Here is a 72,089-nt window from a genome sequence, read left to right on the forward strand (position 1 = left end):
GTTCGGTGCACACCAGACAGTCCGGTGCCCCCAGCCGACCGTTGGCGCGGGCCACGCGTCGCCCGCGGATTGCGTGTTCGACCATTGCGCTGGCGGCCGTTGGCTCACCGGACAGTCCGGTGCACCACTGAACAGTCCGGTGAATTATAGTCGTACGCCGCCGTCGAGTCCCGAGAGCGGCCGGTTCACCTTGGACTCATCTGGCACACCGGACACTGTCTGGTGCACCACCGGACAGTCCGGTACACCCAGACCGAGCAGCAGTTGGCTGTACACAGCCAACTCTTTCCCAATCTATTTTCTCCTGTTTCTAGCACTTAGACGCAATACATTAGTACCCAAATCAATGTACTAAGTCTAGAAACGTACCTTGTTACATGATTTGCACTTCTTCAATCCTTGGCACAATTTAACACTTAGAGAATATGTGTGGGGCACTTAATCACCAAAACAATATAGAAATGGCCCAAGGGCACATTTCCCTTTCAACAGGCTTCGACTCCATCTATGTTGTGAGTTGCTTTTGAGTCTGTCCAATTTCCTTTAGCTTTTCTGGCAGCTTCCTGACTCCCATGAACAGCAATGGGCCCTTGTTCCGAAGGTATCTTCATGCATAGGTATGTTGGATGAAGTATTGCTTCAAAGGCATTCAGTGTCCCTCGACCAATGATTGAAATATAAGGGTACTCCATGTCAACAATGTCAAAGACAACTTGTTCAGTCCTTGTATTGTGGATGAAGCTGAAGGTCACTGGCATCGTGATTTTGCCGAGTACTACAATCTGCCTTCCTCCGAAACCACAAAGAGGGTGTGTAGCATCATGAATCTTGTCTTCTGGCTCTTGCATCTGTCTGAAGGCCTTACCAAATATGATGTCCGCTGCACTGCCTGTATCAACCAGAACATTATGGACCAATAATCCCTTGATGACACAAGATATGACCATGGCATCATTATGAGGGTAATCTTTGAGCTGAAGGTCCTCCTGGGAGAAGGTGATTGGGATGTGGGACCATTTTGACTTGATGAAGGGTCCCTGCACCCCAACATGCTACACCCTTCTCTGTGCTTCCTTCTTCTGCTTCTTGTTAGCCGGCTCTGAACTTGAGCCGCCTGTTATTGGGAGCACCAGCTTCGTAGCCGAAGGTGCTACGACTTGGTTGCTGAACGAAGCCATCATCTCAAGAGTGGAAGTGAGTTCACCGGAGGTGGGCGCCAATGTTGGGGACTTGCTCTCAATTGCTACGAGTTAAGAACAAGGCAACACGAAATGTTAAAGGTTAAGGCCCTTCGTCCTTCGAAGCATTATTTCACTTAGGACATAATGATCTTCAGACGAAGGTCATGAAGGACATACCTTCATGATTGCAGTATACATTAATGAAAGAAGCATGTAAGACATAGAAAACAACGTGAAAAATTATGTAACATTATTGATTCAACTTTGTTATATTATGGGTGAATAAATACAATATGGAATTACATTCGTACCTTCAACTTGACAGAAGGAAATTGTACAAGCGTAATGCTCGAGCTAGTACAAATCAGCGTGAACAGTACAGGGGTACTGTTCATCTATTTATATGCACAGGATGCAGCCTATGTAAAATTACATTCATTCCCTTCATAACTGATTACAATCATGACATAGATTGTCATGGGCCAATAGGTCTTTTCATCTTTAAGTCGGTGCCATCCTTCGTCTCAAGGCATGTCACTACGCCGAAGCTCTCCGGATAGTAGCTTCGGCATCACTTCTGTTTTAATCTTCTGAAGGTGTTTCTTCTCACAGGACCTTCGACGACGAAGCATACCCTCAACAAACCCTAACCCCAGGTGAAGTGTGTGTTTTAAAGTTTATAATTTTCATGTTTTGTCTATTCACCCCCTCTAGCCGACTTTCAGGCTCCTTTTGGATTCTTGACCTCGAACAAACCTCAAACGCTTCTAAGTTGTTTAACCACTATTTTTCTCTTTACTCAATATATATTTTTGGATGATCTTCATTGTAAAAGAAATAAAAAAGTGAACGAAACCAAATCGATTCACTTCGTAGAGAAACTCAATATCTGTTATGAGGATCATCTTCATTGTAAGAGAAAAAATGAATAAAGCCAAATTACTTCACTCTGAGAAACAATTTCAAAGTATTTTAAAGTTTGTATAGGGAATAACGAAGACGACACTTTCTATAAATATTATCTCACATGTATTGTTGAAGGACAGTGAACAGAGAGTAGAGTTAGTTCATTCTTTCAATCTCAGGTGCTTGAGAAGATTGAGTTCATTCTTTCAATTTAAGTGCTCTCTTTCAAATTCATTGCTTGAGAATTTCGGTGCTTGAGTGAGTAATCATGTCCTACAAATTTATACTTATGGGCTTCACTAAGAAAAAAAACTGCTTCTATAAAAGCTTGATAATTAGGGTAAGTTTGGTTGAGTTGTGGTTATGAAAAAAGTTATTATAGGCTATGGACTATGAAAAAAGTTGTTGTGAGCTGTGAACTGCTAAAAAGCTAAAAATTGTTTGGTGCAAACCAATAAAAGCTGTTAGAAGTCGTTCCATATATATTTTCATGGTTTGTCACACCCAGATTTAAGGGATAAAGTCGGGTGCATCTCATATGTGCGCTAATAAAGAACAACACATATAATTACAGAGTGCATAGAGATAAATGTCATAAATAACATAAATGTACTTATTACATAGCGGAAGTCTTACAAAATAAATGATAAATATAAAACGAACTAAATCTTATTTCCATGGCGCCACAAAGCTGACTGGGAGACGCCACCTAGAATAAGTTGAACTCCTTGTTGGGCGGCTCCTCTTTAACCACCTGTTCTTCTCCTATGGGGTGTGAGACAGCAAGGGTGAGCTCACATACGTTCATAGCTCAACAAGTTGTGGAGAATAATGTGCATGAACTCACCAAAGGTGGGAGTTCATGTTAAGTGTAAGGCTGATCAACAAAATAAAGGTTAAAGCTGAGCATTGCTTTTATAAGTTGGTCAAAATTTTATTAGTAGTTACTAAGTGTAAGTAAATACCAAACCATAGTAATAATAAATAAAAGTAATAATAAAATAATCTCAATGCGATGCAAATGACAAATTGAATTTAATTCCATAAATTAATCATGTGAGGGTCCGAGCTGCTCATGACTGTGAGCACGGCTAGTATACCAGTTTTACACTCTACTGAGGTTGTGCATCTTTACCCACAAGTCATGTTACCCATCTGCCAAGAGAAGGCCAATCTCATACACCTCTACCGAGGAGGCGAGGCAGGGTAACACTATGAGGCCTTTACAAAGTTCCACTAGCTTCAGAAAACCAGCTACCGTTTATAGGAAGCTCCAATGCAGGGATCCCTCGCCTGATCACCATCGCCGCAAAATCAACCCAAGGACCTCCCTACACTGACCACTCCCCTACTTCCCTTGCCTCTTTTGGGTAAGATAGTCATCCACTAGCTTTCCTAATTAATCAGCCAAGGGCATCCCATACCACCCTTGTGGTAGCACTGTTTTCCCGGGTAGTCGCTCTATGTTCCAATTAACATAATGATCTTAACATGAACAGTAAATAACAATTGATAATAAAATTGTGATCATGAATAATGTATCTCCATACCCAAACCACATAAAGCAATAGCAAGTACTACCCAAAAGTTTAGTGGAGTCAAGGTATAAAGAGAATCAAACTAGGGTAACCTAAAGGGTCCCATCAAAATTAACCTATGTAGATCATTATGATTAATAAGAACATGACTGGGTAAAAAGAAGTGATCAAGGGCACAACTTGCCTTCAACGAGCTCCTGCTCAGCAACTTCTATCTGTTGAACATCGGGATCCTCATCCACTGGCTCTTCTACTCGCCACAATATAAACAAGCATAGTATAAAGGAGAAATTAACATCACACCAAACATGTAAACGAAATACACATTAATAATCTACATCTTAAAATAAGATCCTAGGAACAGGAATCATTAATTTTGGAGTTATGGATTTTAAGTTATGAATTTCCAAAGGTTTTATGTATTTGTGACAAGATTAACTAAGAACTAAATTTTATTATTGTTTTCATGTCAAAACAGAGACACTAGGTGATAAACAATAATATTACAGAATTATAGAAATTGGAATGGATTAATTTGGACTTCATATGAATTTTATATGAATTAAACAAGTTCTAGCATTTATTTATACATTAAAAATCAATTTCTATATTTATTTCTTTGATTTACAAACTCTCTAGACTGGGCACCAAACACTGAAAAGCGCAGGGGTCTTGGCGCAAATCTTTCCAAGACTCAGTGAACAGCTAGAGTGGATCGCGGGTTGGTTTAGTTAAAACACAGGGACTCATATGGTAAAGCGCTCTACAGATACGGTCGTCCGATCCTGGTTCAACCGCACAGATTAGTTTATTACTCTCGTGAACCGGTACTCAAAATCCCATTGTTGGATCCAGGATCAACGGTACAGACCATACATGCAGCAGAATCGTTCTGATCCGCTCATTCGGATCGCAACGGCCCAGATCCTATGCCCTCATCGGTACCACTAAGGCCCAATCGTAGCCGCTCATTAGCAGATCAACGTTCACCCTCCCCCCCCCCCCATTCCAGTAGCTGAGCACGACAGAGCCCAAGCTGTGCGGTGGCGCATCACCGGCGCAAAAGCGGCCCAACGACCAGAGGTCTAGTACCACCCCGCATATGGTGATTCGGAGTGAGATCACAAGGGCGACTTAGTTCGGCTCTATTCTACGGTGATTGGTGGAGCAGAGTGTTCTGCCCACAACGGCGGACGGCGCCGAACCCGCGCCATGGCCGGCTGTCATCCACAGTTCGGAAATTCCGACCCCCAATTCGCAACTATCGTGTAATTTGTAGAGAAGAAGAATAGGCGAACTATACTGAGAGTGTTCTTACTGGAATTAGGGCGATTGTGATAGCGAGCGACGGGGTGAGGCAGAACCGGGGCGGAATACAACTCCGGCAAGAGATTCTCAATGCCGGCATTGTTCACCGCGTGATTGCTTGCCGGCACCAACCTCGCCACACACCAACGATCACCAGCATACCCAAATCGACTGAGACACCGCGCTGTCAGACTCCTGCGGAGATTTTCGTGCCTCAACACAACGCTCAGTGAACACGGCAATGGCGGACGGTTCTACGAGAGGTGGAGGGTCCCGATTTGAGGGGAGGCTCGGCTTTTATGTGCGCACACCGACCCTATCCCCGCATGGGCCCAAGCCACCACGTTGATTCCGGCGTTCTCGGTGAAGCTCCGCAACTAACGCGCGAGGTGAGCGATGACGGGCGGGTCCCACGTGGAAGCGAAATCATGCGCGCATAATCGCCAGCAGCGACCGACAGATGGGCCCCGGGCGTCGGCGCTTGAAGTCGCGTGCCCTGGCTCCCTTGAATCGTTGGCCAGTGGTTCCGCCTGTCAGACGTGGGGCATGCAGTGCGGTGCGCGCACGGGCTGCAACAGAGGGAGGTGTGTGGGCCGTGGGGTAAATTCGGCCCAATAGCTGTTTTCCCATTTTTCTTTCCTTTTCCTTTTATATTTTTACTTTCCCTTTTCTTTTCTCTTTTAATTTCAAATTTAAATCCCAAATTTGAATTCATATGTGTGAAGTTCATACATAGATCAACTGCACAATTCCAAATACCAATATGAACCTAATTTAATTAATTTATATATTTATTTTATCTTATATGTATAGTATTTTCTTCTCTTGTCTCAATTCCATAATTTCCTTTAGGATTTAAATTCCAATTTGGGTTTTATTGTATTTCTTTTTACATTATTGTCATATTGTCACAAAATGCACACAAAATAAAACCTCAGCATGATGCATATCCATTTTAGTATCATTTATTTTAATTAATCACTCTCAATTATAGGTATGCTCTTGTTATGATGAACATATGGCATACAAAAATAAGGAGATCAACTATATACTCATTGTATACATTTTTGGGTATTACAAATCCTACCCCCTTAACAAGAATCTCGTCCTCAAGATTTAGGAAGGACTAGGGAAGAGGTGGGGAAAATCTATTCGTAGTTCTTCTTCTCTTTCCCATGTAGCCTCATCTTCTCCATGGTGGCTCCATTGCACTTTGCACATTTTAATCACTTTGCTCCTTGTGACACGAGTCAAGGTATCAAGAATCTTGATAGGGTATTCCGTATAAGTCAGATCATCTTGAACACTAAGATCTTCCATAGGTAACTGCTCTTCGGGTACCCTGAGACACTTCTTCAATTGTGATACATGGAAGACATAATGTACATCCGCAAGATGATCAGGTAGTTCCATTTGATATGCAACCTCTCCCACTTGCTTTAGGATTAAGTAGGGTCCAATAAAGCGAGGGGACAACTTCCCTTTAACTTTGAATCTTCTCATACCCTGGATTGGTGACACTTTCAAATATACGTGATCACCCTCCTTAAACTCTAATAATCTTCTCCGGGTATCATCATAGCTTTTCTGCCTTGACTGTGCAGTTCTCAAATTCTCCCTTATTTGACGGACTTGTTCTTCTGCCTCTTGTATAATCTCCGGTCCAAAGAACTGCCTTTCACCAGTTTGATCCCAATACAGTGGAGTCCTGCACTTTCTGCCATATAAAGCCTCAAACGGGGACATCTTCAAACTGGCCTGGTAACTGTTATTGTAAGAGAACTCCGCATAGGGCAAACTCTTATCCCAACTACCACCATGTTTAAGAGCACGAGCTCTTAACATATCTTCTAGTACTTCGTTGGTCCTCTCGGTCTGCCCATCAGTTTGAGGATGGTAGGTCGAACTAAAATTTAATCTTGTATCCAAGCACTCGTGCAACTTCTTCCAATATCGAGAAGTAAATTGTGATCCTCGATCTGACACAATCTTCTTAGGCACACCATGTAAGCATACAATCCGTTCCATGTACAACTCTGCTAGTTTGGCTCCTGAATACGTGGTCTTCACTGGAATAAAGTGGGCTACTTTAGTTAGCATGTCCACAATCACCCATATAGAGTCATACCCAGAAGATGTGCAGGGTAGATCCATGATGAAGTCCATGCCAATTTCTTCCCACTTCCACTCAGGTATCTTAAGCGGGTGCAGTAAACCAGCAGGTCTTTGATGTTCCGCTTTTACCCTCTAGCAAACATCACATAGTGCTACATGTGAAGCAACATCCTTCTTTAGTCCATACCACCAATACTTCTGCTTCAAGTCCTGTTACATCTTGGTACTACTAGGGTGGATGGAATAAACTGAGCCATGTGCCTCCTTCAACATGGTTTCACGAAGACTATCGATCTCAGGAACACAAATCCGGTTCTTGAACCATATCGTGCTCTGCTCATCCTCCGTGAAATCTGGACCTCTACCTTCCGTTATCAGATCCTTAATCTCCTGAATTTTGGCATCACCGATCTGACCCTTTTGTATTTCTTGCTCTAAGGTAGGTTCCACTTCTATGGTAATTTCTTCAGTATGAGCAACTATTCCCAGATTGAGCCTCTCAAAATCTTCTACTAACTCATCAGGTAACTGGGTGACAATAGCTGCATGGACATTCTTCTTCCGACTCAAGGCATCTGCAACCAGATTCGCCTTGCTCGGATGATAGTGAATTTCCAAGTCATAATCCTTGATGAGCTCCAACCATCGACGTTGCCTAAGGTTGAGATCCTTCTGAGTGAAGATGTATTTTAAGCTCTTGTGATCGGTGTAGACTCGGCACTTGGTTCCCATAATATAGTGTCTACAAATCTTGAGAGCATGCACAACGGCTGCCAGTTCTAAGTCATGAGTGGGGTAATTCAACTCATGTTTCCACAACTGGCGAGACGCGTAAGCGATGACGTGTCCTTCTTGCATAAGCACACATCCCAGGCCTTGGCAACTTGCATCACAATATATATCAAAATTCTTTTGTTGATCTGGCATAATCAGCACTGGGTTGCCATCAATTTAGATCTCAATTGGTTGAAACTCTCTTGGCATTCCTCAGTCCACTTAAACTCCTTGCCCTTCTCTAACAATGAGGTCATAGAATTAGCAATCTTGGAGAACCCTTCAATGAATCGTCGGTAATAGCCTACGAGTCCTAGGAAACTCCGGATCTCCGAGACTGTACCTGGTATCTTCTTAGTTTAGCCGGATCCACAGAAATTCCTCCTTTGGAGATGATATGCCCGAGAAAATGTACTTCATCAAGCTAGAAATCACACTTGGTAAATTTGGCATAAAGCTGATTATCCCATAACTTCTGTAGCACCATCCGCAAATGCTCCTCATGCCCACTATCAATCTTGGAATAAATAAGAATGTCATCGATGAATACCACGACGAATTTATCGAGATACTCCATGAACACCTTGTTCATCAAATTCATGAAGTAGGCTAGTGCATTGGTTAAGCCAAACGACATGACTGTGAATTCATATAGACCATATCGGGTAGATAAAGCTGTCTTGGGAATATCAGATGGCCTAATCTTCATTTGATGGTAACCCGACCTAAGGTCAATCTTAGAAAACACCCTAGCACCTCTCATCTGATCAAATAAGTCATCAATACGAGGTAACAGGTACTTGTTCTTAATGGTGACATTATTAAGTGATCTATAGTCCACACACATCTGTTGTGAACCATCCTTCTTCTGTACAAACAGTATCGGTGCTCCCCAAGGTGAGGAACTCGGACGAATGTACCCAGCCTCCTGTAACTTAGTTAGTTGCTGCTTCAGTTCTTTTAACTCTTCCACTGACATCCTATATGGCATTTTTGAAATGGGGGCAGTACCAGGTAAGAGATCAATGACAAACTCAACTTCCCTCTCTGGCGGCATCCCTGGTAACTCCTCTGGAAAGACATCTGGAAAATCTCTAACCACACGGATGTTGTCACCAACAAACTTCCCATCTAATAAGAATACTGCACGCCTGGTAGAGGTAGTTACTGTAATTTCAACTTCAAATCTTTCTCCTTTAGGGCTGGTGAGTTCTACAGTACCCCTACCACATTGTATAACGGCATTTGCCTTTCTTAACCATGACATACCAAGGATCAGCTATATATTGCTTTCTTCTAATATTATAGGGATAGCCCAGAATTCTCTTCCCATAATTGTCAATGTCAATCTATGTGCCATATAATTTGCCTCAACAGGCCCTTTAGGTGTAATTACTAACATTGGTGTTTTCATATTTTTCAGTGGTAACTCATTTGTGTTGGCATATCGAGTAGACATGAAGGAATGTGTAGCACCAGAATCAAATAATATTGTTGCAAGAATTGCATTAATATAAAACATACAAAGTGCGATGTTAGCCCCTTCAGCGTAGCATCAGCGCTGACTTGATTAACGCTGGCAATAGAGAATCCCATGCCAAAAGTTTGTTGCTTGTTCTGAGCTAGTGCACTGGAATTCCCCACCGGACAAGCATTAGCATAGTGCCCAATCTGACTGCACTTGAAGCATGTAGGGCCGTCTTCTATCCTGTAGGCCTCGCCAGGGTGCCAGTGGGGGCAGCCTGACGAGTGTGGGGCATCTGTGGAGTCCCCTGTGGAGCGTACTGAGCTAGACGTGGTCCTCCTCCTGGCCGAACTGGTGTACCCTGGGGTGGCACATAGCGAGGACCAACGCTGCTGCTACCCTGCCCCTGGGCAATGGCCTTCCCCTTCAAATCTCCCAATTGAACATACTTGTGTTTGATGGCTAGAGCTTTATCAAGAAGCCTCTGAAATGATGGAAATGTGTGAGCAACCAGTGTGTACCGTAGTGGCCCATTGAGTCCTTCTGTGAAGTGTTCTTGCTTTCTTTCATCATCAGCCACCTCATCAGGAGCATATCTTGATAGCTGGATGAATTTGTCATGGTACTCGCTAACAGACATGTTGCCTTGCTTCAATGATAGAAATTATGTCTTTTTAATCTTCATCAGTCCAGTAGGAATGTGATAATTTCTGAACTGAGTTGTGAATTCCACCCAAGTAATTGTGTCAGCAGCGTCATGCGCAGCAACATATGAATCCCACCAGTCAGCAGCAGGGCCAGTCAGACGACTAGAAGCGTAGAGAACCTTCTCTCGGTCAGAGCATTGAGCAATGTTTAGCATTTTCTCCACTGACTTCAACCAGTCATCGGCATGCAGAGGATCTGGAGAGCTGGCAAAGGTAGGCGGCTTGTGGCTCATAAATTCTCGGTGCTTGTCTCGGGGTGGAAGTGGTGGTGGTGGTGGTACTTGCTGCTGTTGCACCCTCCTTTCCTAGCGCATCTCCTCTCTCTCTCTTGGCACATCTCTTTGTGTTCCTGCCACATCTGCGCGTGCATGCCCACCATAGTATCTGCCATTTGTTGCATTATCCGCATCTGGGCTGCAACAGCTAGGTCAGCTCCGGCTGGTGGAGGATTTGGAGGATTCTTCTCTTCTTCTTGTTGTTGTGGTTGTCTAAATATCCCCCAACCGTGTTGATTGGGGGGGTAGATCAATTCCACCACCCTTCCTGGTATTGACCATCTGAGTTAGAAACATATGGTAAGAAAGAAAGAATTGTAGGCAAGGCAAGTAATTATGAGGCATGTTACTTTGGGGGATTTATTAGCTAAGAGTGTCACCTACTAAAGCTAATACATTACCTTATGGTGGTACATGCTAAAATGCCCTGCTATACTGATTCAATCAATCAAAGAAGCAAATCAAGCATTTATCATAAGAACAAACATCCAATAGTTTTAAGTAGAGAAAATAATTTTTTAAAATTTTTTTGTCTTGGGTCTCCTATCTCTTTAGGGGGTCATGGATGTAGGATTCCAAAGTGTGAAATCCTCCTTGTCTTAGAATAGAAAAGGTAAGAATAATCAGAGTAGAATAGTAGAAGGTGAGACATGATCAAGGTAAGTATAGAAAGAATCAGAGTAAGGTAAGTAGGTAAGGGTTTTGTCCATTTCTATCTAGGTTTCATCCTACAGTCAACATTTGCCTCTGATACCACTTCTATCACACCCGGATTTAACGGATAAAGCCGGGTGCATCTCATATGTGCGCCAAGGAAGAACAACACATATAATTACAGAGTGCATAGAGATAAATGTCATAAATATCATAAATGTACTTATTACATAGCGGAAGTATTACAAAATAAAAGATAAATATAAAGCGAACTAAATCTTATTTCTCTGGCGCCACAAAGCTGACTAGGAGATGCCACCTAGAATAAGTCGAACTCCTCATTGGGCGGCTCCTCTTGAACCACCTGTTCTTCTCCTTTGGAGGGTGTGAGACAACAAGGGTGAGCTCACATACGTTCATAGCTCAACAAGTTGTGGGGAATAATGTGCATGAACTCATCAAAGGTGAGAGTTCATGTGAAGTGTAAGGCTGATCAACAAAATAAAGGTTGAAGTTGAGCATTGCTTTTATAAGTTGGTCAAAATTTTATTAGCAGTTATTAAGTGTAAGTAAATACCAAACCACAGTAATAATAAATAAAAGTAATAATAAAATAATCCCAATACGATGCAAACAACAAATTGAATTTAATTCCATAAATTAATCATGTAAGGGCCTGAGCTGCTCATGACCTTGAGCACGGCTAGTATACCAGTTTTACACTCTGCAGAGGTTGCGCATCTTTACCCACAAGTCATGTTACCCATCTGCCAAGAGAAGGCCAATCCCATACACCTCTACCGAGGAGGCAAGGCAGGGTAACACTACGAGGCCTTTACAAAGTTCCACTAGCTTTAGAAAACCCGCTACAGTTTATAAGAAGCTCCAATGTAGGGATCCCTCGTCTGACCGTCATCGCAGCAAAATCAACCCAAGGACCTCCCTACACTGACCACTCCCCTACTGCCCTTGCCCCTTTCGGGTAAGGTAGTCATCCACTAGCTTTCCTAATTAATCAACTAAGGGTGTCTCATACCACTCTTGTGGTAGCACTGTTTTCCCGGGTGGTCGCTTCATGTTCCAATTAACATAATGATCTTAACATGAACAGTAAATAACAATTGATAATAAAAGTGTGATCATGAATAATGTATCTCTATATCCAAACCACATAAAGCAATAGCAAGTACTACCCAAAAGTGTAGTGGTGTCAAGGTATAAAGATAATCAAACAAGGGTAACCTAAAGGGTCCCATCAAAATTAACCTATGCAGATCATTATGATTAATAAGAACATGTCTGGGTAAAAAGAAGTGATCAAGGGCACAACTTGCCTTCAACGAGCTCCTGCTCTGCAACTTCTATCTGCTGAACACCGGGATCCTCAGCCACTGGCTCTTCTACTCGCCACAATACAAACAAGCATAGTATAAAGGAGAAATTAACATCATACCAAACATGTAAACAAAATACACATTAATAATCTACATATTAAAATAAGATCCTAGGAATAGGAATCATTAATTTTGGAGTTATGGATTTTAAGTTATGAATTTCCAAAGGTTTTATGTATTTGTTACAAGATTAACTAAGAACTAAATTTTATTACTGTTTTCATGTCAAAACAGAGACACTAGGTGATAAATAATAATATTACAGAATTATAGAAATTGGAATGGATAATTTGGACTTCATATGAATTTTATATGAATTAAACAAGTTATAGCATTTATTTATACATTAAAAATCAATTTCTATATTTATTTCTTTGATTTACAAACTCTCTAGACTGGGCGCCAAAAACTGAAAAGCGCAGGGGCCTCGGTGCAATTCTTTCCAAGACTCAGTGAGCAACTAGAGTGGATCGCGTGTTGGTTTAGTTAAAACACAGGGACTCATATGCTAAAGCGCATGGCCGAAACGTTATCTACAGATATTGGTCGTTCGATCCCGGTTCAATCGCGCAGATTAGTTTATTATTCTTGCGAACCGGTACTAAAAATCCCACTGTTTGATCTAGGATTAACGGTACAGACCATACATGCAGCGGAATCGTTCCGATCCGCTCGATCGGATCGCAACAGTCCAGATCCTATGCCTGAATCGGTACCACTAAGGCTCAATCGTAGCCGCTCATTAGCATATCGACGTTCGCCCAAGCTGCGCGGTGGCGCATCGCCGGCGCAAAAGCAGCCTAGCGACCAGAGGTCTAGTACCACCCCGCGTATGGTGATTCAGAGTGAGATCACAAGGGCGACTTAGTTCGGCTCTCTTCTACGGTGATTGATGGAGCAGAGTGTTCTGCCCACGACGGTGGACGACGCCGAACCCGCGCCATGGCCGGCAGTCATCTACAGTTCGTAAATTCCACCCCCGATTCGCAACTATCATGTAATTTGCATAGAAGAATAGGCGAACTATACCGAGAGTGTTCTTACCGGAATTAGGGCGCTTGTGATAGCGAGCGACCGGGTGAGGCAGAACCGGGGCGGAGTACCACTCCGACGAGAGATTCTCGATGTCGTCATTGTTCCCCGCGTGATTGCTTGCCGGCACCAACTCCGCCACACACCAACGATCACCAGTGTACCCAAATCGACCGAGACACCGCGCTGTCTGACTCCTGCGGCGATTCCCGCGCCTCAACACAATGCTCAGTGAACACGGCAATGGCGGACGGTTCTAGGACAGGTGGAGGGTCCCGATCTGAGGAGAGGCTCGGCTTTTATGTGAGCAGACCGACCCTATCCCCGCATGGGCCCAAGCCACCATGGTCGATTCCGGCGTTCTCGGTGAAGCTTCGCAACTAACGCGTGAGGTGAGCGATGACGTGCGGGTCCCACGTGGAAGCGAAATCGTGCGCGCAGAATCGCCAACAGCGACCGATAGATGGGCCCTGGGCGTCGGCGCTTGAAGTCGTGTGCCTCAGCTCCCTCGAATCGCTGGCCAGTGGATCCGCCTATCAGACGTGGGGCACGAAGTGCGGTGCGCGCACGGGCTGCAACAGAGGGAGGTGGGGTGGGCTGTGGGGTAAATTCGGCCCAATAGATGTTTCCCATTTTTCTTTCCTTTTCCTTTTAGGGCTGATCTGGTGACCAGGGATCACGGGGGGATTGGATAGGATTGAGGAAGAAATTAGTTTATTTCCCCCTCAATCCCCTCCAATCCTCCCGTGATCCCCTTGTCACCAAATCAGTCTTTATATTTTTACTTTTTCTTTTCTTTTCTCTTTTAATTTCAAATTTAAATCCCAAATTTGAATTCATATGTGTGAAGTTCATACTTAGATCAACTGCACAATTCCAAATACCAATATGAAACTAATTTAATTAATTTATATATTTATTTTATCTTATATGTATAGTATTTTCTTCTCTTGTCTCAATTCCAGAATGTCCTTTAGGATTTAAATTCCAATTTGGGTATTATCGTATTTATTTTTATATTATTGTCATATTGTCATAAAATGCACACAAAATAAAACCTCAACATGATGCATATCCATTTTAGTATCATTTATTTTAATTAATCACTCTCAATTATAGGTATACTCTTGTTATGATGAACATATGGCATACAAAAATAAGGAGATCAACTATATACTCATTGTATACATTTTTGGATATTACATGGTTCCATCCAAAAATTGCTAAAAGCATGTCTAGAGGTGCTTTCAGTTTTACTTTGCGAGAAAGCCAGCTTCTAGAAAAAATGCTTCATGAATCCAGCTCTTTGGCTTAGCTTTTGGCTTTTAGAAAGCAAAAGCCAAACCAAACACACGCTTAGAAACCTTAGAGCTGCTTTTTTATTTTAATTTCCATGTCGACTTATTGCTACTGGTCCGGTCGCACGGGAAGTAGAGATGAATGGGTACCCGAATACCCGACGGTTTTATCCGATATAAGACGGGTATGGGATGATTTTTTTACCCCCGAGTATGCTAATGGGCGAGAATCTCTACCCGTCAGGTCGGCAGATACGGGTACCCATGTACCCGTGGGTAAAATATACCCGTACGATATCACTATTTATGATTTAATTAAAGTCGTCTTAGGTAATAGAAATACTTATCTGTTTATTGTTGGTACCTATCAAGTTATGTAATCAAATGGTTCGTTGTATTTTAAATTGAATTGTTTTTTATGTGTTTGTTTCATATTTTTATTGATTGGCACATTAGTGTTTTAGACGATATTTTTATTGATTGGTACATTAGTGTTTTAGACTTTTCTAGCGGGTATGGATAATCCGATGGTTAAAATTATCCGCGCGGATACAGTTAAGATTCTATATCCTCAACCTTATATGGATAATCTGATAGATAGATTTTTTTTTTTGATAGATACGGGTATAAGATGATACTACGGGTACACGTCGCATCTCTAATATGGGAAGGCACGGCAAAGCGGAGCCCACGTTTGAACAAACTGGATGCGACCAACTTTTGTTCTAATTTTTCTATATAATATTACTTTTTACTCCACTTCAAATTATAAATTGTTGTAAAATTTAAAAAATATTTCAGATTTAATTAAGTTCATATAGTAAAATAATAATAATACCTAATAATTATCATTAGATCCTTTATTGATTACATTTTTATCGCATATCTATTTATACGTTAGGTTATAGATGTTTATAATTTTCTCAAGTTTAGTCAAAATGCTTTGCCTGTCAAGAAAATTAGAGTAAGTTATGATTTAAAAGTTGGAATAATTTATAAATTAGAACACTTTATAAATTAGTTTTCTATATAATCTGTCAAAATTAATTTGGAACACTTTATAGTTCTTTATTTAACTTCAGCCAAACTTAATACTTTGACTCTAAAGAAATTTCGAATGCTTCCACTCTTAACGACATTAGAATGATTAATTTAGAGAGTTGAAAGGAGCACTAGAAAAAACAACAAACTTAGAATCTCTTATAATTATAGTTTAGAGAGTTGGAAGGAGCACTAAAAAAGCCAACGTTGAGTACTAATCTTTTGTTCTTTCAAATCCAAAGACAAATGATTTTGCAACAAGACGGATCACATGAGAAGGCGGAGGAGCACACATACTGGTAAGGGTTAAGGGCTAACCGCTTACGATCGAAACCTCATCACAAGATAGTAAAATGAGGGGATCCATCTTCAGCTTTGCAGTGTCCTAGACTGAATGAGCAAAGGTCGAGGATAGCAGCTCTCAAACATGATCAACTACGTATTAAAGAAGCACCAAAGCACAATGTTAAAGAATCTGTGCTGCCCAGAAATGATTTATAAAACTGACACGTATGCCAGTATTTTGTACCATTCAGCATTCACCGATGAGATGACCCAAGGCTAAGCTCAAAGCCCAGACTGTTATTCGGAATCAACCTATCACTCAAGACTCTAGATACAAAAAGGACCAGAGATATAGCGGGTGGTGGAAATGGCAAAAGGACGATGCGGCGTAGACGCTAGCCCAGCATCAAATAGTAAGGGCAATGAACTTCTGCAGAAAGAAAACAAACCACACGATTAGTGAGGATCATAAACGTAAGCAACTATCTATGGCTTCCATAAATACAGGACGACGTTCAGACAAATACTTGTTGGCCATACTTAAACCATAGAATTTTGTTGACTTTATCCATCCATCTTCGGGCTTATTTGGATACACTTATGTCACCCTCAATCCATGTCTCAATACATATGTGCTGGAGTGGATTTAAGGCGATACACTTACATCCAAACAAGCCCTTCCAAACAATCCAAACTTTAGCTTTAATCCTAAGTGAGACTTGTATAACAAAGCCCTTCCAAACTTTAGCATATACAAGCTAATATAAATGCACTATCAGAACATATTTCATAAAGAATGAAGGAACTAATTTTGATATTGTAGGTACTGGTGCATTTTTCTATAAACTTACTCAAAGTCTATAATTTCGAATTTAGTTTCTAACTATTCCAGACTAAAGGATAAGGATTCAGGACCTATTCAGACTGAACCCTGCAAGGCACAAGGCAAGCCATCCTGATACCAAGCGTCCAAAACGGGACAACTGGGAGCCATGCTTCGCTAGGCAAATTTCAAGCATCAAACCAAACAGGCCATTGTTTTCTGCGAAGTTAGCACCATCACAAAAATAGGTATGACCCACATAATAAGCAAATAAGGCTGTCTCCAGCAGCTTACTCATCCACATCCTCATATTGAAATTTCAAACTCCACTCTGCTTTGGGGAAGGAGCAAGTATGTGCACAGGGACTGGATTAGCTTCCCACCATGTAAGCAACTTTTAGCAGGTTATGCATGGCATATACATGGGCAGGGCTTCAACATATGCAATGCATCCAAATTATTAGAGGCAGGCAGAGTATAACATCACCTGTACAAGAGGCAGAAAGTAAGGATTTTCAGCCCTGAAGGACCTTCAATGGATCTAACTGTCCACTACAGTAACTCGAGGGAACAGCTGAGAGCACAAGCCTTCCTTTCCACTCTTCACCAGGTTTCAGAGTAATAGGCCTCTCAACAGATGCAGGCTCCACACACAGCATGCTCTTGTATTCTGCATCCCCAAAATCTTGCATTGCTTTTGCCTTCTTGTCCCAAGGGTTCCAAACAACTATAAAAGCCAGCACAATAAGAAAGAGAATGATGTACATTGCAGCAACCATGTTGAATTGGTTCACCAAAGAAAATAAGTCTTGCCATCAAATCCTGCTTACCAGCATCAGGAAGCCCTTCTTTTGTCACGACAAATGTTCTTTTCTTCTCATGATCAATGATAGCAATTTTGGAGGGTGCAGCAAGGTAAACTTTGTCAACCTTGACATTGAAAAATCAAAACAGTTAGATACTGATTTGAAATATTTATGTTTCATGAGCTAATTACTTACTTCTGATTCAAAAACAATAGCATCGCCTTGCTCTGTGAAACGTTCCTTTGCCTTTAAGTTGTCAAGGTAGTCCATAGTTTCCAGTCCTTCGACACGCACCTCACTGATATATAAAATAGTAACATCAAGTAGCAATAATAATAAATTAAAATAGCCACTACAAGCAGGCTTAGAAAGTAACTTCCATGACAAGATACTGATCACCACAGATTAGTTCAACATAAGAAGAACCTAGTTTCCTGATATGGATTAAATTAGAATTGATGCAGATTATCGTTAGATTTCACAACTACATTGAGGCAGCACTCAAATTATGTCAACCAACCATATCAGGTATGAAACACAAGAGTGTCTGTTTGTTTTAACTAAGGCCCTGTTCGGTTTTTAGGGATTGGAGCTCCGGATTGATTCCTAGCCGGATTACTTCTCTAATTTATATAGATTTTGATGAGCTGGAACGAATCCGGGTTTATTCCTGTACAAGCGAACGGGCCCTAAAAAAGTTTCATTGGCATCTAACAGTCTTCCATACATACATATAGATAGAAAAAGTCAGACCCACCAGGAGCCTGGCATGTGCACAAAACCATAAACCAAACCCAAATTAACATCTTTTTTAACTTCCACTTCCAATGAAACAGTTCATAAGGAAACCAACTATTCAAAAGAAATTAACGAAAAGGAGAAACATCAAGCAGACCTTATGTCAGAAACAGAGAAGTATGTGTGATATGCAAATGTATAAGAGAAAGGTCTTCCATCTGGGTTGTTGTTCCTGATTCGTGATGTGAGACTCAAATCTCCAGAAGGTCCAAGAGCAACTCTCAAACGAAATTCAAAACTGTTAACAAGACAACAGGCAGACATCACAATCAGATGTGTGCTATATCAGGTTGAGACAAAACCTAGTGATCACACTGTGATGTAAACAAACCTGTGGGGCCAGATCTTTAAATCCTCTTCAGAAGGCTTCAGAATCAGATCAACAAAAGCTTTAATAGCAGGGTTTAATGGTAAAGGAGGTGGATTGTTGTCAATAGTCCAAAACCGGTTCCTAGCGAATCCATGTTGTTCAAGATTTCCATGTGATCCAAACTGCATTGTGCATTTCAGTGAGGGCCATAAGACAGATGGATATAGAGGAAGCATTATGAGATAACGGTTACCATACTTGGGGAAAGCAGATTGGTATACCACCACGAATAGCTTTTGGAGGTTTGAAAATAGCCTGCAGAAGAATTATTTGAGAATTCAAGGATGATATGTAGGCATGAATATATGTTGAACACTGCAGTAATACAGAAAAAAAAAGTGAAAGGGCCTCTGAGTTGGTTTTGTGGTCTAATTAGCACTCCTTAGGTCCTAGGTTCGACTCCCTGTAGGAGCCAATTTTGGGTTATGGTTAAAAAAAATCCACTCGTCTATCTCACGCCAAACCACAGGTCTAAGGGCCGGGCCCGGTTGCGGTCATTCTCACATGGGCTACGGCACCGCCGCACCGTTGTATATGGCTGAAACAGGGGTCAGGGATTTTCTCGACCTGCGTGAGAAGGTCTTCTTAATATAGGGGGTGTTTGGAATCTAGATTCTAGCTCCAGCGCAGAGTTGTAGTTTATAATATAAATTTAAATAGTTTTTAAAAATATTTTTAATTTAAATAATAAATAAAATGACTTATATAAATGTATTGTAAAGGTTCACAGCTCCAGCTCCACGATTTTCTGGAACACCTGATGATCTGCTCCACTAACTCCACTAAATTTTGTGGAGCTAGAGAAGTCCCAAACACCCCTATAATACTATGGGGGCGCTCTTACCCCCGCAGGTTGAGTAATACAGCAAAACTAACACTAATGATAAAGTATAATCAACCTCAACTTGAGGAAAAAGAAGCTAAGCAGATCAAAACTTGACATATAAATCTACTATTCCAGCATTTAAGTGGAACACGACATAACAAGGGCAGCAATACAAAAATCAAGGAGACAACCAGATGGCATGCGTTAAGAAAAGGTTAACTCCAAAACAGATAAATATCTGGATGTGACATATGCACCAACACAACTTTTTATCCACATAACTGATATACTGATATGTCAATTGCAACCAACAGAGCATGTACCTTGCTGCTGAGGAAAAGCAAGTCTTCCCCATTGTCATTCTTCCATGATGTTACTTGACCTCCATAAAGATAAATCTAAAAACAGTACAGAATTTATTATCTAGTTATACTACAACCAAATTGTAAACAAAGCATGATAAGAATAAATACATAGGACATGGTAGTATAACACTAGTCGCATGTTGTACTCAATGGCTATAGTACTCACTATTCTATTATCTCTACTTCTAAAGCATCAGTTTCGATGGTCATCCTGCGTCACACGCGAAGCGTGTAGGTCTATTCTACTCTCCCTGTCAGTGGGCCCTCTATAGATAGGTTGTAAAACCCACCCAAGTCTCCAATAGTGGGTCGTTACGCCGCAAATGGGTCGTTATAAACCATCCAAGCCCAACATGACAAGAAACTGCACGGTGCACGCACCGTAGCGCTCCCACATAGTACCACTCCATTAACTAAAAAAGAACAAGCGACCGAGCGAGCTATAAAAAAGGGATTAGGCTCCTTTTCAACGCATACTTTCTAGACCTTTCGGCTAAGATAAAGTGTAATATTTGTTCTTGTGTCGTTGCAACGCACGGGTATTATACTAGTGACTTTTTAAGATAGACCCAAAAGAATGTAAATACTATCAACAAGTCACAGAACCGTCGTTTCAACTTATCTATAATGCGGATTTTACAGGGTTGAAAAGATTTAACTATGCACACCTCATACATATAAAAAAGCTAAACCAACTAAGAAGAAACCATTTTATTCAGATAGATCATTTTGTTGATATAAATAACAACATATATGAATATTTTCGCCCATAATGTAACTACAACATACGAACAAATTGTAATTGCCCCTACAAGTCTATAAAATCCAGTGTTGCCACTAAAACGTCCTTCAGTTGTACCTTCCTAATACTTAACACTGTATTGCAGCACCCAAACGTTGGATAAATAATCCTAGCGGTTGCTGTGAAACACTAACCACACATCCTCCCAGCGCTATACTGCTTCCTAAAGCATATTTGGAAGGTTCAAACCTTGGCGTGAAAACTAAAAACCCTCGAATTCCATGTCCCCAACACGCGGATCATGCAATGCACTAATAAGGATCCAAACAGGTCCGGGACACTAAAAACCTCATCAATTCCCGCCAAACCCCCCGCGGATCAGCAGAATTCCCACCGGATCTGCGCCAACTGCGCCAAAATAGAAACGAATCGCGGCCCTGCGCCGCACGCGCCCAAGCACACTGCAGTCGTATGCACAACCATACAAACGACGAGAGGTATCGGAGGAAGTGGGTGAGCGAGGCCGAAAACGTGTACCTCGGCACAGCAGTTGCGAGCGCCGCGAAGCACGACCTTCTCGAGGCCGGAGGGGCCCTTGACGAGCTCCGCGAACGGCGACGGCAGCTGCATCAGCGGGGACGGTGAGGCGGCGGCACTAGCTGCGCCGGAGGGGGCAGGGGCGGCCATCACTCGGCTCGCCCAGGCAACGGGGAGCTGGGACCCTAACCCTAGCCTTCCACTTCCGGGTCTCGCCTCTCCTGCTTTTCGGGGGTTTATTTGGCGGAGAATGGGAGCTGAAGCGGAGGAAATAAATGGGAGAGGAAATGGGAAAGGGTCGAGGATATTTATAAGGGACGCGACGGAGAAGAAGGAAGGTGCCGATGCTGTGTTCCGGTTCTTGAATTCGGCAGAATCCGGCGGTATCCGTAGACAAGGTGTTTGGGAACAAAGTTTTACCGAGTAATATTGTGATATTATATACTTTGACGTGTTTCAAAACTTATCTAAAATAATCTAAAATGTCTGTATACTAAATTATAAATTATAATATTATTAGGGATGTTTGAATTTACTAGAACTAAATTAGTCGAGACATCCAAACAGTCTAGATAATATTTCAGCTATTAGCTACTTTTAGCCGGTAATAAGTAGTTAGCTAATTTTAATAGCAATTTATAGTCAACTAACTATTATCTCTAGTGCATTCAAACACTCCCTTAATACTGCATAGTCTAATACTCGTGCGTTGCGACGGTATCCAACTATATTTTATATTATTGATTGGGTGACTAAGCGACACTTGAAAGTTTTAATGGACCATCCACATAAAAATACTCATAATAAATGAATTTAGGGGGTGTTGGATGCACTAGAGCTAATAGTTAGTGACTAAGGTAGTGTTTGGTTGAAGAGTCAAGTAGAACGGAACCGTTCTGTCCTAGTTTTGTTGTTGTTTGGTTACAAAGTAACTAGAATGGAATGACTCCAATTAGGGAATATTCTCCTCAGATCCGGAACCATTCCGCTCCAAAAAATCAATGGAACGGAGCCGCTCCGTTCCAATCTCACTCTCACAGTCACGCTCCGTTCCGTTCACTCTGCAACCAAACAAAAAAACAGAACCGCTCCGTTCCAGATTACCAAACACAGAACAGAGCGGCTCCGTTCCTAGATAAGGGATGGAACGGCTCCGTTCTACTTGGCTCCTCAACCAAACACTACCTAAAATTAGTTGGGACATTCAAACACCTTATCTAATAGTTCAACAATTAACTATTTTTAGTAAATTAGTTAATAGTTAGCTAGCTAATTCCACTAGCAATTTTTTAGTCAACTAACTAGTTAGCTAATTATTAGCTTCATCATGCCCAACTTGACCTTTAACGTATCCACCTACCAAGCACAAAGAGTTATAAGAGCTCAAGAACACATATAGATTTAGAGTGGTTCGGACCACCGGAGCGTAATACCTACTCCACTAAGTTGTATTGTTGAGAGGTTGAGAAAGCCTAGGTCTCGATGGAGATGTCTCCGAGGAAGTTTGAGTGAGGATGTCCCCCACCCCATGTAGCTCATGTGCCCTTCCTTTTATAGCCTAAGGGAGGCACGTACATGGACACTAGGCCCCAATTGGTGGGCCCAGGAAAAATAATAATATGGAGCGGTACATGCAACAATGGGTTGAGATCTATCGATGCGGTGAGCAGCTATCTTCTCTTGGTCACTGTGCCGATTTTTTGCCCAGATTTATCTTCGCCCTGTCTTGTCGACGTGTGGGTGAAGGCTCTGGTGTAGGCTGTGGCGTAGATTGACATGTCGACGTGCGTAAGGGGAGTACATGGACGGTGTCGTACTATCTCCTCCGCTTGTCTCCTTTGCCTATCTCTGTAGCAAGAATAGTAGAAGTCATGATGAGGGCTGCCAATGTGTGGCGCAGAGAGTCAATGGTCTTGCCTCGGTAATGCATTGGTTACTTACACGGACCATGCCATGTGGACTGCACACGTTAACTACTTGTCACACTCGGGTTTCGGGGGTACCAAGACCCGGGCGCGAAATAATCACCAGGTGTGCTAGGACCAAGTCTTACACATATGATGACCCATGGTACAGAAACGAATGTCACAACATTAATATATAACAGAGTTCTGTACAGAGTAAATAAATAATTACATCATATGGAGATAACGATCCAGCAACCCAAAGTTGACTGGGAGACGACGGCCTAGACCTCTCGCGATAACATCGCAACATCCTCCATGTGCCTCATCTTGCGGTACCTGTTCTTGACATGTGGGGTGTGTGTGAGACAGCAAGGGTGAGCTCACATACGTTCATCACTCAACAAGTTGTGGGGAATAATGTGCATGAACTCGCCAAAGGTGGGAGTCCATGTGAAGTGTAAGGCTTACCAAAGAGGATGGTTAAAGCTGAGCATTGCTTTTAAAGTTGATCAAAATTTTATTAGCAGTTACTAAGTATAAGTAAATATCAACCCAAATAAGTAATATATCAAAATTGGTAACAACACCCGCGATGCAATGCTTATGACAAATTAAATTTAGTTCCATAAATTACTCATGTGAGAGTCCAAGCTACTCATGACCGTGAGCACGGCTGATATACTAGTTTTACACTCTGTAGAGGTTGCGCATCTTTACCCACAAGTCTTGTTACCCATCTGCCAAGGGGTCATGAATCCCATACACCTCTACCAAGGAGGTGATGCAGGGTAACACTACGAGGCCTTTACAAAGTTCCACTAGCTTTAGAGGACCCGCTATAGTTTCTAGGAAGCTCTGATGCAGGGATCCCTCGCCTGATCGCCATCTCAGCAAAATCAATCCAAGGACCTCCCTACACTGACCACTCCCCTACTGCCCTTGCCCCTTTCGGGTAATGTAGTCATCCACTAGCTGTCGGCGTTTCGACCCCAGGGGGTCCCTGGACCGACGAGTAAATTATTGCTGCGTGTCCCAGCCCAGATGGGTCGGCGCGAGATGGAACACAAGGGGGAAACCACGGCTCGTGTTATCTTGTGCCCAGGGCGGATGCGCTTGCAGTAGGGGGTTACAAGCGTTCGCGAGGGAGAGGGGGGGAGAGAGAGACTGCCCGTCAGCCCGTCCTCCCGCGCGGCCACCTTCTCGTACGAGGGCCCTGGACCTTCCTTTTATAGATGTAAGGAGAAGGCCCAGGTGTACAATGGGGGTGTAGCAATGTGCTAACGTGTCTAGCAGAGAGGAAGTTCATGCTTGGGCTAAGTTTATATTGGTTATTTTATACTGACGGGTTAACGGGTATGGGTGAAGGCGGAACGTTCTAATACTCGTTTACCCATTGGGTGAAGATTTTTGCCCAATAATAGACCCATGGGTAGAATATTTAGCCCACATACATACCCTAATGGAGTAAATACCCATCGGGTATTGGGTCGCGGGTACCCATTGCCATGTCTAGGTGCCACAAGAAGACAAAGGTTCCAACGGTCGACTAGCTCCAAACCCTAACGGTTAGCTGACGTGGCGGAGCACCAGACAATAAACAGTGGGTGTCCGGTGGCGCACCGGACTGTCCGGTGGCGCACCGGACTGTCCGGTGGCGCACCGGACTGTCCGGTGGCGCACCGGACTGTCCGGTGGCGCACCGGACTGTCCGGTGCGCCCATCGCCAGCAGCCTTCACCAACGGCTATGGAAGTGGTTGGGGCTATAAATACCCCCAAACACCTCATTCATAACCATCCAAGCATTCCAAACATCTCATTTAATACAAGAGCAAAAGACTCCACTCCAAGATACATCAAATAGATTGAATCCTCTCTAAGCCTCCAAATCCACTCAATTCCATTAGGGACTTAAGAGAGGGTGTTTTGTGTTCTTTTCTTGCTCTTGTCGCTTGGATTGACCTTTTTCTTTTCCCATTCTTATTCTCAAGTGCTTTATAAGCGAAGCAAGAGACACCAAGTGTGTGGTGGTCCTTGCGGGGTCTTAGTGACCCGTGAGATTAAGGAAGAAGGCTCACTCAGTCTAAGTGACCGTTTAAGAGAGGGAAAGGGTTGAAATAGACCCGGTCTTTGTGACCTCCTCAACGGGGATTAGGTTCTTTGGAACCGAACCTCGGTAAAACAAATCACCATGTTCACTCGCCTCAATTCTTGTTTGATTTGTTTCCCCCTCTCTTTGGACTTGAATTTAATTCTAACGCTAACCCCCGACCTTAGTGTGTGTTTAAAGTTATAAATTTCAGGTTTCACCTATTCACCCCCATGCTAGGCGACTTTCAATTGGTATCAGAGCCAGTGCTTCATTTGGAGCCTAACCAACTCGAAGTGATGTCTGGAGATCACGCCAAGAGGGAGATCATGACCGGCAAAAAGCCCGTAGGCTCGGGGAGGACTCTCTCAAGGGAGTCAGGCAACAAGTATAAGGAGGAATCCTCTTCCTCCATCAAGTCACATCGAAAGGGTGACAAGAAGAAGAAGATGATGAAGAAGGTGGTCTACTACGAGACCGAGTCTTCGTCACCCTCCACGTCTGGCTCCGAATCGTCCACTACTTCTAAGCGCCATGAGCGCAAGAAGTATAGTAAGATGCCCCTACGCTATCCCCGTATTTCAAAGCGCGCTCCATTACTTTCTGTACCCCTAGGCAAACCACCATATTTTGATGGTGAGGACTATTGTATGTGGAGTGATAAAATGAGGCACCATCTAACCTCACTCCACGAAAGTATTTGGGATATTGTTGAGTTTGGAGCGTAGGCACCAAAGGTGGGGGACAAGGACTATGACTCAGACGAGGCCGCCCAAATTAGGCACTTTAACTCCCAAGCCACGTCTATACTCCTCACCTCCTTGTCTCGAGAGGAGTATAACAAGGTGCAAGGGTTAAAGAACACCAAAGAAATTTGGGATGTCCTCAAAACCGCACACGAAGCAGACGAGGTGACCAAGATCACCAAGCACGAAACGATCGAGGGAGAACTCGGTCGATTTGTCCTCAACAAAGGAGAAGAGCCACAAGCCATGTACAACCAGCTCAAGACCATGGTGAACTGTAAGACCCAAAATTTATATGAGAAAAAAATAATAAAATAAATATATGTAGTATTCCTATCATAAACTATATAATTAGAAAATACTTTTCAAAATATTCAAGTAACCCTTGATGGAAGATGTAAATTACTAAAACAAGCAAGTAATAAATATGAATTTTCTTTAATACTTTTAAAATAATCTTCTTGGATTAAATAATGTGTGAAGTATTCATTTAAGAATTATATGCTCGAGGCAATAGATTTGGTTAAAATTGAGAAATGAGGACACTATTATTTTGATCAACTTTAGGCTTGAATATTGGTAAAGAAGTATAAACTGAAATCTAAAAAAAACAAAAAAACAAAACTCCGTGTGGGATGATTTACCCTTGGCCATAGTTCATACGTATATCTTTTTGCTTGCCAGGAATGACATCATCGCAAGCTCATTCATGAAAACATCAATATCTCAATGACGTGTGGGCTCCACTAGCCGGTCTCCCCCGCGTGTGCTCGCTACTCTGCTGTGTGGACCCCATGCATCGGACTTATCTCCTCCCCAAATCCGCGCCAGAGCTTTCTTCCCCGTGAAAAATCGGAATCGCGCGCAACTGATGCCGTGGTTTCAGGCGGGTCAATGGGATTTGCTGTTCTTCGGCCGGCGTCGCGCTCACGTGCGCGGGATTCCTCCCTGGCTCCGCTCTGTATATTTAACCAATCCTCAGCTCTCATCTTCCAAAAGTTCTCACCTGCGCCGTCGGTCACCGGTCGGCCACCAGGATCTCACGGCCGCTATGCGCGCTGAGAGAGAAAAATCGAGTGGAGGAGAGAGAAAATTGGGGGCTGCATGAGTTCATCCGAAGCCGATCCTTGGACCCTCCTATACCTATTGCTTAGCTTCCCCGGCTGTCCACCATCGCGCGCCAAGAGCACCGTGCGGGCGTGGCCGATTTCCCCCAGGCAGGAACTTCACCTCCGAACTGACCACGGCGCATGGACCTCGGGTGAGAACCCTTAGCCGCTTCTGTTTAATTCATCCATGCTTGTAGTACTCTGTAGGCTAGGATTTCAGGGCTCTGACGACTGGTGCGTCGTGGGCTGGTGATAATGTTTAGTGGGCGCTGCTGTTCTGGGAGCTCGCTGCGCCATGGTGGCCCTCGGACGCTCCCTGGACTGCCTTGCGAGGCGAGAGGATTGGCGAGGGAGGTTGAAGATGGACTGGGCGCCGTAGATTGAGAATGGGTGGTCCCGATTAGCTTAACTTAACGCTTCAGATGAACGAACCTAGGGCGTTAGTTCGTAGACGATCGGTTAGATTTGATCATGGCGTGAATCACTGCTGATCGCTGATCTCTGATCGGGCGGCAGTAGAAACGTACCGGTTCATCTTTTAGCAGATGTAATCGTGGCCCTTCGGTTCAGATCGGACGGCCAGAACTGTTCCGATACCCCCCTTCGGTCGTGGCATTTTGTGTAAGAGTCCCTGGACTTATTGCTAATCAGCCCGCCATCCGTGGAAGTTCAAAAAGAATTACGATTCAGTCCTTTTTATTCCGGATAGGTCCCTGTCCTTTAGGAAAATTGAATCTGACGTCCTACTATTGGCCAGAAAATTATTATTAAACATAAAATTTATCCATAAACTTGTTTAATTAATAACTTTCACATTTTAACTCCGTTTTGCCCCGTTCTAATTGCGTTGGACCCGTATTAATATTGCCTACGCCATAGTAAAATTATTTTACCATGTAACATGTTCTCAAAAATAAATAATTAATTTGTCCAACCCATGGTTATTGAATTAACATGATTAATGTGGGTTACTATGGGATTTTAATTATGATCATCTACTGGAATATGATTCTATTATAACTAAGATTAAAAGTTGAGTTAGCTACATCTTTTCTCACATGATTTATTTTAATCACCATAATATATAGTTTTATTGATTAATCACTTAGAACCTAGTAAATCATATCTCCTTAACCACGACTCGATCTTAGTGGTTCTCGATCCCTCGATTTCGTTACGACACGTAGATCATTATTATTCGGTTTGTACTTATGTTTGGTGTGATGTTAATTTTGTCTATACCATGTCTGTTTGTATTGCTACGACTAGCGCGAGGACACGTGTCATCTGAAAAGCAAGTTGGTACCTGGAATCTCAAGTGCCAGGCAAGTTGTGCCCTTGATCACTTCTTTTTACCCCACTCATGTTCTAATTAATCATAATGATCTGCATAGGTTAATTTTGATGGGACCCAATAGGTTACCCTAGTTTGTCTATCTTTATACCTTGTTTACCACTGAACTTTTTGGGTAGTACTTGCTAGTGCTTTATGTGGTTTTGGGTATGAAGATACATTAATCATGATCACACTGTTATTATCTGTTTATTATTACTGTTCATGATAAGATCATTATGTTAATTGGAACATGGAGAACCACCCGGGAAAACAGTGCTACCACAAGGGAGGAATGGGACCCCTTGGCTGATTAATTAGGAAAGCTAGTGGAAGACTACCTTACCCGAAAGGGGCAAGGGCAGTAGGGGAGTGGTCAGTGTAGGGAGGCCCTCGGGAGGATTTTGCTGCGATGGCGGTCCTGCAAGGGATTCCTGCATTGGAGCTTTCAATAAACTGTAGCGGGTTTTCTGAAGCTAGTGGAACTTTGTAAAGGCCTCGTAGTGTTACCCTGCCTCGCCTCCTCGGTAGAGGTGTTTGGGAAGTCGCGATCCCTTGGCAGATGGGTAACATGACTTGTGGGTAAAGATGCGCAACCTCTGCAGAGTGTAAAACTGGTATACTAGCCGTGCTCACGGTCATGAGCGGCTCGGACCCTCACATGATTAAATTATGGAACTTAAACTCAATTTGTCATATGCATTGCATCGCAGGTGAGGTTGTTACTTTTGTTCTACTACTTAACTGGGTTTGGTATTTACTTATACTTAGTAATTGCTAATAAAATTTTGACCAACTTTAAAAGCAATGCTCAGCTTCAACCATCCTCTTTGGTAAGCCTTACACTTCACATGAACTCCCACTTTTGGCGAGTTCATTCACATTATTCCCCACAACTTGTTGAGCGATGAACGTATGTGAGCTCACTCTTGCTGTCTCACACCCCCCCCCACAGGTCAAGAGCAGGTACCACAGGATGAGGCGCATGAAGGATGCTGTGATGAGTTCGTGAGTGGTCTAGGCCGTCGTCTCCCAGTCAACTTTGGGTTGCTGGATCGTTTCCTCATATGATGTAATTACTTATTTTGTACAGAACTCCTGTTATATAGTAAAGATGTGACATTCGATCCTGTGCCACTATGCATCATATGTGTGAGACTTGGTCCCAGCACACCTGGTGTTTATGTTCGCGCCCGGGTTTTTGACCCCTAAAACCCGGGTGTGACAGAAGTGGTATCAGAGGAATATTGACTGTAAGACGAAACCTAGATAGAACTGGACAACCAATACTTACTTATCTTTGCTACTCTGATTCTTTTCTAAACTTTTCTTAATCTTTTCTCATCTATTTTCGCTTTACTCTGATTATTCTTACCTTTTCATTCTAAAGACAAATGTGGATTTCACACTTTGAAATCCTGTGCCTAAAGTGACTTTAGGAATAGGAGACCTACTCTTAGGAACAAAAACAAAACTATTTTTATAGGTATTTGTATGCTTGAATGTTTGTTCTTATGATACTTGTTTGATTTGGATCTTTGATTGAGTGTGATTAGTTGTGGAGTAATGTCCACAATTACATCTGCATATACATATAAGCATAAATAGAATTCATAAGATAACTAAACAGCCTAGATTACTCTCCATTAAAGTGTATCTATTTTAATAGATCAATCTTATCTTGAAAGATTCTTTCCTATCTTAATAGATTCTCTTATCTTAAAAGATACTCTCCTATATTAATAGATCCATTTTATCTTAAAAAGATTCTCTTTTATTTTAAAAGATTCTCTTTTATATTAAAAAAAAGATTCTACCCTTTTCTACTAGATCTAATTAATCTCAAAAGATTATGTCTTAATCGTAGAGACTTGTCTTGTTCTAACAAGCATACTTATCCCAACCACTTGGCTTATATCATAACCTTCTAACGAATATGATCTATTCCCACCTAACAACGAACAAACTTTTGACCTACATCATGTAGTCTATCTTACCCATATCTATCTTAACTATATCACCCAACTCCGATGATATACACTAACCTCAAATTAAAGAGACCAAGACTGGAGAAGAAAAGATAAACCTCGTTAAGGAAGGAGAGAAGTCAAACTCAATCTTCAGATGCATTACCGCCCAACACGGAGTTCTTTCCCACCATAAACTTTCTTACCACATGCTCTTCTTGCCCTAACCTACCCATATTTTATAATAAAATGACTATACAAATAGATACCCATGCTTTCCTAGCCACTTTCTAATTAACAAGAAACTTCTTATTCTTGAACTAATTAGAAATTAAAAGTAAACTATAAATAAAGCTTTTTACATCCCTGTCCTTACAAATCTCGGGGACGAGATTTCTGTTAAGGGGTAGGATTTGTAAGACCCAAAATTTATATGAGAAAAAAATAATAAAATAAATATATGTAGTATTCCTATCATAAACTATATAATTAGAAAATACTTTTCAAAATATTCAAGTAACCCTTGATGGAAGATGTAAATTACTAAAACAAGCAAGTAATAAATATGAATTTTCTTTAATACTTTTAAAATAATCTTCTTGGATTAAATAATGTGTGAAGTATTCATTTAAGAATTATATGCTCGAGGCAATAGATTTGGTTAAAATTGAGAAATGAGGACACTATTATTTTGATCAACTTTAGGCTTGAATATTGGTAAAGAAGTATAAACTGAAATCTAAAAAAAACAAAAAAACAAAACTCCGTGTGGGATGATTTACCCTTGGCCATAGTTCATACGTATATCTTTTTGCTTGCCAGGAATGACATCATCGCAAGCTCATTCATGAAAACATCAATATCTCAATGACGTGTGGGCTCCACTAGCCGGTCTCCCCCGCGTGTGCTCGCTACTCTGCTGTGTGGACCCCATGCATCGGACTTATCTCCTCCCCAAATCCGCGCCAGAGCTTTCTTCCCCGTGAAAAATCGGAATCGCGCGCAACTGATGCCGTGGTTTCAGGCGGGTCAATGGGATTTGCTGTTCTTCGGCCGGCGTCGCGCTCACGTGCGCGGGATTCCTCCCTGGCTCCGCTCTGTATATTTAACCAATCCTCAGCTCTCATCTTCCAAAAGTTCTCACCTGCGCCGTCGGTCACCGGTCGGCCACCAGGATCTCACGGCCGCTATGCGCGCTGAGAGAGAAAAATCGAGTGGAGGAGAGAGAAAATTGGGGGCTGCATGAGTTCATCCGAAGCCGATCCTTGGACCCTCCTATACCTATTGCTTAGCTTCCCCGGCTGTCCACCATCGCGCGCCAAGAGCACCGTGCGGGCGTGGCCGATTTCCCCCAGGCAGGAACTTCACCTCCGAACTGACCACGGCGCATGGACCTCGGGTGAGAACCCTTAGCCGCTTCTGTTTAATTCATCCATGCTTGTAGTACTCTGTAGGCTAGGATTTCAGGGCTCTGACGACTGGTGCGTCGTGGGCTGGTGATAATGTTTAGTGGGCGCTGCTGTTCTGGGAGCTCGCTGCGCCATGGTGGCCCTCGGACGCTCCCTGGACTGCCTTGCGAGGCGAGAGGATTGGCGAGGGAGGTTGAAGATGGACTGGGCGCCGTAGATTGAGAATGGGTGGTCCCGATTAGCTTAACTTAACGCTTCAGATGAACGAACCTAGGGCGTTAGTTCGTAGACGATCGGTTAGATTTGATCATGGCGTGAATCACTGCTGATCGCTGATCTCTGATCGGGCGGCAGTAGAAACGTACCGGTTCATCTTTTAGCAGATGTAATCGTGGCCCTTCGGTTCAGATCGGACGGCCAGAACTGTTCCGATACCCCCCTTCGGTCGTGGCATTTTGTGTAAGAGTCCCTGGACTTATTGCTAATCAGCCCGCCATCCGTGGAAGTTCAAAAAGAATTACGATTCAGTCCTTTTTATTCCGGATAGGTCCCTGTCCTTTAGGAAAATTGAATCTGACGTCCTACTATTGGCCAGAAAATTATTATTAAACATAACATTTATCCATAAACTTGTTTAATTAATAACTTTCACATTTTAACTCCGTTTTGCCCTGTTCTAATTGCGTTGGACCCGTATTAATATTGCCTACGCCATAGTAAAATTATTTTACCATGTAACATGTTCTCAAAAATAAATAATTAATTTGTCCAACCCACGGTTATTGAATTAACATGATTAATGTGGGTTACTATGGGATTTTAATTATGATCATCTACTGGAATATGATTCTATTATAACTAAGATTAAAAGTTGAGTTAGCTACATCTTTTCTCACATGATTTATTTTAATCACCATAATATATAGTTTTATTGATTAATCACTTAGAACCTGGTAAATCATATCTCCTTAACCACGACTCGATCTTAGTGGTTCTCGATCCCTCGATTTCGTTACGACACGTAGATCATTATTATTCGGTTTGTACTTATGTTTGGTGTGATGTTAATTTTGTCTATACCATGTCTGTTTGTATTGCTACGACTAGCGCGAGGACACGTGTCATCTGAAAAGCAAGTTGGTACCTGGAATCTCAAGTGCCAGGCAAGTTGTGCCCTTGATCACTTCTTTTTACCCCACTCATGTTCTAATTAATCATAATGATCTGCATAGGTTAATTTTGATGGGACCCAATAGGTTACCCTAGTTTGTCTATCTTTATACCTTGTTTACCACTGAACTTTTTGGGTAGTACTTGCTAGTGCTTTATGTGGTTTTGGGTATGAAGATACATTAATCATGATCACACTGTTATTATCTGTTTATTATTACTGTTCATGATAAGATCATTATGTTAATTGGAACATGGAGAACCACCCGGGAAAACAGTGCTACCACAAGGGAGGAATGGGACCCCTTGGCTGATTAATTAGGAAAGCTAGTGGAAGACTACCTTACCCGAAAGGGGCAAGGGCAGTAGGGGAGTGGTCAGTGTAGGGAGGCCCTCGGGAGGATTTTGCTGCGATGGCGGTCCTGCAAGGGATTCCTGCATTGGAGCTTTCAATAAACTGTAGCGGGTTTTCTGAAGCTAGTGGAACTTTGTAAAGGCCTCGTAGTGTTACCCTGCCTCGCCTCCTCGGTAGAGGTGTTTGGGAAGTCGCGATCCCTTGGCAGATGGGTAACATGACTTGTGGGTAAAGATGCGCAACCTCTGCAGAGTGTAAAACTGGTATACTAGCCGTGCTCACGGTCATGAGCGGCTCGGACCCTCACATGATTAAATTATGGAACTTAAACTCAATTTGTCATATGCATTGCATCGCAGGTGAGGTTGTTACTTTTGTTCTACTACTTAACTGGGTTTGGTATTTACTTATACTTAGTAATTGCTAATAAAATTTTGACCAACTTTAAAAGCAATGCTCAGCTTCAACCATCCTCTTTGGTAAGCCTTACACTTCACATGAACTCCCACTTTTGGCGAGTTCATTCACATTATTCCCCACAACTTGTTGAGCGATGAACGTATGTGAGCTCACTCTTGCTGTCTCACACCCCCCCCCACAGGTCAAGAGCAGGTACCACAGGATGAGGCGCATGAAGGATGCTGTGATGAGTTCGTGAGTGGTCTAGGCCGTCGTCTCCCAGTCAACTTTGGGTTGCTGGATCGTTTCCTCATATGATGTAATTACTTATTTTGTACAGAACTCCTGTTATATAGTAAAGATGTGACATTCGATCCTGTGCCACTATGCATCATATGTGTGAGACTTGGTCCCAGCACACCTGGTGTTTATGTTCGCGCCCGGGTTTTTGACCCCTAAAACCCGGGTGTGACATGAACCAAGTGCGCAACCTCGGAAGCACCAAATGGAATGACCATGAGATGGTCAAGGTTATTCTTAGATCCCTCGTATTTCACAATCCTACTCAAGTTCAATTAATACATGGGGATCCTAGATATAAACTAATGTCTCCAGAGGAGGTTATTGGCAAGTTTGTGAGCTTTGAACTAATGATCAAAGACTCCAAACACATTGTCAACTTGGAGCAAGGCGCCACCACCACACCCGAGGTGCAACCCGTTGCATTCAAAGCAACGGAAGAAGAGAGGAAGGAGTCTACATCAAGTAGGCTTCCAATTGATGCCTCGAAGCTCGACAACGAGGAAATGGCACTCATCATCAAGAGCTTCCGCCAAATCCTCAAGCAAAGGAGGGGGAAGGACTACAAGCCCCGCTTCAAAAGGGTGTGTTACCGATGTGGTAAGTCCGGTCACTTTTTTGCCAAATGCCCAATTTTTAGCCCAATTTCTAGTGAAAGTGATAGGGACGAAGACAAGAAAGGGAAGAAGGAAAAGAAGAGATACTACAAGGAGAAGGGCGGTGATGTGCATGTGTGCCGGGAATGGGACTCCGACGAGAGCTCCACCGACTCCTCCTCCGACGAGGACGCCACAAATGTCTCATGGCTAAGGACGGCAAGAAGAAGAAGGTACACTCTAGGGCCAACCCCAAATATACTACATCTAATGATGAGGGTAGCTCTAGCGATAATGAGGATGATTTACTTTCTCTCTTTGCCAACCTTAGAATGGAACAAAAGAAAAAACTGAATGAATTAATTGAGACCATTAACGAGAAGGGTGATCTCTTGGAATGCCAAGAGGACTTGCTCGTTAAAGAAAATAAAATTTTTGTTAAGTTGAAAAATGCTTATGCTCAGGAAGTAGAAAAATGTGAAAACTTATCTAAGGAGCTTAGCATTTGTCATGATTCCATTTAAAGTCTTAGAACTGAGAATGCTAGTTTAGTATCTAAGATTGAAAAGTTGAATGTTTGCAATGATTCAATTTCTTGTCTTAGAGATGAGAATATTAGATTAAATGCTAAGATAGAAGAATTAAATGCCTGCAAACCATCTACTTCTACTGTTGATCATGTTACTATTTGTACTAGATGTAGAGATGTTAATATTGAAGCTATGGATGATCACCTTGCTATGATTAAACAACAAAATGATCACATTGCCAAATTAATTGCTAAAATAGCCGAGCATGAACTAGAAAATGAAAAATTTAAATTTGCTTGCAGTATGCTTTATAATGGAAGATGCCCTAACATTAAGGATGGCATTAGGTTCCAACAAGGGAGCCAATCCAATGTCAAGCTTAATGCCCCTAAAAATTATCTAACTTTGTAAAGGGCAAGGCTCCCATGGTTCATGATAATGAGGGTTACATTTTATATCCTGCAAACTATCCCGAACACAAAATTGGGAAGATTCATGCTAGGATACCTCATTCTGTCTCTCATCATGCATTTATGTATAAAAATGAGGCTTCCAGCTCTAGGCATACCACTCATGTTAAAATGCCTAGAAAGAAAATTCCTGCTGCATCAAATGAGCATAATATTTCATTTAAGACTTTTGATGCTTCATACGTTTTAACTAACAAATCAGGCAAAATTGTTGTCAAATATGTTGGGGGCAAACACAAGAGTCCAAAGACTTGTGTTTGGGTACCCAAGGTACTTGTTTCTAATGTGAAAGGACCCAAGATCGTTTGGGCACCTAAGAACAAGGCCTAAATTTGTTTTGTAGGTTTATGCATCCGGTGGATCAAGTTGGATAATCAATAACGGGTGCACAAAGCACATGACAGGGGAGAAAAGGTTGTTCTCCTCATATGAAAAAATGAAGATCCTCAAAGAGCAATCACATTCGTGGATGGAAATCAAGGTTTGGTCAAAGGTGTGGATAAAATTGCTATATCTCCTAACCATTCTATTTCCAATGTTTTTCTTGTAGATTCGTTAGATTACAATTTGCTTTCTATTTCTCAATTATGCAAAATGGGCTACAACTGTCTATTTACTGATATAGGTGTTACTGTCTTTAGAAGAAGTGATGATTCAGTAGCATTTAAGGAAGTGCTAGATGGTCAGCTATACTTAGTTGATTTTAATGATAACCAAGCTGAACTAGACACTTGCTTAATTGCTAAGACTAACATGGGTTGGCTTTGGCATCGCTGACTTGCCCACGTTGGGATGAAGAATCTCCACAAACTTCTAAAGGGAGAGCACATTTTAGGACTAACCAATGTTCATTTTGAGAAAGACAGGATTTGTAGCTCATGCCAAGCAGGAAAGCAGGTTGGAGTTCATCATCCACACAAGAACATCATGACGACAGACACGCCACTTGAGCTACTCCACATGGACCTATTCGGCCCGATCGCTTACATAAGCATCGACGGGAGTAAGTACTGTCTAGTTATTGTGGATGATTATTCTCGCTTCACTTGGGTATTCTTTTTGTAGGAAAAATCTCAAACCCAAGAGACCTTGAAGAGATTCTTAAGACAAGCTCAAAATGAGTTTGGATTAAAAATAAAAAAGGTCAGAAGCGATAATGGGACGGAGTTCAAGAACTCACAAATAGAAGGTTTTCTTGAAGAGGAGGGCATCAAGCATGAGTTCTCTTCTCCCTACACACCATAACAAAATGGTGTAGTGGAGAGGAAGAATAGAACTCTACTGGATATGGCAAGGACCATGCTTGATGAGTACAAGACACCGGACCAGTTTTGGGTAGAGGCGATTAACACCGCTTGCTACTCCACCAACCGACTCTACCTTCACCGAATCCTCAAGAAGACATCTTATGAACTCCTCACTGGTAAAAATCCCAATGTTTCATATTTTAGAGTTTTTGGGAGTAAATGCTTTATTCTTATTAAAAGATGTAGAAGTTCTAAATTTGCTCCTAAGACTGTAGAAGGCTTTTTACTAGGATATGACTCAAACACAAGGGCATATAGAGTCTTCAACAAATCCACTGGATTAGTTGAGGTTTCTTATGACATTGTGTTTGATGAGACTAATGGCTTCCAAGTGGAGCAAGTTGATCTTGATGAACTAGATGATGAAGAGGCTCCATGCGTTGCGCTAAGGAACATGTCCATTGTAGATGTGTGTCCAAAGGAATCCGAAGAGCCTCCACAAGCACAAGATCAACCATCATCTTCCATGCAAGCATCTCCACCAACTCAAGACAAGGATCAGGCTCAAGATGATGAAGATGAAGATCAAGAGGATGAGCCACCTCAAGAGGAGGACATGGATCAAGGGGGAGATAAAGATGATGAAGACAAGGAAGATGATCAAGAAATAAGGGATCAAAGACCGCCACACCCAAGAGTCCACCAAGCAATTCAAAGAGATCACCCCGTCAAATCCATTCTTGGTGATATCCATAAGGGGGTAACCACTAGATCTCGAGTTGCTCATTTATGTGAACATTACTCTTTTGTGTCCTCTATTGAGCCATACAAGGTGGAGGATGCACTAAGATATCCGGATTGGGTGGTGGCTATGCAAGAGGAGCTCAACAACTTCATGAGGAATGAGGTATGGCATTTAGTTCCACGTCCTAATTAAAATGTTGTAGGTACCAAATGGGTATTCCGCAACAAGCAAGATGAGCATGATGTGGTGACAAGGAACAAAGCCCGACTTGTGGCCAAAGGTTATTCACAAGTTGAAGGTTTGGACTTTGATGAAACTTATGCACCCGTAGCTAGGCTTGAGTCAATTCGTATATTACTTGCCTATGCTACTTACCATGGCTTCAAGCTGTATCAAATGGACGTGAAAAGTGCCTTCCTCAATGGACCTATCTAGGAAGAGGTCTACATTGAGCAACCTCCCAGCTTTGAAGATAGTGAGTACCCTAACCATGTGTATAAACTCTCAAAGGCGCTTTATGGGCTCAAGCAAGCCCCAAGAGCATGGTATGAATGCTTGCGAGATTTTCTTATCACTAATGGCTTCAAAGTCGGTAAAGCCGATCCTACCCTCTTCACCAAAACTATCGCTAAAGACTTGTTTATATGCCAAATTTATGTTGATGATATCATATTTGGGTCTACTAACAAGTCATCATGTGAAGAGTTTAGTAGGATCATGATCCAAAAATTCGAGATGTCTATGATGGGGGAGTGGAAGTATTTTCTAGGATTTCAAATCAAGCAACTCCAAGATGTCACCTTCTTCAGCCAAACAAAGTACATTCAAGACATACTTAAGAAGTTTGGAATGAAGGATGGCAAACCCATCAAGACACCCATGGGAACAAATGGGCATCTCGACCTCGACACGGGAGGTAAATTCGTAGATCAAAAGGTATATCGGTCGATGATAGGATCTTTACTTTACTTATGTGCATCTCGACCGGGTATTATGCATTCAGTATGCATGTGTGCAAGATTTCAGGCAAATCCTAAGGAAGTTCACCTTAGGGCCGTGAAAAGAATCATGAGATATTTAGTTTACACTCCTAAGTTTGGGCTTTGGTACCCTAGGGATCTACATTTGATTTAATTGGATATTCTGATGCCGATTATGCAGGGTGTAAAATTGATAGAAAGAGCACATCAAGGGTTTGTCAGTTTCTAGGAAGATCCCTGGTGTCTTGGGCTTCTAAAGAAACAAAACTCCATAGCTCTTTCCACCGCCGAAGCCGAGTACATTGCTGCAGGACATTGTTGTGCGCTATTACTTTGGATGAGGCAAACCCTTAGGGACTATGGCTACAAATTGAGCAAAGTCCCTCTCCCATGTGATAATGAGTGTGCAATCCGCATGGCGGATAATCCCGTTGAACACAGTCGCACTAAGCACATAGACATTCGGTATCACTTTCTAAGAGATCACCAACAAAAGGGGGATATCGAAATTGCTTATGTTAATACCCACAACCAATTAGCCGATATCTTTACCAAGCCACTAGATGATTAAACCTTTAGCAAACTTAGGAATGAGCTAAATATACTTGATTCTCGGAATTTTGATTGAAACATTGCATACATAGCTAATTTATATATGTTTGATCATGTCTCTTTCATTTGGTGCAAATGCATATTTCTTATTCTTCTTGTGCCAAGACTAAGACTAATCTGCTACCATGAGTATATCTTGTATTAGTCTTAGATTGAAAGGGAAATGGAGTATTCGGCAAAGACAACGCTTCCACTCAACTCTAATGGTATCATTTACCCTTTGTCATTACTCCACAATCTCTCAAATTGGTAAAATCTTTCACTCATATCTCTTTTATCAATGGGGAGAAAGTATTCAAGGGCTCCAAAGTTCTTCGTTTTGGCGCTTGATGCCAAAGGGGAGAAAATATTAAGCTCAAAGCAAAAGGACCACACCACCACCATTTCAAAAAATTTCAAAATGAATTTTCAATTGGTATCTATTTTTCAATTGATTTGTAAAATTTCAAATTTATAACTATTTCAAAACCCTCTTGAAAGCTAAGAGGAGAATTTCATTTAGGGGGAGCTTTTATTTAGTCAAAGGAAAAGCATTTGAAACAGGGGAGAAATTTCAAATCTAATAAATGCTTCTTGCAATCATATTCTTATACCCTTGACTGTTTGCAAAAAGACTTCGAAAAGATTTTCCAAAAGATTTGCAAAACCAAACAAGTGGTGCAAATGTGGTCCAAAATGTTAAATAAAAGAAAAGCAATCCATTCACTCTTATTCTTAGTAATGCTTTCAATTGTTTAACTCCAAGTAACCTATGCACATTCTAAATGCAAACTAGTTACATTTCTGCACTTTATTTTTGCTTTGGTCTGTGTTGGCATCAATCACCAAAAAGGGGGAGATTGAAAGGGAAATAGGGTTAACCATTTCCTATAATTAATTTTGGTGGTTGACGACCAACACAAACACATGGACTAACTAGTTTGTCTAGAATTCATCTATTACAGGTGCATAAGGTTCAACACAAACCAAGAAAGAATTCAGTTAGGGGACATAATTTAATTGGAGCAAAGAACTTGAGTGTGCTGAAAATTGGGGCACCGGACTGTGTCTGGTGCAGCATGACTATACAACTCTAAACCAGCCACTCTCGAGAATTCCAGGACGCGCTCCGCTATAATTCACCGGACTGTCCGGTGAGCCAGCGGAGCAACGACTCTCATGTGCCAACGGTCGACTGCAAAAGCACCTGCCACGATGAATAGTGCAAGCCAGAAGTCAGAGCGCAGAAGTCAGAGGGCAGCGGACTGTCCGGTGCCACAAGAAGACAGGTTTCAACGGTCGACCAGCTCCAAACCCTAACAGTTAGCTGACATGGCAGAGCATCGGACAATAAACAATGGGCGTCTGGTGGCACACCGGACTGTCCGGTGCGCCCATCGCCAGCAGCCTTCACCAACGGCTATGGAAGTGGTTGGGGGCTATAAATACCCCCAACCACCTCATTCATAACCATCCAAGCATTCCAAACATCTCATTCAATACAAGAGCAAAAGACTCCACTCCAAGACACATCAAATAGATTGAATCCTCTCTAAGCCTCCAAATCCACTCAATTCCATTAGGGACTTAAGAGAGGGTGTTTTGTGTTCTTTTCTTGCTCTTGTCGCTTGGATTGGCCTTTTTCTTTTCCCATTCTTATTCTCAAGTGCTTTGTAAGCGAAGTAAGAGACACCAAGTGTGTGGTCGTCCTTGCGGGGTCTTAGTGACCCATGAGATTAAGGTAGAAGGCTCACTCGGTCTAAGTGACTGTTCGAGAGAGGGAAATGGTTGAAATAGACTCGGTCTTTGTGACCTCCTCAACGGGGACTAGGTTCTTTGGAACCAAACCTCGGTAAAACAAATCACCGTGTTCACTCGCCTCGATTCTTGTTTGATTTGTTTTCCCCTCTCTTCGGACTTGAATTTAATTCTAACGCTAACCCCCGACCTTAGTGTGTGTTTAAAGTTATAAATTTTAGGTTTCGCCTATTCACCCCCTCTAGGTGACTTTCAGGTAGCTGTGGATGGAACACTAGACTCTAATTTCTCAATTTTAGTTATTAGCTCACAATTCAAATTTGCAAATGTTTCAAATTTTTCTAGCAAACCTTTATAGTCATTTTGAGAGCTAATCAACTTATTTTTCAAAGTTTTAAGTTGAGCCTTTTGCTTAGTGCAAACATCCTAGAAAAATTTAACGGCTTCCACAAGCTCATCTAAAGAGGGTTTCCCTCACCTTCATCATCACTACTGCTATCATCACTACTGCTATCATCACTAGAGGATGGAATACTCATTTTACCTCTTGCCATAAGGCACTTGTGTGATGACCGTGATGATCGTGATGAGGACCGGTGGCTGCGCGTCCTTGGAGATTCATCTTCGCTTGAAGAATCATCCCAAGTTTTAATACTTGTTAGCGTGTTGCCTTTGCTCCTTCCCTTTTTGGGTTTGGCCATAGTTGGAAAGTTTTCCCAGAAGTGGCCCTTTTCCCCACATGTGAAGCATCCTCTCTTTCTTTGCTTTTTCATGTCAATGTTAAAGAGAAGATCTTCTACCTGCAGGGGCACACCCATTAGATTAATCTTGCGGATCATCCCCATTACCTTTTCGATGCGTCGGATTGTTTATTCGTCCTCGGAGGATGATATTGATGGTTGATTATCTTCATCATCATCACTTTCTTCTTCTTCCTCTTGTAACAACCTAGGTGTTACCCAAGGCCCTAGCTTAATATATGCACCTATGGCCTATTATCACATGTGTTAAGCAGAAAAAGAAGACACCCAAAGCTTTAGAACCATGACCAAACTAAGTGATGATCATGATGGGAGGGATACCCTAGCCTTCATGTATCTTCACCTATGAAAAAGGTTCTAAAACCCTAATTTCCCCTCTTGAGCCATTAGACCCAAACATTGGATTAAAGGGAAAAATTATGCAAATGACCAATTCATGAATTGAACCCTTTACCAAAGTTGGAGTACATTAATATACCTACAACATGTAGTAAGAAAGTATTACAAAAAGGCCCAACAAAACCCCCAAATCAAACCCCCAAGTGGAGAGCACACTAGAGCCATCCATTTTTCTCTAAGTCCAAAATCAGCCCTAACCTAAAGATCTGAAGTGTTCACCCCTTTGCTGGCGCCAAAACCACTTGGTCCAAATAACAAAAAGTAGCCAAACTACCCAAGGCACACCCCTGAAAATTTTGAAACCAAACCAGGGTCATTTGACATGGTTTGGCATCTGTTTGTCGCGAGGTGAACAGTGCAGACAGACAAGACTTGGCGCCACCATATCTTCCAAGCCAGACCCGATCTCCCCTTCAAACTCACATGAACTAGATAGCTCTAGGTGCAGGGAAGAAATCTTACACAAGACATATGGCAAGATTCGCACGTTTGGGAGCTCTACAGGTGCAAGAACTCGGGCAGATTAACACGACCACGTGTTCGACGCGTCCTCGCAACGCCAGAGCACGCCCCTGCGCTCGGCCCCGCGCGCGCCGCGCCGCGTCAACCCCGCGCCCGCGGCTATAAAGCCAACCCCGGCCTCGACCGTACACCCCTGCGCGCTCCCAACCCTGCCCGAGCACGAGTTCACAGTCGTTTGCCCAGAGAACGGCGTGCCCGCGGCTGTGTGAGCCCCGACCACCGTAGACCGGCCACGCCAGCCCTCCTCCACCTCGTCTGACCCTTTGACTAGATTCCCCAAAGCTCAGTGAAGCTCTTCGAGCCGCGGATTGGACACCACCTCATCGAAGACGCCGAATCGACGTCTCCGGACTTCAACCGGCCGCCGTCGCACGTAGACCGAGCCACACGGTAAGCCATTCATCGATTCCTGGTGCCTACGGCATCCTTGACCTCCAGTGAAGCTCCCCGTGCCATATAATTGAACTATACCGCTGTGAGCAGGCCGGAGCACACGCCGCCACCGAGCCCGACCGCCTGCGCACGCGGCCAGCCCTACTCCAGCCATCACCGCCGGTGATCCGCCCCTCGACGTGACCGCCAGGACCTCCTGGACCTCACCCAACCATCTCCCGGACCTCTCCCGCCGCCGGTAAGCCGCGCCACCCTTTTTCGCCTCTGCGGTCACTGTTCCGGTGGGGAAGGAGCTCGGGATGAGAAAGAGAAATGCCAGGGGGTTTTCGCGATGTCAGTGACTCAGTGGAACAGTTCCGCAGGGGCACCGTATAAATGATTTAGTTAAAGGAAAACCCAGGGGCCCAGGTGCAAACCTGTTTTCCTTAAACCCTTAAGATTTATTCTTTTAAATTAGTACAGAACTTGAAAAATTCATAACTTGAGTTTTATCCAACCAAATTTAGTCAAACCAATTTTGCTACGTCCTAAATATGTTGAACTATTTAGGAAAAATAATAAACACCCTAATTAATGCAACACTTTTTAGAGTTTTAATTTAAATGAGTGTACTGCCCAAAACTAAATAAATAGAGGAAAAATAGAAATTCTTTTGGACTGAGGATAAGAAAAATTAGAGACATACTTAACTACTAACTACCCTGTTTAAAAATGTTAAACTCCTCAATATATAAGGTTAAGGAGGGATTAACCATTAAAAACTTGTTTTAATTCAAACTTTAAGAAAATGAGAAAGGGGATTTAAAATAGGAACCATAAGGCAACCACATTTTTCCTAGCTTGCTTAAGTAACATAGTTCATAAGGAAATTTTGTTAAACCCTCTGTTAGTACAAAAGAAATGCACCACATTTTATTTCATAAAAACAGTAAGAACTTAGAAAAATCCTAAAAAAATAACCCTAAGGAGAAACCACCCCAATCCTTGGGATAACTGCTAATATGCTAGTATAAATCTAGGAAAAATATAAGTTCTGTTGTTTAATATTTTTCAAATAACAAGTTAGTTATAAGTGCCTTTTTGACATTAAACTTTGGAAAATCACAACTAAATAACCATTAGGTCACTTTCTGTAATTTTTGGCACAAAGACCTGTCATTACCCATAAATTTGACAAAAATAATTTTTAGTACAGAACCCTCAACTAAATTAGAGCTGTAGTGCAAAGTGACCATCTACCCTCACTTTTTGTTATTTTTGCCCAAGGTTTATATTAATTAATTCTAACCTCAAATTTTTAGAATAAACTACAGAGACCAATGTTTACCCACTGTAATTTTTGCAACATTTTTGAAAAATTCTAAATCACCATGGTAGTTCCAGAGCACTCAAAACCAGCATAAATAGAAAGTAAAAGGAGAATTGTGGAAGAAATTAATATTATACAAGTAAATCTCTCTAAGAGTCCAATAAAACATAAAGGGGATGATTAAAATTTTTAAGTTCACTCAAGACCCTAAGATAGGTGTGTATAGAACACTTAAGGCACCATCCGATAAAGAAACCCTAGTTTACCCACTGTTCTAATATTGTTTCACCATACCTAGTATCTACTAAATTGACATACCATTAATATACATGTATCTTATTTATTGCATTCGATAGATTGTAATCTCGCTGACGGAGAGTACATCCTCATTCCGGAGTAAGGAGTTGCTCAGGAAGTAGTCCAGGAGCCAGCACCAGAGCCTGCCATCGAGGATCTGCCTGCCCCAGCTTTGGAAGGCAAGCCTCGGTTTTATGCATAACCATTATATATGCTATTTATTGCACTTAATGTTTGTAGGCTTGTACTGTGCACTTAAGTGTAGGAGTTGCCTGAAACCCTAGTTGCATGAACTCAGGATTCCTTTTGAGATGGATACTAGTATGCTAGGTCGAGTAGCTGCTTTACTAATTAGGGATCTCGGTAGAAGTCGAGTGATTTTTCTAGCACTCGCGCGAGGTCAGGAATTGGTTGTATCCATTTTTATATTGTAATGATGATGGTTTGTGGACAACGATCCATGGGGATGCGTTGTCTACGAGACGGAAATTGGAATAAGGATTAAGGTGTGGTACCGTGTGTCAAGCGTTTGAACGTACTAAGCACATGTCGAGAAATATGGTAAATCGGTAAGCCTAGTACCTGAGTGAACCTGCCCGCGGATTGATCTCCTCACGTGACCTGAGACGTGGTCTCCCATTCCGGTTATGGTGGGTACAAGTGCGGTCACTGCACGACGGCAGTCGGGGTGAGTGGGGCATTGTACGCCAAGGCGGTGGGCCTCTTTCTGTTGCCAGGAAATCGATGGGGACGGTTGATGTGTGTGGGGACGGAGTACCTCGCCACGTCGTGTGTTTAGGTTTACCTTGCAAGGTTTAAAAACTCGATTCGAATCGTCTGCTTCTCGCAGCTAATGAGACTGCTTGATCCATGCTGCTACATTGAGTAATAAGTGGAAATGAGGTGACTGGTAAAGGATGTTGATTGATAAAAATGTTTGATACCATGTATGACTAGCTAGGTACACATCTAGTTAAAAGGATCATACTAAAACTGGAAAAGCTAAAACTTGATTTTAGACTCAGCTAGTGCTTTTGGCAAACCAAACCCCTCAGCCAAACAGCTGCATGTCTAGAGGTAGAGGAGTAGACTCCTCACACCGGGTAAGTCTAGCTGAGTATTAGTATACTCAGCCTTGCTTATGGCATAATTTTTACAGGTTCTCTGGAAGACATGGTTGCTGGAGTGACTTGGCCGTCCACCTTGCCACCGGGTTGGACAGTCGAGTGGGACCCTACCTCAGCAGGAGAGGAGCATGAGGAGTGATGGGCCAGGCTTCCCCATCCTCCCTTTTAATTACCGTTAGTTAATTTTCGCTGCATCCCGAACAATGATTACTGCTTTTGCAAAACTCCAATGATGTTGTAATAACCTTAAGCACTTCTTTAAATTACAGTTTTATGCTTTATTGTATTTGCTCCGTGCCTCACCTTCGAGTGATTATGTGGTACTTGATCCTTTTAGTGGCCTTGTCGGACTAGATCCGAGGGACTGACGGTTTATTCCTATTTAAGTGTGGTCTAGCCTCTAAGGCGGGACTTAGGCATTTAGGTTGGAATAATTCGGGCGGTTCCGCCACACCTCTTCTTCACTTAAGGAACTTGGAGTGGGATCCTTTTTTACCCTTCCTTTCATCACATGCAAAAGCATATGGCCTTAGGAAGTTGGCTCCTCTCCCCAACACATTTTCCATGACATCTCAAAGGCTGCGATTTTCCCAATCACAATTGTCGGGGTCATTGTACTCAAGTCCTCCATGTTGTGAAGAATAGTGATGATGCTCTCATATCTTTGTTGTGGTAGCAGGAATATAATCTTCCTCACAATGTTCACATCACCTAGCTTATTGATGCCAATAGAATTGAGCTCATTGATGATTAGATTTAAACGAGAATACATATCTCTAACATGCTCATTATCTTTCATAGCAAAAGAATTATACTCATTTAAGACTAGGCAATGTTTTTGCTCACAGACATTAGATGTGCCGTCATGGAGCTCATGCAATTTTAGCCAAATCACATTAGCCATTTTTAATGTAGAAACTTGATTAAAAAATATCCATGCTAAGAGATTCATACAAGAAATTTTTGGCTCTAGCATTTAAATGAATTTCTTTTTCCTCACTCGTGGTGGGTTTCTCAGGATTTTTGAGTGATTTCATCCCGTCATAAGTGACTCTCCAAACACCTAGATCAACGGCCACTAGGTAACAAGCTATTCTAGCACTATAATATGGGAAGTTAGTGCCGTCAAAGTGTGGTGGCCTATGGGTATCCATCCCCTTTCTCTAAAAAGCGTCGGCTCTTTTAGCGGTGAAGCTAAAGCATTTTAAATGAGCCAAACCAGGTTCTGATACCAATTGAAGGAAACAGGTGACGCCTAAGAGGGGGGAATTAGGACTTCTAAAACTTTCACTGAACTAGGCCACAAATAAATCCCTAGAGCAAAACCTATGCATTTAATCAAACAAGAATGTGCAAACTAGTTTTTGTCTAACTGTTGCTATCTCTACCACAATGTCTTAAGTTTCAATCCTAAACAATATAGGTATGAATACAAGATTGAAACTTGAATGCTTAATGTAAATGCGGAAGCTAAAAAGCAAGGTAGAGATGCAAACTCTCGTGGATGACGCTGGTACTTTTACCGAGGTATCCGGAACCGTGCAATGTCTCGACTAATCCTCGTTGGTGCCCCTACACAAAGGGAAGCCCATGCGAGGACCAAGCACCTCGGTCGAGTAACTCTGTAGAGAGCCATGGGCCTTCTCCATGCGCAAGTGGTGCTCTGCTTCCGGCTTCTCCCGGACGCTCCCCGCCGTCTCCATTATCGAGCTTCCGGCTGAAAACATCGCGGGCCTCATTCCCTACAGTACACGGTGGCGGCCGTGACACAATCGTGGTTGTCACGGTCTCGCAAGACTCTCGCCCCACTCGATACAATTACAATGGCTCGCGCAAGAGCCGAGGGGTTGTGTGGTTTATCTAAACTCACTCAACTAACTAGGATTCACCTAGAGCAAGCGCTAAAGCGGTCTAACTAACCTAAGCACTTTGCAAAGCACCTACGCTAATCATCGAGTGATTCAATTAAGCACTTGGGTGTATGAGCACTTGGGAATGTCTACTATATGCCTTGGTATGTTGCTTGGTCTCCCACACCTTGGAATGGCCGGTTGGGGTGGTATTTATAGGCCCCAATACAAAACTAGCCATTGGAGAAAAGCTGCTGCTTTATGCAGCACATCGGACAGTCCGGTGGTGCATCGGACAGTTCGGTGCCCCTGTCCGGTGCGCTTAGCCGTTGGACTGACACCGCAGGTGACCGTTGGTGCTGCAGGCTTTTACACCGGACAGTCCGGATGTCACACCGGACAGTCCGGTGGCTTCACTCCATCAGTGCCACCTAGAACTAGCTGTTGGGCTACTGTTCCCTGGTGCACCGAACAGTCCGGTGCTCTCAGCCGGACAGTCCGCCAGTGGCAATACTTGTCTTTGTTTCTTGGACTTGCTTGATACTTGTTGATCTTCATTTGTGATCTTCATAATGTCTTCTTTTGAGGTGTTGCTTCCCTCATTGCCTTAGTCCAAGTAACTTTAGCATCCTGTGAACTACAAACATAAACACTAGCAAACATTAGTCCACAGGTTGTGTTAATCATCAAACACCAAAACCTATTAGCCAAATGGCGCGGGGTCCATTTTCCTTACACCACACTTTAGACAATTCTTCTCTTTCTCATCGTCCTTCCAAAAAAGCATATGATTATCTAGACATACATCAATTTTCTGATTATCCATACATAGACCAGACAATAGTTTTGTCTCCTTGATGGGTAAACATCTTTAAGCATCTTATGATTTTCTGAGAGTACATCATCGATCAAGTACAATAATTTGCTATAACAATTGTTTGAGAAAGTGAACTTGGACTTAATAGCCATGAGCCAAGTAATGAAAGCAAGGATGGTCATTGTCATGTGTTCATGCAATGCTCTTTAGACGCCTTTAGGTGATCGAAGGACTTTTTAACCTCCGGAGTAGGTGGATCCTTAGGATCACTTGAGAACTCTATATCGTCCCTTATATCGTCAAGCATATTGTCTCTCTTATCAGTCTATACAATCATTTGTTAGGAGTTTCGATGCATTTTCATGAGGTAACTTCTCACCATGGTACACCCATACCTCATAGTTTTCCATGAAACAATACTTGCAAAGGTGCTATCACATAACTCTCTTGATTTGACACTAACAATTTCGACACATGTTGCATGCCACCTCATATAGTTATCATTTTTTGACAAAGCAAACCACTATTGATAAACTGCTCATTCTTTGTTACCCGCTCTTGTGAGGGTGCATTCTTTATCCAACCTTTATACATCCATTAACAGTCCTGATCCATAGTGCAAGATAAATAATACAACAATATGATTTATTACTTTTCACTCGGTACTACATAGATCACATCTCCTACATCCATAAAAAAATATAGGTCCTAAACCCACTTAAGAGTGACCAACAAAACGTGGATTTCTGACTAGGATAGGCCCTAAACCAACCCAATATTCCTCATCACATTTCTTCTCAAGTTTTGAGAGGCGACTTCCCTTCTTCAAGGTATAACATTTACAACCAAAAAACCTAAAATATGAAATGTTGGGTTTTCTCCCAATGAGCAACTCATAAGGGGTCTTCTTCAAGAGCCTATGACAATACAATCTATTTGATGAATGCCAAGCAATATTGATGGCTTCAGCTCAAAAAGAATTCGATACATTATACTCCGCAAGCATTGATCTAGCCATATCAATCAAAGTCCTATTCTTCTTTTAATAATATCATTTTGTTCCAATGTATATTTGGAAGAGAACTCTTGTTTAATAGCCTTGTCATCACAATAGTCATCAACTCTTGGATTTTTGAATTTCGACCCATTATCACCTATAACTTTTTTGATATCATATTCAAATTGATTCTGAGCCAAGATAGCAAATGACTTAAATGTCTCAAGCACTTTTGATTTATCATGAAGAAAGAATATCCATGTGTATCTTGAATAATCATCCACGATAACAAGACAATAAGTATTCCCACCAATACTCACATAAGATGCAGGTCTAAAGGGATCCATATGCAATAATTCCAACTGTCTATGAGTAGACACTTGGTTCTAGACTTGACAAGCACTACACAATTTATCTTTCTTAAATTTCACATCTTTCAAGCCACGAACAAGGTCATTCTTAATTAATCTATTAAGTTGATTCATTTCAGCATGACCAAGTCATCTATGCCACAACCAACCTAAAGAAGCCTTGGAGAATAGACATGTTGTAAGATTTGCTTCATTTGATGAAAAATCAACTAAATAAAGATTCCCATGATGAAAACCCTTGAACAAAAGGTTACTACCATCATCACTAGTAATAAGCACATCGTCAATAGTAAAGTTACAACTAAAGTCTAAATCACACAATTGAGCTACAGATAGCAAATTGAAGTTTAAGGATTCAACTTATAGCACATTAGACATGGAATGATCATTTGAGATGACAATTTTACCCAAACCTTCCACCTTTCCTTTGCTATTGTCTCCAAATGTGATGTTATCATCATTTGTGCAATCCACTCTATTCATTTGGATGAACATCTTATGCCACCGGTCATATGTTGTGTGCATCCACTATCTAACACCAAATGATTCCCTCTCGCCTTGTAGTCCACCTACAAAAGGAAATCAATTTTTTTAGGTACCTAAACTTGTTTGGGTCCTTGGATGTTAGTCACCATGGCTTTTGGCACCCAAATAGTATTTTTAGCACCAACTATATGTGTGCTAATAAATTTTGCATGAACAACTCTAGAGTTATGAGATAGAACATAACAATGATCAAAATGAGCAAAGAATGCATTCTTGTATTTTGGAAAATCCTTCTTGATGTGTCCCTTCTTGTGACACTTGTGGAATGTTTTGTCACATTTCTTTACAAAGGTGGTCTTGAGCTTACCAAAAGCATTCTTCCCTTTCTTAGGGACATACCCAAGGCCCTCACGGTTAAGTGAGCATCTTTGGCTTCCCAATATAAAGCCAATTTGGCCTTTTCCACCACATGCCTTCTCCAAATCATGGGTTAGAGAATTCACTTTATTTGCTAGCACATCATTCTCAATAACATGCAAGTCTTCACAAATAATATCATCATTAAAAAGAGAAGCATCACATTTGCTACATACGGTGCTAGTGAGACTCGGTTCACTTGTGGGGCTACAAAGTAAGTCACAAGTGACAACCATGTCCACTTTCACCACCATGGCTTCATGCACAAGAGGAGTGTCTTGAGCTTCCTTAAGCCTCTCATGACTTTCTTTAATATTGTCATGAGAAGACATTAGCTCCTCAAAGGACACTTGAAGAGATTTATACAAATCCTTCAACGCCCTTAACTTTTCTTTCTCTTTGTGCATCTAGTCATCGACATCACTTAAGATCATCATAAGAATATCCATCATCATCATCACTATCATTACCAATATTTTTATGAATAGTTTTTACCTTCGAGCCACCTTTTGCCATAAGGCAATATGGAGATGAAAAGATTGATGGAGCCCCCTTAATGGTGATACCAACATTTAGCTTGGATGAACTATCATCGTCATCATCATCTGAGCTTGCATCGAAATCCCATTCCACAAGATAAGCTTGCCCATCCTTTTTTTCTTCCTTATGAATTTCTTCTTCTTCTTGTGCTCGACGCCCTTGTCTTTCCTTTTCTTGTTTGGACAATTCATGGCTATGTGACCCTGTTCGCCACATTCAAAGCATTTTCTATCATTGAATGCATTTCTTCTTGAATATTGAGATCTTCTTGGTTGAGCCTTCTTCTTTCTCATGAATTGTCACACCCGGATTTAAGGGCAAATCCGGGCGCGAATCAAATGTGTCTTAGGATCAAGTCTCACACATATGATGACTCATGGTATAGAAACAATGTCACATCTTTATTATATAATGGGTGTTTTGTACAAAATAGTTAACTAATTACATCATACGAAGACAACGATCCTCCGCAACCATAGTTGACTGGGAGACGATGACCTAGAACTCTCACAAACTCATCGCGACATCCTTCATGCTCCATATCCTACGGTACCTATTCTTGACCTAGGGGGTATGTGAGTACAGCAAGCGAGAGCTCACATACGTTCATCGCTCAACAAGTTGCGAGGAATAATGTGCATGAGCTCACTTATGGTGGGGGTTCATGTGAAGTGTAAGTATTACCAAAGAGGATGGTTAAAGCTGAGCATTGCTTTTAAAGTTGGTCAAAGTTTTATTAGCAGTTACTAAGTATAAGTAGATACCAACCCAAATTAATAAGAGATCAATATTAATAATAAAACCCACAATGCAATGCAAATGACAAATTAAGTTTAATTCCATAAGTTAATCATGTGAGGGTACGAGCCGCTCATGACCATGAGCACGACTGATATACCAATTTTACACTCTGCAGAGGTTGCACATCTTTACCCACAAGTCATGTTACCCACTTGGGAAGGGATCGCAACTTCCCATTCATCTCTATCGAGGAGACGAGGCAGGGTAGCACTACGAGGCCTTTTCGAAGTTCCACTAGTTCGAGAAAACCCGCTACGGATTCAGGAAGAAGGAAGCATAGGAATCCCTCGTTCGAAAAGCTTTACAGATAGTTTGACCCAAGGACCTCCCTATACTCTGCAGCGACGCCTCCCCGCTTGCCCCTTTTGGGTAAGGTAATCTCTCCCTAGTTTTCCTAATTACTTGGCTAAGGGCGTCCCATTCCACCCTTGTTGTAGCACTGTTTTTCTGGGTGGTTCTCCATGTTCTAATTAATACAATAATCTTATCATGGACAATAATTAAATCAACAGTATTAATGGAACATGATCATTTATAACATTAATTTCCCAAAACTAGGTAGAGCAATAGAAAATCTACCCAATAATTCATTTTTGCAAGGTGTGGGATAAACAATACTAGGAAAGCCTATTAGGTCCCATCAAATTAACCTGAGCATGTCACAGTTATTAACAGAGACATTATTAAGTAAAGAAGAGTGATCAAGGGCACAACTTGCCTTAGACTTGAGATTCCAGGTACTTCACCAAGTTGGTCTTCAGATTTCTCGTGACCTCGCTTCCACTCGTAGCAATACATATAGATAGGCAAAGAGTAGGTGAAAATAACATTACACCAAACATAGAAAACAATTGTGTAATATAATTCTATGTGTCGCTACGAAACCGTAGGTTCGAGAACGGCTAAAATCGGAGTTACGGTTAAGAAGATATGATTCCCTGAAGTTTTATGTGCTTGGACAAGTTAAACATAGGCTAAACCAATCAAGTGCTCAATTTCTACAACATGTTACATAACAAAATAAGGTTACTAGGTTGTAGTTAGTGTTAAAATGAACCTAATGCAACTGGAGTGGTTCAAATCGGGGTTAAAACGAAGAAGTTATAATTTTTCTAAGCTTCTAGGTATTTTGATATTTATTTCATACATAAAAACATTTATTAAAAGTTTTCATGAATTTTTTTGGATTTAAATGGATGGCGGGTACCATTTATGAATTCCCTAGGGTCTAACTTGCAAAACCCAGGGCCTTTCAGTAATGATTTTATCACTCTCAGGGACTATGGGTTGATAAGTCAAAAGAGTAGGGGCTCTTATGCAAAATCATCAGGTCGAAAGGGTATGGGCAGATCTGGTTCACCCGATCCAGTTTCTACAAACCAGATTAGAACGGTGTTTCATTACTTAGGAGGCAATCGGTGCCATCGATCATGAAATTGACGACTGAGGAACAACCACGCCTTACCACTACTCTACGCCACCCATTACTAATCCTACGACTGAGATTAATTCCGCAAAGGCGGTATGCGTAGCCTAATCCTGCCTGCACAACGTGGAATCGATGGCCATGATTATATTTGCGTGAATGGGTATATGGGAACCTAATCCCACTCGCTGGATCACAATCGGTCGGTCCTGGCTCGTCTTCCCCCTGATGCCCTCCTACCGTGATGAACAGGGTCGGTGCGGCAGTGCCATGGCTGCAATACCCCATCCCGCATTCTAGTGGCTGATTCCTCATGATTATCGGTGTAACACATAGCAGATGCTTAGAGGGATGGCACCTAGGCGGCTTACCGGTGGTCTGGATGATGGCGAGGCCCGACCACAGAGCAGGGCGTAACCGTGACGGAGGTATAACTCTGACGACAAATTCTTGCTCTTCCGCCCTCCCCCACACGAAGTCGAGCCAACCCGCTTGATCTGCGGATGATTCCGATCCTCCGGGACCGCACCCCGAGGCTCAATGGTGACTGGGACTAATCTTCTTCGGTGGCGGCGACTCCCACTCACTGTCTCACTCGGCGGCGAGGGTTTTGGTCGCTTGGGCACGACGAGCGCAGCCGAGAGAACCCCACCCATTTTTCAGACGCATGGGGAGGGTTGTTGAGCTCAGCTAGGGCTAGAAATCTCGCTGATGGTTGCAACGGTCGCGGTCTCCGCGCGCTCTGTTTGGGTGTAGCAGCGCGCCGGGAAGAAGCACAGGGAAGAGAGGGGCTGATGACTGGGCCTAGGTTGCCAGTGCATGAATTGGCTGAGGAAGCAGGCATGCGCGGGTGGACGACCCCAGGACCCACATGTCAGAGGGGAAGATGCCTTGCACGCGCGGCTGCGAGCGGATGACAAAGGGGACCCACATGTCGGAGCGGTGGGGGGAGGGGTTCTTGGGCCGCTAGAGGGAAAGCGCGGATGGGCTGACTGCGAGGGTGTCGGCCTGGCTAGGTTTTTATTCTCTTTTTTCTATTTTGAATTTCCATTTCTCATTTCAAATTAGATTAAACTCCAGCTTTAGAATTTATTTTTTTCAATTAAGTGCACAACAAAGAAACTCCAGCATGATGCATATATATTTTCTGTTTATTTATTCCTTTCTTTTACTTTGCTCACATAGTCATTTTCAGGTAAGAGCTTCAATAAGCAAGGAATTCCTAGTATCATATAACCCCATGAGAGTAATTTCAAGTAAAATAATTCACCCTCCTATTTATTTAAATGGAACATGTCTCAACGCTAAGACACATACCAAAAATAACTCTGATACGATTTCTTGAATAGCTAAAGTCTTAGGGATCCTTATTTTTATTCTTATAAAATAATAAAGAACTAGCTAAACCTCGACATTATTTAGGGTTTACATGAATTTGTTGAATCTTTTCACAAAGAGGGTCATTTCTTCATCACTTTCACTTTCACTATCTTCATCATCACTTTCCTCCTTTTCAATAAATTTGGAGGATTTTGATTCGAGAGCTATTGATTCCTTTTCCCTCCTCTTTGCCAAACCAAGAGCTTTGCCTTGAGACTTCTTGAATATATCATCAGCGAGTATTTCACCCAACACTTTGGTACGTGATGTATTCTTCAAATCACTTCTTATAAGCATGGTGACAATTGTATCATATCGATCCGGAAGTGATCTAAGGAACTTATAAGAGAAGTCCTCATCCAGTTCATTGATTTCAAGTCCCTTGAATCCATTTACTATCTCATTTAATCGGTTTAACAAATCAAATATGCTCCCATCCTACCTTATGACATTATGGAGGCCACAACAAACACTATTTCTAGAGTTCACTCTCTACTACTCGACGTACAGAAGGTCAACATGAGGTAGTTGAGTAGGAAAATAAAGAGAATTAGAAATAAATAATATAATAAATATGTTGGGGCGAAGGCGAACACACCACCCTTTGCTATACGACTTCGTCCTCTCATTGCGCAGACGAAGGCTAAATCCACAGAACACACCAGAACATGCCGAAGGCGCCGACCGGACGGAGGCCTGCGTGACCCCTTCGCTCTCGTGTTGCAAGACGAAGGCCCTGCCGATATCTATGGACCTCCTGCTCCCTCACCACCGGGGGAGGCCCATGTGTGATTCGGCCCATAGTGATGGGCCCCGCGAGGACAAGTGTGATAAGGGTCGTGTCTGTAATAAGGTTTACCTTAATGACTATCTGTAACCTCCCCTCGTGGGAATATTCTGGGGATAAACCGGGTACTCGAGGGTCTAAACGTCTTTGACAGGGACAGGCGGCCCCTCGAGTACCTATAAATACCCTAGTACAGTGCCCAGGCACGGAGGAGATTAACGAAGCTTTTGGCATTCCGTGCTGAACTTTGCAAACACGCTTTCCACTTCCCCGTTGGATCAACTTGCCCAGGAAGGCGGGTTCCAACATTTGGCGCCTACCGTTCGTGCTACGAAAAATAACCCGCGATGGCCCCCAAGAGAGCAAATTCGAAGGCTGCCCCATCCATTGACGACGCGATGAAGGCAGCACTACTGACAGAAAATAAAGGCAAGGCCCTCGCGGACACCATCCCCCAAGAGGCCTTCGAAGATGACGCTGTCAACAGCAAAAGACAGCGCCAAGACCACCCCACCCCTGACGGCACTGTACGCACCTACAGTTCCGAAGGCGCACCACAAGCACCACCACCAGGCTTCGCTCCACTAGAGGGCAAAGACACCATTGAGGACAGAGAAGTCATCAGCATCTCAGCCGAAGACCAGCTAAAGTTGCGAGCTCTGCGCATAAAAAACGACCACCTGCAGAAGCAGAAAGAAATCCTCGATGCCAAGCGCCAATGAGTCACCATGCAAGCCAAGGTACGTCAGATGATACAAGATGAGGAGCAGAGAGCTCGGGAGCTAGAGCAAGAGATCGTGCTCATGCAAAGCAAAGGCCAATACAACCTACAGCGCGGACCCCTTGCACCGCCAGCGCCTCTCCAGCAGTACATCCAAGCCGGAGACCCATTCATACCACAGCGTGGCCCCTTCATCCCACCCGTCGTAGCTTTCCAGGGGTTCAACTATCTCGACGAGCGAAGCCCCCTGATTCCGCAACTCCAGGCATCACCATGGCCCGCCAACTTTAGGGTCGGCACCTACCCCAAATACAACGACAGCACCGACCCGGCTTAGTACATCATGAGCTACCAGGTAGCCGTCGCATCGTCCGGAGGGGATGACGCCACCATGGCCAAATCCTTCATCATCACACTCGAAGGCCCGACCTTGACTTGGTACACCAGGTTACCGCCACTGTCCATTGAGTCCTAGAAAGGGCTTCGCGACAAGTTCCTGCTCAACTTTCAAGGGTACCGGCCCGATACAGACGCGCTCGCTGAGTTATCCCTCTGCAAGCAGCAAGAGAAGGAAACCCTTCGTGAGTACTACAGAAAATTCCTAACACTCAAATCGCAACTGCCATCAGTTGACGACCACATTGCAATCCACTACGCCATCAGCGGTCTTCAGGCAGGCGTCCTGTACAGTCATTGCATCAGGGACCCACCCAAGAATCTACAAGAGCTATACCAATTATTTGAGAAGTATGCCAGGTCTGAGGAGCTCCATCAATGCAAGGTTGAATCTCAGAGAAAACCCAAGGACCCTCCGCAGTCCAGCAGAACCTGGACTAGGCCGGCGCAGCTAGACTCCGACCGGGACAATCGCAATCATCAGCAGGTGCACAACATAGCCAATCAGCACCCAGCCGGAGAGACCACCCATCGTCAGGAATACCCCCCAAGGCCACGACAACGGCGCAAGAGGAAGAGGTCGCGGACGGACACAACAGTGGTGCAGATTCTATTGCTTGTTTCACGGCGAAGATTGCGCGCACCCAACAAGGGATTGTCCAGAGACCAAAGCCACCAGGGACAGAATGTCCAGAGCACAACTAGCCGACAACCAGAGGGTCGTCGTGCACACATACCATCACTAGCAACCCTACCACAACGAGCAAATCCAGCATCCACCCAACCATGCTTACCAGCACCAACAAAAGGTGTAGGTTCTACCACCACCGCCTCCGCATCACCCAAATCCTCCGCACCACAACCACCCCCACAAGCACCCAAACAAGAAGACTTCGCTAAACCACCATATCGCGGAGTCATCCACATGATCACTGGGGGATCAAGCGTGGACTTCGACACAAAGCGACAGAAAAGGGACCACTACCAAAGTGTGAACCATGTCGCTCTCACTGGCCCAGTGGTGCAAACAAAGTGGTCCCATGTACCGCTCACTTTCGACGCCAGAGACGTTGACTTGCGCAGCGCTCCTCACGTAGACGCCATGGTGATCAACTGCAGGGTAGCAGGCTGGGACCTACACAAGGTGCTGGTTGACAACGACAGTCAAGCTGACATCATTTTTCTGCACGCCTTCGATCGCATGGGAATAAGCCATAACCTCCTCAAGCCTGCGGACAATCCCCTCTACAGCTTCGGTGGCAAGGGCACCTTCCCCGTCGGCAAGATAGAGCTCCCCCTGTCATTTGGTGTAGCACCTAAAGCGCGAAGTGAACAGGTCACTTTCGACATTGTCGACATGGTCTACCCATACAATGCCATAATGGGTCGGGGCTCGATCAACAAGTTTGAGGCGGCCATTCATGAACTCTACCTCTGTATGCAAATCCCAGGCCCGCAAAGCGTGATCACCGTCTACGACGACCAGCAGACAGCGTGCAACATCGAAAGGGACTTTGTTCCAGGGCAACACGTACACTGCCTCATGACAGAGCACAAAGGTTTCGAAAGCAATCGCCCGATCGAAGACAAAAAAGTCAAAGCGCAGCTCCAAAGCAACGACGAAACAAAGGCAGTACCCATCGACCCGGCAACGTCGAGGAAAACGGTAATAATAAGCGAAGATCTGACCTCGCGAGACGAGGAAAAACTCCTTTCCTGTCTCTCCCGAAACAAGGATGTCTTCGCTTGGTCTGCCCTCGATCTGGTTGGGGTCAGCCGCTCTATCATTGCCACAGCCTGGGCATCGACCCCTCGGTGCGCCCAAAAAAGCAGCGACTGTGGAAAATGTCTGATGAGAAAACTGAGGCAACCAAGGTCGAGGTGCATTGCCTGCTAGAAGCCAGATTCATCGAGCCAATTGCTTATCCAATATGGCTCGCCAACGTGGTCATGGTGCAGAACAAGAGTGGCAAGTGGCGCATGTGCATCGACTTCACAAGCCTCAATAAGGCTTGTCCCAAGGACAATTTTCCCTTGCCACGAATCGACAAAATTGTCGATAGCTCAGCAGGCTGCGAAGTTATGCCCCTCCTTGATTGCTTCTCAGGGTACCACCAAATTTACATGAAAGAGGAGGACAAGGCAAGCACAAGCTTCATTACACCCTTCGACACGTACTGCTTCGTACGAATGCCCGAGGGACTCAAGAACGTCGGCTCAACCTTCTCTCGCCTCACCAAGAGGGTCCTCGAAAACCAAGTCGGCCGCAACATTTTCACTTACGTCGACGACATTGTCGTCGCAAGCAAAAGCAAAGAGGACCACCTGGCCGACCTCATAGAAACATTCACAAACATGCACGACGCACGACTCCGGCTCAACCCTGAGAAGTGTGTCTTCGGAGTTTGCCAGGGGAAAATACTTGGTTACCTAGTATCGCACCGAGTGATTGAGGCCAACCCAACCAAGATCCAAGCGATCATCAACATGGCACCTCCACAGTCCACCAGGGACATCCAGCGGCTGACAGGAAGATTGGTGGCTCTGAATAGATTTATCTCTAAGTCCGCTGAGCAAAGCCTACCTTTCCTCAAAACACTATGTGGTGCGAAAGACTTCGCCTGGGACCCAGAGCAGGCAGCGGCCTTCGAATCGCTCAAACAGCACATGTCTGACTTAGCAACTCTAACAAGCCCCGACCCTTCACTGCCACTGCTTCTCTACATTACGGCTTCACCATGCGCAGTCAACACAACATTAGTCCAAGAGCAGGACAGAGATGGAAAAAGTCACCAATGCCCAATGTATTACGTCTCTGAAGTCCTCACGACTTCCAAGTGCAACATGACCAAACTCGAGAAAATTTCATACTCAGTGGTCATGGCTTCGCGCAAAGTACGACACTATTTCGAGGCATTCAAAGTACGGGTCACTTCGGACAGGGGTCTGGGAGAATTGTTTAGGAACCCGGAGGCATCCGCCAGAATTGCAAAATGGGCAGCCGAACTCTCCGGGTACCACATCACCTTTGATCCTAGAACGACAATCAAGTCACAAGTCTTGGCGGACTTCATCGTCGACTGGACAGGACCCGTGAGGCCACAACAAGAGCACTCGGAAAAAGTCTGCATCAACAACATTGCAGAATACGAAGCCGTCATCCTGGGACTTCGCAAACTACGGGCCCTCGGCGTTACCACATGCATCATCAGGACAGACTCCAAGGTCGTCTCTGGCCAGATCGAAAATGATTATTCAGCAAAATAGCCAGTGCTCATGCAATACCTCACCGCCATACACGGCCTCCAAAAACAATTCAAGGGCTTCACCCTACAGCATGTCGACCGCAAAAAGAACGAAGAGGCCGATGCGTTGGCCAAGGCAGTAGCCAAGGGCGAGGCCCTGCCCTCCGACGTGTTCTACCATGTCATCGGCACACCAGCCGTTCGTAACCCCGAAGGTTTGCAAATAACTCAAGACGCCAAAGGCCACCGAATCGTTAACCTCATCATGGCCGAAGACTGGCGAGCCCCAATAACATTGTACTTGCAGGGCCACTACCACCCAACCGATCGCAATGAGGCCAAATGACTGAAACACAGGAGCAGGGACTTCGCAATAGTCGAGGGCCAGCTATACAAAAAGGGCATCAGCCAGCCTATGCTGAAATGCATAACCGAAATCAAAGGCCTAGAAATCTTCCACGAAGTCCATGGTGGAACCCGCGGTTCACACTCAAGACCCAGGGCCCTCGCAGCCAAGGTGATTCATCAGGGATTTTACTGGCCCGCGATAATTTGCACAGCCAACTGAGTCACCAGGTCATGCAAGGCATGCCAAAAGTTATCTCCTCGCTCAGGCAACCCTTCGCAATTCACTAAGCTCATTGCCCACACATGGCCACTTCAGCGTTGGGGGCTGGACATAGTCGAGCCACTGCCTACAGCTCAAGGAAACTTAAAGTTCACCTTCGTTGCCGTCGAATATTTTACAAAGTGGATCGAGGCAATGGCAGTCTCCACGATAACAACGAAGACCGTCCAAAATTTTTTCTGGAAAATATTGTCTGCCGCTTTAGAGACCCGTCTGAACTAACAGTCAACAACGACAAGCAGCTCGATAGCTAAGATTTCAAGGAATTCTGCAGCTCCATCGGTACAAAGCCGGTCTTCACCTCTGTCTACCACCCACAGTCCAACGACGTCGTCGAACGCGCCAATGGCAAGTTTTTTAGCGCCATTAAGAAAAGGCTCCTTAACGACAAAAAGGCAAATGGGCAGACCAATTACCCGAGGTCATATGGGCGCTCAACACGACAGAGTGCCGAGCAACGGGATTCACACCTTTCCGCCTGATGTACGAATCCAAAGCAATGACACCACAAGAGTTAAAGCATGGTTCCCCCCGAACAAACGAATCAGCCGTCCCCGATATCGACGAACCGACCTCCAAAGATCTCATTGACGGAGACCGCGTCCTCGCCCCTGCAGGCCCTCAACAAGTATCAGGTCTAGACCAAAGCATGGCGTGACAACACTGTCGTCCCAAGGGAATTCAACGAAGGGGACCTAGTACTTGTAAGGACCACCAGGACAGAGTCCCGGGGCAAGCTAGAGCCGAAGTGGGAAGGGCCGTACATAGTCAAGACAAAGGCATCCCCAAATGCTTACAGACTAGCAACGTCATCCGGCGAAGACCTAGAACACTCATGGAACATCAACAATCTCCGAAAATTTTTCATTTAAGATCCAAGGCCCAAGCGCCTTTGTAATTCTTCAAACAATATCATTCAGGGCCGCACTCTTTTCCTCTGGGGGTGAGGTTTTTAACGAGGCGGCGCCATGTAATATACCAACGAAAAGCCCCCGCAAAAACTCCAGCAAGCATCATTACCATAAGTGTCGAAAAAGACCGCATCGACGGTCTTCGACATTGGACGTATACGCAGTCACCGCGACAGGTAGCCTAGACTACCCTCGCGTGCGACAAATCCGAGCAAAAGCCGCCTAAGGGTGCAACCGGATAAGCACAACAAGAGCACGATACGAAGTCTTTACAAAAAGACAAATCCGAGCAAAAGTCGCCTAAGGGTGCAGCCGGATAAGCACAACAAGTGCACGATACAAAGTCTTTACTAAAAGACATCCGAACAAAAAGTCGACCAAGGGTGCAGCCGGAAATGCACAACAAATGCGTCATACAAAGTCTTTACTATAAGTTATCCGAGCAAAGGCCGCCTAAGGGTGCAGCGGACTTGCAAATACGCGACATCACCCTAACGACGCAAAGTGTATTACGATCACCTTAAAGGTGCGATGTCTCTGCTATCTGACACGGTCGAACAAAAATCACCTACTGACGCAACTAGGTACGTGTCATAAGCATCCACACATCGCCATGGCAAGCAAAGTCCCCATCTCATTTCACAACAAGCAATGTCGTCATAGTTTACATACACACAGCGAAGGGCCACCGGCCACATTGCACAAATAATACAAATCGCATTTTGTTGCCCTCCCTCTCTATTGCGAGCCGGGGGAGGGCAGCGTTTTCGCTCACCACCGCAACACATAAGCGAGGGCAGCAAACATGCTACATCAGCTCAGCCTTCGGGATAAGGTCTGCCTCACAAAAATTAAACAACATCATCCTCAACTCCTCACCTTCAAAAAGATTCCACAGATCCCCCTCCCCAATACACGTCCCAGAAGTCGAGGTCAGCAAATCTCGTTGGCCACCCCTTTCTACCCGAAGACGGGTTCGTTCCATCCCCATCCGTCGACGCCTACCACTTCGCGACATCTCGCCAACATTATGCTTCGACACCACTCTACGCTGGAGGTGCTCTTCGATCATCACCCTAGCCGGGGGAGCAGACGCTTCGCGCACTTCAGACTGCGGCAAGGACTCCGTCGCGGCCACATCCAACGCAACAAAATAATCCAGTCCGCATCTGAAGACTCCTCAGTCCACGAAAACGGACTCCCAAACTCACCCCCGTCAGATGACCAAGACACAGTTTCAGAACCAGACAAATTTTCATTAATAGGCACTGCATTCGCAGCCACCACAAAATTAATATCATCAGTAAGGGTTTTTTGCGCAGGCCCAGACGTTGGAACCTGCACAGCAACCGACTTTCAGTATCACAAAAATAAAGTCCTAAACCCAACGCCCCTAACACGACCCCGCCACCTGCAAAGGAGCAGCCGACGCTGCAGGGTTTTCGTGAGCCGGCGCAGCTGCCGCTGGAGTGTCTTTGCCAGCCGGCACAGCGGCCGCCGCAGGGTCCCCGCCAGGGCCGGTCAGTGGCGCCGATTGCTCTTCAACCCCCGTCCTCGCATCTTCTGCCTGGGTCACCGTGCTTTCCAGGCCACCGAAGTCGTCGACTTCTTGATCGTTCATCATTTACAGAAATAGCACAAAATATATATTAAAAAATAAAATAATATAAAATGTCACACACCTGTTCCAGCGCCGGTCAGACCTCTCCCGGACAGTATCGCGGCCGTGAGGGCCCCACATCCTGTCATAAAACGCCCCAGCGAACCGCTTTAGCACCTCGTCTTCGACCTGGAAGATTCCACGGTCGAAGTCCTCATTTGCCCGATCAAAGACATCGAAATGCCTGCATCCCTCACGAGACAAAGCATTCGCAGCCCCCTCGCACGTAATGAGCGAGGCAAAGGACATGAGTCTCGTCACGATGAACGGGAGCAACTCCAGCTCCTCCTGCAGCCACCCAAGGAAGCGGAGGCCCACCTCCTCGTCGGACGGGTCGAAGGGGGCGGTACACGCACCAAGCTGCCGGTACGCGTCCACAAGCAACGCGTGTGCTCGGATATGCACAACAAATGCGTCATACGAAGTCTTTACTATAAGTCATCCGAGCAAAGGCCGCCTAAGGGTGCAGCGGACTTGCAAATACGCGACATCACCCTAACAACGCAAAGTGTATTACGATCACCTTAAAGGTGCGATGTCTCTGCTATCTGACACGGTCGAACAAAAACCAACTACTGACGCAACCAGTACGCGTCATAAGCATCCACACATCGTCGTGGCAAGCAAAGTCCCCATCTCATTTCACAACAAGCAATGTCGTCATAGTTTACATACACACAGCGAAGGGCCACCGGCCACATTGCACAAATAATACAAATCACATTTTGTTGCCCTCCCTCTCTATTGCGAGCCGGGGGAAGGCAACATTTTCGCTCACCACCGCAACACATAAGCGAGGGCAGCAAACATGCTACATCAGCTAAGCCTTTGGGATAAGGTCTGCCTCACGAAAATTAAACAACATCATCCTCAACTCCTCACCCTCAAAAAGATTCCGCAGATCCCCCTCCCCAATACACGTCCCGGAAGTCGAGGTCAACAAATCTCGTTGTCCACCCCTCTCTACCCGAAGACGGGTTCGTTCCATCCCCATCCGTCGACGCCTACCACTTCGCGACATCTCGCCAACATTATGCTTCGACACCACTCTTCGCTGGAGGTGCTCTTCGATCATCGCCCTAGCCGGGGGAGCAAACGCTTCGCGCACTTCAGGCTGCGGCAAGGACTCCGCCGCAGCCACATCCAACGCAGCAAAATAATGCAGTCCTCATCCAAAGACTCCTCAGTCCATGAAAACGGACTCCCAAACTCACCCCCGTCAGATGACCAAGACACAGTTTCAGAACTAGACAAATTTTCATTAACAGGCACTGCATTCGCAGCCACCACAAAATTAATATCATCAGTAAGGGTTGTTTACGCAGGCCCAGACGTCGGAACCTACAGAGCAACCGACTTTCAGTATCACAAAAATAAAGTCCTAAACCCAACGCCCCTAACACGACCCCGCCACCTGCGAAGGAGCAGCCGACGCTGCAGGGTTTTCGTGAGTCGGCGCAGCTGCCGCTGGAGTGTCTTCGCCAGCCGGCACAGCGGCCGCCGCAGGGTCCCCGCCAGGGCCGATCAGTGGCGTCAGTTGCTCTTCAACCCCTGTCCTCGCATCTTCTGCCTAGGTCACCGTGCTTTCCAGGCCACCAAAGTCGTCGACTTCTTGATCGTTCATCATTTACAGAAATAGCACAAAATATATATTAAAAAATAAAATAATATAAAATGTCACACACCTGTTCCAGCGCCCGGTCAGACCTCTCCCGGACAGTATCGCGGCCGTGAGGGCCCCACATCCTGTCATAAAGCGCCCCAGTGAACCGCTTTAGCACCTCGTCTTCGATCTGGAAGATTCCACGTTCGAAGTCCTCATTTGTTCGATCAAATACATCAAAATGCCTACATCCCTCACGAGATAAAGCATTCGCAGCCCCCTCGCACGTAATGAGCGAGGCAAAGGACATGAGTCTCGTCACGATGGACTAGAGCAACTCCAACTCCTCCTGCAGCCACCCAAGGAAGCGGAGGCCCACCTCCTCGCCGGACGGGTCGAAGGGGGCGGTACATGCACCAAGCTACCGGTACGCGTCCACAAGCAATGTGTGTGCTCGGTCGAGTCGCTTTGTCCAGATAGCCACACAGATTCCTATGCACCGACTCCGCGTCGGTGGCACGCTTGAGGGCAAGGTTGGCCTCGGCAAGGGCAGCCTGGGCCTTTGCGTGGGCCTTGTCCGCATCTTCCTTTTCCGCCGCAAGCCGGCGGCTGAGGTCCTCTTTTTCAGCCTCCGCCGCCGACAGCTTTTCCATCAAATTGCGGCTCTTGTTTTCCGCGGCCGATTTGTCTCGCACAGCCTTAGTATGCTGCGTTCGGAGGCGCTCAATCCTGCCCTCGAGTCGCCGCCTTTCGGCAGCAAACTCTGAGGTCAACGCCCTCGACGCAATGTGCTAGGCGAAGGTGGCCGCCTGGCACAAAAACTGTCAAATTTGAAGCCATAGAAGAAAAATACACTATAGAAGCAAAGATTACTCACGTGTTTTAGCTGTTGCGCGACTGAACCAACCACGTCCTTCATGACGGCAGCCGAGGCAATTTCGCCGCTGGCGCAGAACCTGGACCATGGGTCCTGCGAAGACCCCTTTGCCCCGGTTGCCATGGCCACCGGGCCAGCCACCACCGGCGCCGGGACAACAGCCAGTTGCCTGGACTCCGCTCCTGCATCATTGTCACGTCAGAAACCCAGACTTCGCTAAAAAAACTCACCAGCAGGTCCCCGCCCTTTGTGGGCGTCGAATATCGCGACCCCGCCCACAAGGTAGTCGTCCATGGAAATATCCATGGAGACTTCAGCGCCACCCACCGCCGCCTCAGCAGCGCGCGGTGGCGAGGGAGGCCATCGCTCTTGTGTGGGTGAGGCAGGCAGCGGCATGCTGGCGCCGGGAGCGCCAGGCGGAGGCATGTTGGCACCGGGGGCGGTAGGCTTCACGCTCGCGCGCGCCATTTTGACTTCGCGCCGCGGGTCCCCAACCCTACCGAACGCCTGGCGTTTCCACGACGCGTCTTGACAATCCTTCTCCATCACTACCGATACAACAGTAGCAACATTCCGTCCGTAAGGAAAATTTTTTATCTCACGAGCTAATTGCGATGTAAACATGTCCTCGCCGGTCGCCCGGGGAATCAGAACATTCCTAGGCCAGCGACCCCTGGTAACCTTCAGCATTCGCGCGGAAGATTCCCGGAGCTCGGGCGAAGACATCGTCTCCCCAGGAACCCGTAGGTCTCCAACAAATCCGCAGCAAAACGATCGGAAGCCCTCGACCCCTCAGCTGCTGTACCTAATTTCCTCTTCTTGGCGGCCGCGATCGGCGCTGTTCCCCGCAAAGGGCCCTCGTCGCCCGTTGTCACCACCTTTTTTTCCCCGGCGGACAGCAGCATCGGCATCGTCGTCCCCCGGGTAGCCGGCATATGGCAAACAATTCAACTAAAAAACACAGTTCAACCTAACATTTGAACCGCGGATATCCCAACTCCTCATGGCCTCCGTCTTCGGCACATACTTTCCTACAATCTTCGTGGCCTCGACCTCCACTTCACACACAAATGCGGTCGGGTTCCGACCGCGTAAATCCACCACAAAGGCAGGACTTCGCACCAACTGGTCGCCCAGGGTTGGCATCCGACGGTGGCACACGTCGCCCAGTACCCAACCTTGTGCCAAGGGCCACACTCCATAGCCGATAAATTCCTCAACCAAGTCGTGCCCGCTACTCAAGCGGGCAGCATATCGAAGGGCCCCTTCGTCCTCGTCTTCCTCCGCCACCTCGAATCGAGGGAACGCCACATAGTAGTGTGAGCACAGAATGGCCGGAGAGAGGCCAGGCAGGTCTTTGATATCACCAGGAGCCATATAGAACCAAAAATCCCACTAGTTGCCCCATTTGTTCCTAGCACAAGGGACTATCTCCACGACTTCAGCCGAAGTCTTCCCAGTCCTCAGCGTGAAGGTGCACGATCCAAATTGTGCTATCTTATTTCCTATTTTTCTTTTCTGCCAATGCAGGCAATAATTCTTGGTGAAGACCTCCACAGACGGCTGCCCGCCGTAGAAAGTAACCGCCCAAACATACTTCGCCAACGCAACCACGACGTTAGGCGTCAACTGGTGGACCTGCACTTCGAACCTTCGCAACACCTCCACCACGAATTGATGTGCCGGGAGGCGAAGACCGTCGACAAAAAAGTCCTAAAACAACCAACTCGCCTTCAGGCTCGGGGATCTCCTCTGCACCCGGTGCCCGCCTGACGCCGTCACCAAAGTAACCAAGTCGCTGCATCTCCAGCACGCGGACCAAGGAAATCCTTGACGTACCGAACTCCACAGTATTGCCAGGCTGCAACTCCATCACCGCCAAATCGCTCAAAGACTCCTTGGACGACGACATGGTAGGCGGCGCACTCGTAGCAGACGAAGAAGAAGACATTGCAACGTACCGTCGGCAGCGGCGCGCGGTCTGCTTGATGCGGGCCAGATTTCTGAAGCAGGAGAGCAAGGAGGACAGACGAGTTTACAAAAGCTAGGGTTTCTACTGCGCAAACGCAAGCCGGAAACAGGCCCGGCCGCGGTCGGCTTTTTTAGGCGCGACGCCTCGAGAAGCATGCAGTCCAACAGTAACACATCCATCAACGGTCACATTTCAAAAACCCCCGCGGTACCACTTCGAGCGAGGGCAACGTCTTCACCATCTAACGGCGGTCTTCGGCACCAGCTGACTTAGTCGAACTGGTCCCTCGGAGGGCAAATGTTGGGGCGAAGGCGAATACGCCACCCTTCGCTATACGACTTCGTCCTCTCATTGCGCACACGAAGGCTAAATCCACAGAACACACCAGAACAAGCCGAGGGTGCCGACCGGATGGAGGCCTGCGCGACCCCCTTCGCTCTCGTGTTGCAAGACGAAGGCCCTACCGATATCTACGGACCTCCCGCTCCCTCACCACCGGGGGGCATGTGTGATTCGGCCCAAAGTGATGGGCCCCGCGAGGACAAGTGTGATAAGGGTCGTGTCTGTAATAAGGTTTACCTTAATGACTATCTGTAACCTCCCCTCGTGGGAATATTCTAGGGATAAACCAGGTACTCGAGGGTCTAAACGTCTTTGACATGGACAGACGACCCCTCGAGTACCTATAAATACCCCCGGACAGTGCCCAGGCACGGAGGAGATTAACGAAGCTTTTGACATTCCGTGCTAAACTTTGCAAACACACTTTTCACTTTTCCGTTGGATCAACTTACCTAGAAAGGCGGGTTCCAACAATATAGTAGTTGGTATAGAGTTGAGATATAGAATAAACATGACTGCAGATGATTGTGGTATATGGTAAACAATTTTGTTGGCAAAGATGAAATATTTTTTTAGAGTTGAAATTTAGAGTAGTATGTATGTGGATATCCTATATGAGCAGGTTTCTGTAGCGAATGGAAGAGATTTGTCCAGCAGCATTTTCGTTGCCTACCTGGCATGTGGGTAATCTGGACCATCCATCCCCTATCGTCTGCCGCACCACCCAAATCGCAAACCTGTTCAAAGCGCCGGATAGCAGTCTAGCACGCCACTCCACAGTCCACAGTCGATCTCCGACGTCACTTTCACGCCTCACGCGGCGGCCGCGTCATCAAATCTCATCGCTCGGCCGCTCTCACAGTCACAGCTGAATCCTCTCGCAGAGCCACCACGGGAGCTGAAGTCGTCCCCTCCCGCAGTCACCCCCAAGCGAGACCACTCCCACCTCCTCCACTGGCGTCTAGCCGGTGGCTGCTGCTGGTGCGCTACGTCACTGGCTCGGGGGGCTCGGCGCACCTTGTGATGAAGGGAAGGCGGCAGTCAGTGGTCCGGCGCATGTACAAGGCGCTCCTGTTCCTCGTCGCCGACCTTGTCCTCGAATCCGCAGGTCAGCACGGTTTCCATCCCCTCCCCTCCCCTCTTGGTCTCCCCTTCTGCCGTTCTGCGTATCTGCCAAGCGATTTCAAATTAGGCACTGCCGGTGAGTGGCCTAGAGCTGGGCGGCGCCCTCTGTTTACTGTTGCACCGCCGGTCTGATGCGACTCATCGTCAGCAGCCTCATCGCCGGCGTTGTTGCGTTGGGGCGCGCAGATAGCCCGTTGAGGCCTTGTACCCTCGAGAGGTGGCGCGGCCCTCCTTTTCCGTCCTCCGCTGGGCTGGTACTTGGTAGCAGAGAGTTGAGATCGCTGGATTAATCTTTGTTTTGCTATAATGTGCAGGACTCCTTGGTTGAAACTCATGCCATTTGTGAATCAGAATGGCTGCTCTGAGGATTCAAACCTCAGCTGGTCCTCCCGAACTCAGAAGGCGCAATCTTGCTAGCAACCCAGTCCATGTGGGGCTGGATTTGGTCGGGTTTAGTTCCTGGATGTTGCCGGTGGGTGACCACTGGTGTGCAGGCAGCGCAGCCGTCACAAGCCATGGTGTTGGATATGTTGGTGCTGGGAGGAAGAACTGTCACAGGGCATGCTTGAAGAATGGTGTGGTCTGCTCTTTCGACGATAGTGGTGTCAGGGTGTCTATGCTGTGTTCATCTCTTCCATCTGAAGATGTAAGTTTCAGCAGCAAAATGTCATTAGTTAATTCAACAGGCTTTGCACAGAAGAAGAAAGGGAGTAAGGTATGGCGAAGATCCCAGGGTGGTAAGAAATTGGTAAGGCATAGAGCTCCGAAGCATGGCCTGGGAAAGGACAGACATGGTCACAGATCTTCAGTTAAGGATGATGATACCGATGCAGTTTTGTCTGGTATAAGCAAGGAGTCCAGCATTGAAGAGTGCAATTCTGCTCTGATCCGTCTTGAGAAGCTCAGCGATGAGAAGGCTCTTAAGTTCTTTGAGTGGATGAAGGTTAGTGGCAAGCTAAAGGGAAACACTCATGCATATCACCTAGCTCTTAAAGCCATTGCCTGGAAGGAGGACTGGAAGATGGCTGAACTTTTGCTTCATGAAATGGTTGCTGATTCGGACTGCGCATTGGATGCTCGAGCATTTAACGGACTGATATATGTTTGTGCTAAAAGGAGGCTTGATGCTTGGGCAACAAAGTGGTTTCACATGATGCTTGAGAGAGAAGTGCAGCCAAACTTGTCTACCGTTGGTATGCTTATGGGCCTTTACCAGAAGACTGGGAAACTATCTGAAGCTGAATTCACTTTTGAGAAAATGAGGAACTGCAATATCAAGTGTGTTAATGCTTACTCAGCCATGATTACTTTGTATACACGTTTAGGCCTTTTTGCCAAGTCTGAGGATACTATTAATCTAATGAACAATGATGGGTTAGTTCCAAACATGGAAAATTGGTTGGTGAGGTTGAATGTCTACTGCCAACAGGGTAAAATGGAGGAGGCCGAATTGGTTTTGCAGTCCATTGTTGACGAAGGATTCACCCTGAATGTTATAGCATACAATACTTTAATTACAGGCTATGGAAAAAGTTCTGATATGCAGAAGGCAAACAAAGTGTTTGATAGCTTTGGTAGTGCAGGTTTAGCTCCTGATGAAACAACCTATAGATCAATGGTAGAAGGTTTTGGTAGAGCAAACATATATGAAGAGACAATTTTGTACTACAGGAAGCTCAAGGGTGCTGGCTTCCGACCAAATGCATCCAACTTTTACACTATGATCAACCTACTAGCAAGACATGATGACAATGAAACTGCAGCTGAAATTCTACAGGACATGAGGGCAGCAGGCTGTCAGTGTTCATCAATTGTTACTTTTCTTGTTCGGGCTTATGGAGCAGTAGGAAGAATGCATAAGGTTCTTCCAATTCTACAATCTTGTTTCGACAAGATTTTGCTTGATGCCACCTCATGCTCTATTTTAGTAACATCGTTGGTTCAAAATTCTTTACTGGAAGAAGCTTTGTATATTCTGCGTGAAAAGAAGTGGAAAGATTCTGCTTTTGAAGACAACTTATACCATATATTGATATGTTCTTGCAAAGAGGGTGGCAATTACAATGATGCTGTTAGGATATACAATCAGATGCCTAAGTCTGAAACACATCCGAATCCCCGTATCTCTTGCACTATGATTGATGTTTTCAGCACGATGGAAAGGTTTGCCGATGCTGAAACTATTTTGCTTGAACTGAAGGCTTCAGCTTCTGTACTTGATATGATTGCTTACAGTGTCATTGTGAGGATGTACATTAAAGCACGACGACTAAAGGATGCTTGTTCAGTTTTGGCAGAAATGGAGAAACAAAAAGAAATAATTCCTGATAAATACCTTTTTCTCGACATGCTTCGGACTTACCAAAAATGTGGTCTGCTGGAGAAGTTGGCTGATACATATTACTGGATACGTAAGAGTCAAGTTAAATGTGATGAAGCCATGTATAACTGCATTATTAATTGCTGTGGGCGGGCTATACCTGTTGACGAGCTGTCCAGAATTTTTGACGAAATGCTTCAACAGGGACACTTAGCAAACACTGTTACCTTCAATGTGTTGCTAGATATATATGGAAAAGCCGGGCTTTTTAACAGGGCTGAAAAGGTCTTTATCATGGCTCGCAAGCAGGGCCTGGCGGATATCATATCATACAATACGATTATTGCTGCATATGCAAAAGGCGGCAATTTTCTGAGTATGAATTATTTTGTCCAAATGATGCAGGACGCAGGGTTTCCTGTTTCTCTTGAGGCATACAACTGCATGCTGGATGCTTACGGAAAGGCAGGGCGATTGGAAGAGTTCGCTTCTGTTTTGCAGAAGATGAAGAGAGCGAAATGCAAGTTTGATCACTACACTTACAATATAATGATCAATATCTATGGTAGAAGAGGTTGGATACAAGATGTTTCGAATGTTCTTGCGGAGCTAAAGGACCGAGGTGTGGAGCCAGATCTGTACAGCTACAATACCTTGATAAAAGCATATG

General features: G+C 44.5%; 2 protein-coding genes across 2 annotated transcripts in view; one reads left to right on the forward strand and one right to left on the reverse strand.

The window, feature by feature from the left end:
* Nucleotides 1-16,170: 16,170 nt before the first annotated feature.
* LOC100282376 (apospory-associated protein C) lies at nt 16,171-21,557 on the reverse strand. The gene is made up of 9 exons (NM_001155287.1): nt 21,241-21,557; nt 19,920-19,994; nt 18,969-19,025; nt 18,732-18,892; nt 18,498-18,638; nt 17,798-17,900; nt 17,627-17,726; nt 17,284-17,523; nt 16,171-16,403 (listed from the first exon to the last, which is right to left on the reverse strand). Exons 1-8 carry the CDS (start codon nt 21,388-21,390, stop codon nt 17,312-17,314), a joined length of 999 nt encoding a protein of 332 aa, NP_001148759.1. The 5' UTR covers nt 21,391-21,557; the 3' UTR covers nt 16,171-16,403; nt 17,284-17,311.
* A 46,792-nt stretch (nt 21,558-68,349) lies between these two features.
* LOC103641195 (pentatricopeptide repeat-containing protein At4g30825, chloroplastic) overlaps nt 68,350-72,089 on the forward strand; it is a 4,202-nt gene continuing 462 nt past the window's right edge. The window contains exons 1-2 of the mRNA XM_008664562.3: nt 68,350-69,082; nt 69,414-72,089. The exon at nt 69,414-72,089 is cut by the window's right edge and continues 462 nt beyond it. Of these exons, the coding sequence (XP_008662784.1) occupies nt 69,452-72,089 (2,638 nt within the window). The 5' untranslated portion in view covers nt 68,350-69,082; nt 69,414-69,451. The remainder of the gene's footprint in view (nt 69,083-69,413) is intronic.

The sequence above is a fragment of the Zea mays genome, chromosome 10 (assembly GCF_902167145.1).
Source record: "Zea mays cultivar B73 chromosome 10, Zm-B73-REFERENCE-NAM-5.0, whole genome shotgun sequence".
In the NCBI taxonomy this organism is placed as follows: Eukaryota; Viridiplantae; Streptophyta; class Magnoliopsida; order Poales; family Poaceae; genus Zea; species Zea mays.

Excerpts from the sequence above, each read along its gene's own strand:
- LOC100282376 (NM_001155287.1), bottom strand. The coding sequence starts at position 21,390 with ATGGCCGCCCCTGCCCCCTCCGGCGCAGCTAGTGCCGCCGCCTCACCG. Across the intron at positions 17,901-18,497 it reads TTCTCTGTTTCTGACATAAG|TGAGGTGCGTGTCGAAGGAC; the intron begins GTCTGCTTGATG and ends TTTATATATCAG. Across the intron at positions 17,727-17,797 it reads CTATTGTTTTTGAATCAGAA|GTTGACAAAGTTTACCTTGC; the intron begins GTAAGTAATTAG and ends TTCAATGTCAAG.